This window comes from Histomonas meleagridis (genome assembly GCF_020186115.1).
Source record: "Histomonas meleagridis strain 2922-C6/04-10x chromosome Unknown contig_18, whole genome shotgun sequence".
Taxonomy (NCBI): Eukaryota; Parabasalia; order Tritrichomonadida; family Dientamoebidae; genus Histomonas; species Histomonas meleagridis.
Genome location: NW_027150797.1, coordinates 400,711 through 472,799, shown reverse-complemented (window position 1 = coordinate 472,799; position 72,089 = coordinate 400,711). Strand labels below are relative to the sequence as shown.

General features: G+C 28.1%; 15 protein-coding genes across 15 annotated transcripts; 10 read left to right on the top strand and 5 right to left on the bottom strand.

The window, feature by feature from the left end:
• Positions 1 to 7,289: 7,289 nt before the first annotated feature.
• GO595_002498 (uncharacterized protein) lies at positions 7,290 to 7,985 on the top strand (the record flags this gene model as incomplete). Its single annotated transcript, XM_067915415.1, has 1 exon — positions 7,290 to 7,985. One exon carries the CDS (start codon positions 7,290 to 7,292, stop codon positions 7,983 to 7,985), a length of 696 nt encoding a protein of 231 aa, XP_067777435.1.
• A 6,439-nt stretch (positions 7,986 to 14,424) lies between these two features.
• On the bottom strand, positions 14,425 to 15,867 carry GO595_002497 (IBR domain containing protein; the record flags this gene model as incomplete). Its single annotated transcript, XM_067915414.1, has 1 exon — positions 14,425 to 15,867. One exon carries the CDS (start codon positions 15,865 to 15,867, stop codon positions 14,425 to 14,427), a length of 1,443 nt encoding a protein of 480 aa, XP_067777434.1.
• An 892-nt stretch (positions 15,868 to 16,759) lies between these two features.
• On the top strand, positions 16,760 to 17,935 carry GO595_002496 (Oxysterol binding protein; the record flags this gene model as incomplete). The annotated part of the gene is made up of 1 exon (XM_067915413.1): positions 16,760 to 17,935. The coding sequence occupies one exon, from the start codon at positions 16,760 to 16,762 to the stop codon at positions 17,933 to 17,935; it is 1,176 nt and encodes a 391-aa protein (XP_067777433.1).
• A 5,034-nt stretch (positions 17,936 to 22,969) lies between these two features.
• Positions 22,970 to 23,224, top strand: GO595_002495 (putative C-Myc-binding protein; the record flags this gene model as incomplete). Its single annotated transcript, XM_067915410.1, has 1 exon — positions 22,970 to 23,224. One exon carries the CDS (start codon positions 22,970 to 22,972, stop codon positions 23,222 to 23,224), a length of 255 nt encoding a protein of 84 aa, XP_067777432.1.
• A 335-nt stretch (positions 23,225 to 23,559) lies between these two features.
• On the top strand, positions 23,560 to 24,276 carry GO595_002494 (uncharacterized protein; the record flags this gene model as incomplete). Its single annotated transcript, XM_067915409.1, has 1 exon — positions 23,560 to 24,276. One exon carries the CDS (start codon positions 23,560 to 23,562, stop codon positions 24,274 to 24,276), a length of 717 nt encoding a protein of 238 aa, XP_067777431.1.
• Positions 24,277 to 24,516: 240 nt separating this feature from the next.
• GO595_002493 (BTB/POZ domain containing protein) lies at positions 24,517 to 25,230 on the top strand (the record flags this gene model as incomplete). The annotated part of the gene is made up of 1 exon (XM_067915408.1): positions 24,517 to 25,230. The coding sequence occupies one exon, from the start codon at positions 24,517 to 24,519 to the stop codon at positions 25,228 to 25,230; it is 714 nt and encodes a 237-aa protein (XP_067777430.1).
• A 967-nt stretch (positions 25,231 to 26,197) lies between these two features.
• GO595_002492 (Tubulin-tyrosine ligase family protein) lies at positions 26,198 to 27,556 on the bottom strand (the record flags this gene model as incomplete). Its single annotated transcript, XM_067915407.1, has 1 exon — positions 26,198 to 27,556. The coding sequence occupies one exon, from the start codon at positions 27,554 to 27,556 to the stop codon at positions 26,198 to 26,200; it is 1,359 nt and encodes a 452-aa protein (XP_067777429.1).
• Positions 27,557 to 42,138: 14,582 nt separating this feature from the next.
• On the top strand, positions 42,139 to 42,831 carry GO595_002491 (putative membrane spanning protein; the record flags this gene model as incomplete). Its single annotated transcript, XM_067915406.1, has 1 exon — positions 42,139 to 42,831. The coding sequence occupies one exon, from the start codon at positions 42,139 to 42,141 to the stop codon at positions 42,829 to 42,831; it is 693 nt and encodes a 230-aa protein (XP_067777428.1).
• A 1,348-nt stretch (positions 42,832 to 44,179) lies between these two features.
• On the top strand, positions 44,180 to 45,205 carry GO595_002490 (CAMK family protein kinase; the record flags this gene model as incomplete). Its single annotated transcript, XM_067915405.1, has 1 exon — positions 44,180 to 45,205. The coding sequence occupies one exon, from the start codon at positions 44,180 to 44,182 to the stop codon at positions 45,203 to 45,205; it is 1,026 nt and encodes a 341-aa protein (XP_067777427.1).
• Positions 45,206 to 46,303: 1,098 nt separating this feature from the next.
• GO595_002489 (TPR Domain containing protein) lies at positions 46,304 to 48,238 on the top strand (the record flags this gene model as incomplete). The annotated part of the gene is made up of 1 exon (XM_067915404.1): positions 46,304 to 48,238. The coding sequence occupies one exon, from the start codon at positions 46,304 to 46,306 to the stop codon at positions 48,236 to 48,238; it is 1,935 nt and encodes a 644-aa protein (XP_067777426.1).
• Positions 48,239 to 59,201: 10,963 nt separating this feature from the next.
• On the bottom strand, positions 59,202 to 59,909 carry GO595_002488 (uncharacterized protein; the record flags this gene model as incomplete). Its single annotated transcript, XM_067915403.1, has 1 exon — positions 59,202 to 59,909. The coding sequence occupies one exon, from the start codon at positions 59,907 to 59,909 to the stop codon at positions 59,202 to 59,204; it is 708 nt and encodes a 235-aa protein (XP_067777425.1).
• A 584-nt stretch (positions 59,910 to 60,493) lies between these two features.
• On the bottom strand, positions 60,494 to 60,907 carry GO595_002487 (uncharacterized protein; the record flags this gene model as incomplete). The annotated part of the gene is made up of 1 exon (XM_067915402.1): positions 60,494 to 60,907. One exon carries the CDS (start codon positions 60,905 to 60,907, stop codon positions 60,494 to 60,496), a length of 414 nt encoding a protein of 137 aa, XP_067777424.1.
• A 2,977-nt stretch (positions 60,908 to 63,884) lies between these two features.
• Positions 63,885 to 64,328, top strand: GO595_002486 (coatomer zeta subunit; the record flags this gene model as incomplete). Its single annotated transcript, XM_067915401.1, has 1 exon — positions 63,885 to 64,328. One exon carries the CDS (start codon positions 63,885 to 63,887, stop codon positions 64,326 to 64,328), a length of 444 nt encoding a protein of 147 aa, XP_067777423.1.
• Positions 64,329 to 65,100: 772 nt separating this feature from the next.
• GO595_002485 (Regulator of nonsense transcripts 1) lies at positions 65,101 to 67,431 on the bottom strand (the record flags this gene model as incomplete). Its single annotated transcript, XM_067915399.1, has 1 exon — positions 65,101 to 67,431. One exon carries the CDS (start codon positions 67,429 to 67,431, stop codon positions 65,101 to 65,103), a length of 2,331 nt encoding a protein of 776 aa, XP_067777422.1.
• A 2,688-nt stretch (positions 67,432 to 70,119) lies between these two features.
• On the top strand, positions 70,120 to 71,847 carry GO595_002484 (CAMK family protein kinase; the record flags this gene model as incomplete). The annotated part of the gene is made up of 1 exon (XM_067915398.1): positions 70,120 to 71,847. One exon carries the CDS (start codon positions 70,120 to 70,122, stop codon positions 71,845 to 71,847), a length of 1,728 nt encoding a protein of 575 aa, XP_067777421.1.
• Positions 71,848 to 72,089: the final 242 nt, after the last annotated feature.

Below are 72,089 nucleotides of genomic sequence, written 5' to 3'. Positions count from 1 at the left end.
AAATTTCAAAATTAAAATATGAAACACAATTCTTTCCTAATTCTTCCAAATATTTTTTTTATTTGCACCAACAATATATTGAATAACATTATTTTCATTAAATTTTCCTAACTTTTTTTCATAAATATATTTGAAGATATCATTTCGTTGAAACTTAATTGCTGTTTCATATGCATTTTGAAAAGATGAATGAATTTGTTCACATAAATGAATGATTTCTTCATTTCCACCTGCAACTGCATATTTTCTAATTTTGCACCATTCATAAGTAAATATTTGAAACATTTAATAGATCCAAAGAATGCTGCATAATCAATTAATGTAACATTTTCTTCATTAATAAATGAACATCTTTCATATGGTGATGGTTCAATTGTTTGATCAAAATCAAAATCTCCTTGAGATGAAATTTCTTGAAGTTTTTCTATTTCATCATTTCGAATTATTTTTGTTATTTCATTTGGGTTATGTCCTTCTCTAATTAATTTTTTATGAAGTTCAAAATCATTCTTTGATAGTTCTTCATAATTATCTGTTATAAATTTAACAGATTCAAAATATTCTAAATTTTTAATTTTTTCATTTGTCATGTATTGAAGAAAATACCCGCCATGAAATTTTATATCCCGAGTGCAAATGTTATCTAATATTTTCTTATCGATTAAATTACTTTCAATCATTTTAGTAATCATATAATGGAATTCTTGCCTGTTTTCATTATCATAAAAATGTGCATATATATAAATATCAAAAATATCAATTTCTTTTAGAAAGCTCATTTCCAATTTTTGAATTTCTTTGAGAAAATTCAAATACAAATCAATTTCTTTCTCTCGCAAAACTAGAGCCGCTTGCGTAATTCTAACTATAAGTAAATTAAAAGAGAATGGATAAGTATTACTAAATTTGTCAACGATTGATTTTGCAGATTGTTCAATATTTTCTTTGTTTAAATTAAAGATTAAATTTTTAACAAATAGTAGTAGTTCCCATTCGTTTTCGTGTTCCATACAGAGATTTCAGTAGTATACTACTAGTGATCAAATAAAGAACTTTTTTGTAATAGCCCGAAATAAACGGTCGATATTTCTCCACTTTTATATAGTTTACACTCAACTGGCAAAATATTCAACGATTAAAATTAATTTAAAAAGTCGTCACGTCAAAATGTTATTCAATCTTTTCAATACTTTAACCGATGTAAACAATTCAATTATATTTTACACCAATGCCACTTTTACGATAGGACTTTTTGAACATGTTCCTACAACGAAAATGTTTTTCCGATCCATAACCGTCGCAAAAAATTGGTGTATTTTATTCTTTTATCATTTTTTGCAAGCAGCACAACAGGATGGGTTACAAATATATTTATCGATATTATGCCTTAATATTTGTATCCGAAGTTTCGTATCATAGGCTTCAGATGAATCTTTCATCGAAATGATATTTTTAAATATATTTATGATACTAAATAAAAAGAAATTAATAATTTAGAAGAATTAGGAAATGATTCATTTGTGTGGACAAAATGGTTCATCATTTGAAGGTGCATATAAAACAGCAATTGAATTTCATCGAAATGATATCTTTAAATATATTTATGAAAGTAATATTGAAGAAATTAATAATTTAGAAGAATTAGGAAAACTTTGTATTTTATATCATAATTATGAAATATTTTTATTTTTACTAATAGAAGGAATGAAAATAAATTATGATATTATTAATGAAGCAAGAATTATTGGAAATATTTTTTTTATTGAATATTTACTTAGAGAAAACTAAAAATATTTATTTGTTTTATTTAAAATTTATTTAAATAATATGATATTTCATATAAACATTTGGAATTACTTTCAAATATATAAAACAGTGCTTATGATATTAATTTAATTACAGATTTGGAAATAATATTATGAAATTAGTTAAATTATTTAAAGGGGGGATTTTAACTAGTAGATTTTAATATCAAAAAAGATAATTTTTAGTATAAATATAAGTAAGATGTTCATTCAAAATGATAAACTCTTTTTGAACAATCATTTCCTTTTAAAGTGTAACTTTTTACTAAATACAAATATTGCTTAAGACATCTTATTTTATCTTCTGAAAAAAATTGAAATTTCGAAATTTGAAGTTTATTGATAGAATCTTTTTCATATATAAACTAAATATCTGAGCTTTGTCTGTCATTTGTTTGATCATGTGAAAGCATTGTCAAAGAATCGATTGACACATTATCTTGAGGAATCGAAGTATTAAAAGAATTACACGTACTTTTTAGACCAGAATGCCACCTATTTTTTACTGCGCCTGGTGACCTTCCGGGGAGCAATTGGGCAATAATTGACCAGCGATTACCTAATTCTTTTTGTTTTTCAATTATAATTTGGTCTTCCCATTGTTCAAAAGGCCCATGTTTCAAAGATGGGTCGAGTCTGTTAAACCATCTTTCTCTGCATTGTTTGGAAGTTCTTGTTGGAACAAATTTAGCGATATCACCCCATTTTTTCGTACCAAGCTGAGCTACGGCGGTACGTAAAAATTCATCTTCTTGTTCAGTCCATGTTCCACGAGCCCAATTTCCACCTTTTCCCAAATCAGAGTTTGGGAAAATAGCTTGTAAGATTGCAGGTACATGAGATGCATCTATTGATAAATTTGAGATCTGAGACATTATATCATTTTCGTTTGGTTGGATTTGAGGTTTATCTTCATGATTCATTTGGAATTGGCGCCAAACCGAAATTTTCTCTCAATCCGAATAGCCCAAAAAAGCTGGAAAATTTTGATCAAAAAATCATAATTATTTTTCTTAAGAAATGTACTCAAAACACATACAGACCTTTAAGCCAGCATTTTCGAGAAGACTGATTCAATAATTAATGAGAATTTCAGAAAGATGATTCGATTTGTAACCTAGAAAGCTTCTTGTAATTGTACATTATGATTGATCAAATTATTTGATTAAAATCAAAAATCATTTGTATTGAATTTTCTTGTAATTCTTCGATTTTATAATTTAAAAGTATTTCTAATATTTGATTTTCTTTTTTATTCACATAATACGTATGTTTCGTTGGTATCATTTTCTACTTATTCATTTATTTATTGGAATACTTCAAGTAATTACGAAAAATTTAAATTTTTTATATTTGTTGACAAATTTGCAAATTCTGATTTTATATCAACAAAAACACAAAGATAAACTGAGTTAAATAAAATTAATTAAATAAAGGAAACTTAAATCAACTTTACTAATTTCTGAAATGTGTTTGACTGTTAACTCAAGATTATTTCCATCTAATTCAATAACAATTTCTCAATTGTAATGATATTATCTGGTTCTATATTTGGTGGATGTGAAATTTCAGTTAGGATTCAAAAGTGGCTTTGCTCAAATGTTTGAACCGTTTAAATACGTTATAAAATTTCTGGTTGTGATAAACGGTTGCTTCAAAACGTTAAGTCACTTAATTCAAATATTAAACTTTATGATAATATGAAAACTCGTTCGAATAGAACCACATTAACATCCGTTCGAAAACACGTGTTATCAATCCAAAAAATTTTATAAAGACAAGCCAAAAATTAACAAAAATTAATTTAGAAAGATCAAACCAAAAAAAGAGTCCATCTCCATTACAATCACTCGAAAACATAATTTTTGAATTAACAGAAGATAATTTCGAATTATCGACTCAAATCGTAATGAAGTTTTTTGATGATATTTTTCCATATTCATTTAATATTTTAATTAGTAGATTAATATATAGTGCTTTTATATCTCAAAGGAAAGAAGCAAATTTATAAAATTTTTTAAAATTTATTGAGTTAAAAGAAGAAAACATTCAATGTTATAAGATAATATATGTTTTCGAAAGATATTTAATTAAGTTAAAAACACAAGAATCAAATTATTTACTTAATAAAATGATTGAACATGAATTCATTCAACCAGATTTTATAGGAGAAAAGAAATCATTCTATTTTGCACATTATTATCCAAAAGAAGAAATTCTTCAATTAAAACATCTTGATTCACAGCAATTACAATTAGATTTTATTAATAATTATGAAGAACTTTCAAAGAATGATTGGGAATTACATAAGAAATATATTAAAGAAGGACATAATCCAAATGAAATTGCGAAAATCATTCGAAATGATGAAATCGAAAAAACTTCAAGAAATATCATCACAAACAAACTTTAATTTTAATCAAACAATTGAACCATCACTTTATGAAAGATGTTCAATTATAAATAAAGAAAATGTTACATTAATTGATTATGCAGCATTCTTTTCTTCAGTTAAATGTTTTAAATATTTACTTATGAATGGAGCTAAAGTAGAAAACACAGGTAAATATGCAGTTGCTGGTGGAAATGAAGAAATCATTCATTTATGTGAACAAAACCATTCATCATTTGAAGATGCATATGAAACAGCAATTGAATTTCATCGAAATGATATCTTTAAATATCTTTATGAAAACAAAATTACTGAAATTAATGATTTAAATAAATTTGGAATTCTGAGCTTAAAACATAATAATTTCAAAACGTTTATATATTTAAAATCAGTTGGATTAAAAATAAGCAATGATATTATGGGAAAAGCAATAAAAATTGGGAATTTATTCTTTCTCAATCGTTATATTTAAAACAAGCAATATTTTTCAATCATATATAGTTATCCAGGTTCAACACGAAATTATGAAATCATTAAATTAGTTCTTGAACAAAACAATTCTGATAAATCATCAAATAACATTTATTTAATCAATTTTATATTTGTTTTTATATCTTTATGTTTCATAAAATTTTTTTTAATTTATTTAAATTATTTAATACACAACTTTTAGATGCAGCAAAAAAAGGATATGTTGAAACAGTACAATAGCTTGTTAAACAACAAGGAATTAATGTTAATCATTTTGATATCTGAATTCATAATTTTATGATTAAATTAATTATTTCATATTTATAACAATTATTTGAAACTGCACTTGTTAAAGCGGCTAAAAGTAACCATATCAAAATAGTTAAAATACTTCTGAATTGCAAAGGTATTGATATTAATACTAAAGATATTTATTTGTTTTATTTAATATCTACAGGGGGGTGAAAAAGTACCCGACCCCCCTGTAATTCTTTATTAAGAATGAATTAAAACATAAAATGGTATTTATATATAAGTATAAACTCTTGTGTATTTAAGTATATAAAAATTTTTAAAAAATATTAATTCAGTAAAAAGTTATATACGTTTAAATTTTCGAACGTTTAAAATAATTGGGATTATGTCTATTGAGCAAAGGTATGTCATTCATTTTTTAATGCTACAAGGCCAAGGTTGCAGGAAAATCAAAAAGCAATTAGATGAAACGTATAAGGAGGAAGCATACTCTGAAACCCAAATAAAATATTGGATTAAAAGCTGGAACTAGGGTAGAACCACAGGCGAAGATCTCCCAAGGAGTGGAAGGCCAAAAATCGATATTAAGGAATTAATTTTAAATTTTCTCAATGATAAACCTTATGCATCAACCAAGATGATGGCAAAAGCCATCCACATTGATAAATTTGTTGTCAAAAGAAACTTATTAAAAATGAATTATAAAAAATATTCAAAGAAATGGACTCCTCATTTACTCACTAATGAACGAAAATTAAAAATAGTCCAAGAATCAGAAGAACTTTTAAAGATACTTGAGGCAGATGAACCAAACAATTTTGCCAATATTATTACTGGTGATGAAAGTTGGTTTAATATGCATTATGATCATGTATTTCAATGGGCACCAAATCCAGATTCTGTTACACCAAGGTTGAGACAAAGTATCAATACAAAAAAATGGATGGTTACAATATTCTTTACTGGTGTTGGCCTTGTAACAGTTAATATTTTAGATCCAGGTATAAAATTTAATTCAACACATTTTTGTAAATGCATTTTATCCAGCATTGTCAAAAATGGACGAATTGGTATCAGAAAGAAAAAAGTTAGAATCATGTTTATTCATATGGACAACTCTCGCATTCATAATTCAAAAGTGACCACTGATTGTATAAAAAAAAGCGGACTAATAAGAGCATCCCATCGGCCATATTCCCCCGATTTTGCACCAAGTGACTTCTGGTTTTTCGGATACTCGAAAAACAAGTTCGCAGGTAAATCATTTCACGATGAAAAAGAGTTAAAAAGTGCCATCAAAGAAATATTGGACAATCTTACTTTCGAAGACCTTCAAAATGTGTTCCATGAATGGATTAACCGATTGGAAGATGTAATTAGAAACAATGGTGAATACATTAATTAAAAACATTAACTAAATTAATTAATATTAAGATTTGAGCATTTTTGAGGGGTGGGTTGGGTACTTTTTCACCCCTCTGTATTTTAATAATTTTGGATTTCAAAATAATTTTTGGACAGCACTTATGTTTGCATCTCAAAATGGTCATATAGAAATCGTTAAATTACTACTTGAACAAGAAGGAATTGATATTAATGCTAAAAACATTTATTTGTTTTATTTAATATTCATTTTAATAATTTAATATTTCAAAATAATATTTGGAAATTACTTAAATTATTTTATACAGCACTTATCATTGCATTTTTTGGTGGTTATACAGAAATCTTTAAATTACTTCTTGAACAAGAAGAAATTGATATTAATGCTAAAAATATTTATTTGTTTTGTTTATAATAATAAGAATAGTAAATACATATTTAATTTTCTGAGACATAGTTGAATCAGATATCGTTTTCATAGGGTGTGATGAATGGCACCAAAATACATATTCAAATGAACTTGGTAATATTATTTTGAAACGAACAAATAACTAATATCTATTGATATTAAATACATATTAATTGTTAAAAAATTAAATATTTTCCTATGTTACAAAAAGCTCAAGCTTGGTTTGATTATTTTGCATTAACATTTAATAAATCATCCAAATTATGCATAATCAATTGATTTTCATACATGAAATTTTTTTGTTAAACGTGCAAAAACTGTTTACAAAATTGAATCGGTTCTAATCAGTTCGACGGTTTCCATAAATTAAACGTCCTCCAATCGAAAAATTCCTGCCCAAAAATAATTTTTGATTGCTCCGATAGATACTTCACTTTTTTCCATCATTTGGAACAATTTCATGGAAGTAAACAACGAACTAATAATTCTTCTTTACTTCATACTTGGTTTCTATCTAATAATGTTTATTAAAAGATTCATTTCATCTGTATTCCCACCAAAAACATTTGGACAGATGTTCTTAACAAAACACGAAAACTCTTACTACGTACGTAATAACGAAAAAATACCAATTATACACATGAAACCAGAAAATGGAATATATCTTTCAGTAATATATCAACTTACGAAAAATCTTGAAGTATCAATCGAACAAATAAAAATCTTACAGCAATTGATAAGCGAAAATATAGACGAAAGCTATGAAATTGTTTGTTTTTATCCACATGCAAAGGCAGTGTATACAAAACAAGTTCCAGAAATTATAAAAAGATTTGATATATTTCCTTATCAGTGCCAAGATAACACTGAACTTGGAAGGTTTGTTGAAGGTGCAATTAGAGCTCGTGGAAAATATGTTCTTAATGCTTACATGATTGCATATGAAATTGATAGGATTCCAAAAGATGGAAGTTATCTTAGCGTAGTCTCGCCAAAGCTTGATACGGCTCCAATGTTTTACAATCCTCTCAATATACTTGTTCCTGTATGCGGTTCAAAGGAAGAATTAATGAGATTATTCCTTAATTTGCATAATTTAAATGTTAGATATGGCGTTGGCGCTGAGCTGAGTCATATTTGCAGACAACAGAAACTTCAAATGAATGTTTCTCAGCTCAGATTTGGCCCATCAACAGTTTCGTTTTGGTCATCATATGTTAATAACCTTTACAGTGCTGTTGTTCCATTTTTGTATCGTATCAACCACTGAAATGTATCTTTGTCTTGAAATAAAAACTACAGAACTCGATTTTTTGTTTGGCAAAAACTGTAAATTCAGTAGTTTATTCGTGAACGATAGACATTTCCGTCGTTTTCATACAATTGTATCAATGCACTTCGTTTGAAAGAGAATTTGTTCATTTTACAATCATTTCTTCCTTATAATTATCTTTAATAAATTTTATAATGTTTTCCAAACACTTCAGTTTTTGAATTTAAATGCGATGATTTTTCATTCATTTGATTCTATCGTTGGGAACTTTAATTTAAATTAACAAACATTTCAACCTAAAAAGATTCTTTACTCAAAAACAAAGTAATCTGCAATTAACTTAATTATTTCGAATGTCGTTTCTTCATTTATTTTGAATTCCGTCATTTCCTCGACTTCATTTTCGTTGTTTTCGTTCGCGTTTTCTGCCTTTGACACCAACTCCAACAACTTTGTGAACTGCACGCACAATTTCATATTAGTTTCCTTCAGTAAGCACGAAAGAACACTTTTGCTGATTTGCTCTTTTACATATGAAATTGCCGAAATATCAAAATTACAAATTTCGATTAAAACGTCGACAATTCGATTAATTTGCGGATATGCATTTGCATTTTTCATTGAGGCAACCAAAAATGAAATACATTCATTTTTAGTGCTTGAGTTTAGTATTAATTCGACTAAATTATTTCCAAACTTCGAAATATATTTCGAAATATCTTCTTGTGAAAATGAAAGTAAAACAATCAAATACGATATAGCATCATTAGAAGTAATCTCTTGAGTTTCTAATATAAGCTTATAATATTCAATCATAGTATATGTATCATTAATATTTCCTCGCATTTTATAAAACGCCATTTTCCAGAATAACGATACGAACGATACATCATTTTTTGATGGCATTTTTACCTTTTCCATAACAATTTCTTTGAATTTGTTGTTCTGTAAAGTAGACAAAATGAAATTTTGATAAAAATTCGAACTGGTTTCGAAACATTTTTTAACTAAATTTAATGAATCTTGTTGAACAGAAACAGAAGGAATTTGCATTAAAAATAAGGCAATCCAAAAATGAACAATATTATGTGGTAGTTGTAATAAAGTTGAAATTGAAATTTCAATAAATTCATGATATTTAATAATATTAGAAATGATTATTTTTTCTTGTTCATTATTTATAATTTTGAAATGTTGCTTTATATATAAAATACAAGGCTTATTTGATGTTGATTCCTTTAGCAATTTTGTAAAATCGTCAATTTTGTTTATGTATTCAAATATTTCAATTAAAATTTTCAATGACTTATTGAAATTTTCCGGTTTACGATAATTGTCAATTGAATTGATCTCATCGTTATGAATTCTGATGAAATCGAATTTTGAAAACGAGTAAAACAAAGAAATTAAGAATTTCGAAGCGGTTTCCTGTTCAAAATAAACACCGAATTGAATGAAGTATAAAATGCTTTGGTAAAAGAACTCGAAATCCAAATCAAATTCGCCCACAATCAAATAAGGGAAGAAATAAACGGCATTTTTAGGTGGGTTTTTCATTAGTTGTAAAATTGCATCGGAATTATTTTTAACCAAATTCGAGATCACCAAAATTTTATCATTAAATTGTAAATTCGAATTACAAATGAATGGAACTGCATCCAAAACGAATTCATTTGATTTAATTTTTTCCCAAAAGTTCAACAAATGACAATTCTTTTCATTTGTTATATAATATAATACTTTATTTATAACTTTTTTATTTTCCAATTTATTAATTAATTTTCTTAAAAGTTTAAAATATGAAGTTAAATCATTAAATTCTTTAACGAAACAAATTAAAATTTTTTCCCAATTCTTTAATTCCAAAATATTTTTAGCGATTATTGAATAATTTGGTGTGATATTTGTATTTAAAAATATTTCGTTATTTGTATAAACGTTTGGTTTAACCAAATGATATAAAAACATTAATGAATATGACTGCGTTAAATATGAATCATTAATTGTCACGTGAATTAATTCGGATATCATTCGTTCCAAAGTTATTGGGAAATATGCGAAACTATTAAAATATCGTCCGTAGAATGAGAAAAGGATTTTGAAACTTAATGTTCGAAGTATTTTTCGATCATTTATATGATTTAACTCGGAAATTTCTTTTTTATTTTGATCATGAATCAAATTCTTTTTTATTATAATTGTTGAATACGGATAACTTTTAATTAATGAAATGACATTTCCTTTATAAATTTTAGTGTTAATTAAGTTCATGTTTTTGTTATCAAATTGAACCCATTCTTCATCATTAACTTTTAATGAGAAATCAATTAAATTTCGTGGGAAAGTACTTTTAATTCGAAAGTTGTTTATTACATTTATTTTTGTTAAGTCTTCTTTCTTAAGGTTTTCATTAAAGAAGTTTAAAACTGGTTCAGAGACATTTAACAAATAAATTTTTTGTAATGATTTAAATGTTTCTTCAGATATATAATGGAAAACTTCATTTAAATATTCGAGATTATAATTACATTTACCCGAAAAATTAATTATTACTTTATTCTTTTGTTGAATATCAAAATGTATTTGTATAAATTGCGCCATTTTCATTGGCTGAATACTTCCGGGTAATTTATAACATATTATAATAACTTTATTTTTGGTCGACGTTCGTTTGATTGAATAAATCGAATTCGAATTTTTGATTTTTAAATATTCCGATGGTTGAAATGGATGCGCTTGTTTGAAACTATCGATTGTATCAATAGGAATAATTTCATCTTTTCGTTTAAATATTAAAATCTTTCGGAATGTATCAGTGAAATCGATTATCGGAAAATGGATTTTTAAATTAGTTTTTTCTTTGTTAAATATTTTAATGAATTTTTTATTGTCTTTTAATGAATTTATGAATTTTTGAGCTTCGATTTCATTAGAATTCTTATCAACACCATAAAAAATAGGTTCACTTAAAAATGGTAATAATAAATAATCACAAAAATAATTTATAACATTTTCTTTTCCAATTATTTTGAAAAATGAAATTAAATTCGAATCGAATTCGATATTTTTAATAAAATCATTTATAGATTTTTTATAAAATGCCGAATGTAATGCATTAAAATCTAAATAAAATGAAAACAATTTCAAATATGAAATCATAAACATTTGAAATGTTATTAATTCATTTTTTTTACTTATGACAAATTTTAATAATTTTTTATTTAAATCAAAATAAGCGAAAAATTTAATAAAAACGTCAATTGAAGTTATACTATTAAAATTACCATTCATTAAATCATTAAAAGATATAATTATATTCATAATCTCAACTTTTATATTATCATTTTCTTTTATTATATTTGTTTTATATTTATTCGGATCATAAACATTACAAAACGAATGAATTAAAAATGATTTAAATTCTTTTCGACAATATTTTAATTTACGGAAATAACAACCAAAAGAAAAAATGAAATTATTTCTTAATATATTATCAATGTTCATTTGTAATGATACTTTATTTTGTGGAAATTTTGAATTAATTTTTTCGAATGTATTTAATGTAAACAAAATATATTTTTTCTTTGGGAAATATAATTTATTTGTTATTACATTTAATAGTTTCATTATTAAAAAAATCACATTTTCATTTACAAATTTATAATAATAACATAAGTTCTCTAATAAATATGTATATATTAATAACGATGTTTCATTTGTTGGAATATTATTAAACATAAAAAGTTTTTTAAGATATTTATAAACACTTTCATTTAATTCTAAATCATTTGCTTTAAAGCGATTAATTTGGATCTCTTTCATTAATAAAAATCCGATTTCTAATTCACGATTAACATTTTCTTCATTTATAATTTTCATTAATAATTTTATTAAATTCATTAATGAAATTTTAGAATTAACTTTCTCATCAGATAATATTTTATAAAATTCATCTAAACAATGCGGTACCCAATCTTTTGGCATCTTATGAAATATTGGAATTAATGTTGAAAATTGTTCAAATTCAATAATTTTTGGGATTTCATTAATTACATCTTTAGCTTTAGAATATTGGAAACAAACTGTAAAAAACATAGGACCAATTTTTTGATGTTTTGATAATAATATATAAGGAATTTGGATTATATTACTTATCAAATAATTTGAAGGTTTTAGATTCAAATTTTTTTCATTACGTCCTCACTTTTTCAATAAATCATTCAATAACATTTCAGAATTTTTTGTATTTAATTCGATCATTTTATACATAAGAATTATATCAAATATTGCGTTATAATTCAAATAAATATCATTAAATTTATTTATATCGATGATATAAATAATCCATGATAATATAGTATTAAAAATATATAAAAATTGCTCAATCATATACGCTTTACCATTCGATAAATGATCGGTAATTACACAACGATAATTTATAATAACCGAATCAATAACACTCGAAAACGAATTCGGATCTCGAATTTTCTCGTGATTCCAATGATCGAATTTAATGAACAAATTCTTTAAAAAACAAAACAATATTGAAGGAGTTAAATTCGAATTTAATGATATAAATGAAATTATATTTAACGAAATTTTTTTAAGGTTTTCTAAATCAGAAAAATATCGAATTAATATCTGATAAACTAAAGGCGTTTCGACTTCTGTTTTATCATTATTACTTAATTCCATAATAAAAGGTTTAATAGCTGCTTCAAATAATAAATTGTTTTCATGCGATTCAAATAAATTATTGTTTTGTAATGAGTCATAAATATATTTAATGAGTTTTGTAACTATAAAATTCGGAAAATTTTGTGGTTCAATTGGATATGTCGAAAATAATAATCGACATGCTTCACAAAATATCATTTTCCCATAGTTTTCTTTCGATTCGGAATAATTCTTTAATAGTTTCCAATTGTTTTTTCGTATAAATGAATCTATAATAATATATGATGCATTGACATATTTGAATGAAAATTCATTGTTGTTTGTAAAGTTCTCAATCGATTTCTCTAAAATGGGATTGAGAAAACTCGGAAATTTATCTTTCATCATGATTTTGGCTGTGAACATTTCGATCAATGAAAAATATAAGTAACGTGAATTCTTTTTGTTCGGGATAATTAATGATGAAACAATGTTGATAATTTTGTCTTGTGGATAGCAAAAAAAGACAAATGGCACTAGAAATGATACAAGAGGATAAAATTCTTGACCAAGTTTGTTGAAGTTAATTATTTTATCATTTATGAATTGAAATGGTGTTCCAAATTGATGATTATAAAGAACATTTCGATGAACATTCGAATGGAGTGATGAAAAGCGTCGAAGGAGTAAGTATAATTCAACATGTAATTCATTTCGAAATTTATTAATGACTTGGTAGATAAGATGAAGCTTATTAAGAAATGTAATAAATGAATGTTCTTCATTGATTATGAAATATAATATGTGTACAAAGAAAAAACTTGATTGGGGATATTGAGTGATTTGATTTTGGAGTGTTAAAAGTAAACAATCAATAATAGGACAGCCACCATCAATGGATTTGGCAATCAATTGACTAAATGGAAATATTATTGTTGGATTTTTGGGATACATTGAAATAACAAATGGATGTGTTAAAATTTGATATAAAAAATAACCTGCATCCAAACAGTTGGGCTTGTCTGAAATATTCTTTGCTATTTGGCATAAAATACTTAAAACTTGTTTTTCGAAATCTGTTATTTCTTTTCCTTGAAATGCATTTAATTTAGGAACAATTAATGCTAGAAAATGAATGAAGGTATTATAAGATGATATTTTGCTACATTTAGAAAGAGTTTCTTGATATTTTTTTGCAACATTATCAACCCAAATACTCGATGAAAACCACTTAAATTTTTCATCTTCTGGATAAGGAGATTTGGGGTTATTGAAATCATCTACAATATCTTGAAATACTTTTCCAACAACAAATGTTTCAGGGATCAATTTTTTATATTGGATATAAATATTTCAATTTTTGTGGGAGAATCTTAAAAAGTTATGTTGTAACCACACGTTGAAAAATGTTATCGTTCGTTTGACAGCAATTGAGTGAAGATTGTGGGGAATTTAATCGGGTTTCTCCATTTTTTTTTCAGCGAAACAACGCACAATAAAATTTTTAGATAACTCAAGGATATCAATCAAAATGTAAAGTATCTAATATCGACCAACTCACCTCATGTTTTTGATATTTTTTTTAAAACTTCAAAAATTTAGTGATATAAACATATTTCTAACTCCTCTCGTACACCATTAAGTAATTTTTTTCTCACTGTAACACAAACATTCAACACTGAATAACAATTTCTTCCAAATACTTTGCGCATTACACTTAAAATTTATATTTTATTTTTTGTTTAAATCAAATCGAAATACACTCAAAACTCAATTTTTCTTATTTCCCGTTTCGCGCCTGCTGTGCCTCTATCTCATGCAGCTCATTGTTCTGCACCCACAAAGGGCATTGCCCCGGCGGACACTGGGCAGCGTCTCCTCTAAAGAAGTGGTTATATCCGACCTCTTTTGGTATAATTTTCCTGCACCAATAGCATATCAACGATTTGCACCTCGGGCATTCCATCTTGTTGCATCCTTGCTCCTTAATGAACTGCGTCTTACACTTCGGGCAGACCCTAATCACAGCCTCGTTCATCTTCTCCTCCAGTAATCTGTTCTTGTCCAAGTTACGGAACTGTTCGCACGTCATTCCTTGATGATATTCGTTTTGACACTTCGTGCATGTCTTGGAATGACATTGCGGACAGTCCATATATTCCTCGTTTTCGATGATCGCCATGTATCCGCATTTATGGCATTTGACCATCCCTTTAATGTCGGCAGAGATCAGCGCGTTTTGCGTCTCCGTTTGGAAAAGGCGCTGAAGGACATCTTCCGGCATCGAACGCTCAAGTTCTTTGATCGGAATTTTTTGGTCGCATCCGCCGTAGTGTAGACACGGAACATCGGACCTGCCTTCGGATATCGCTGTCTCGATTTGAGTGCGAACACATTTGAAACAGAATAAATGGCCATCTGGACATTGAACTAATCGTTCCATAGGACATTCGCAGAAACAACACTCGCACTCGTACATCGAATTGTCTGCGACTGCTTCGGCTATATCCCATTCTTCTTCCTCTTTTTGGAAATCATTTAATTGTTTCTTATAATCTTCGGATACAAACTCTTCTAGTTGTGCCGAAACTATGATGTCTTCGAACTTGAGATTGTTTTGAGTGGCGCGTGGCTTGTTTTCTTTGGGTGGATTTGGAAATGTATCAATATGCTTTATGGTTTCAATAAGTTTAAATTTGTGCTTTTCGAGTTCGGACTCTATGAACTTCATTTGGATATTCGGATATATGTTTTGTAGGAATAATTTGCATTCCGAAATTAGATTTGACTGTGGTGATTTGTCATTTGTGGAAGTAAATATTACTCTGTCAACTAAGCCTCCAGTTATTTCTTGGTTTGATTCATTAACAAGCTTTAAATATGCTGAAGCTTTGGACAAATTAAGATTAGGACGTATTTGAAGTGCTTCATAGAGCGTCTCAAGAACATTGAACTTTGGTTTTATAATTGTACACTTTATTCCTCTTATGATAACATCAATAAATTTTCCATCTGGATGAACTTGCTTCTTTGGCTTCTCTGGTTTCTTTGGTCTCTGTTGTTTGATTAATGGCTTTTGAGGAGGAGGTTGTTGCTGACCATTTATTTCAATGAAAGGATAAAGTTGCTTAAGATAATTTGCAAAAGAGAAACCTTCTGCATTTCCGTATCCATCGCCTAAAAAATCATTTGGAGATATAAATCCTGGATCGGAATCTTGCATTACTTAAAAGATGTGGAATATGTTTGAATTGACATTTATAAAATTGTAAAGTACTCAAAAAACAATTTGGAAAACCAAATATTTCAATGGTTTAAATTTTGGCATTTTTTGGTTAATGTGAATTGTATTGTAAAGCCACACCTCATCATCCAACCACCGGCATGCAATCACATAAAATACGATATATTTTTGGATAATTTATATATTACAGAATCATTTTCTTTTATTTGATATATAATTATGGAATCCATAAATCAATAGTTTTTGAAAAAATAAAAATAATAATTTTTTTTGTGATATATAAAATGATTTAATCATTGCGCATATTAACTAAGAGAATAAAACAAAAACTTTTATCACCGCTATTTCGAATCAAACAATATTTACCACTTCCGAACAGTTTCAACAAATTTACCTCAAAAAAATATATTAAGAGAAAAATACATTTTTCAAATCACTTAAATTAAATTATTTCATCTTGAGGTTCTAAGTATATCGATGTATCAACGATATGATTTTTTTAAATTGTAAAATCAATTGAAATTTTATTTTGAAGATATTTAAAATATTGCTAATCAACTTAATTTTAGTAAAATGTGAGATAGGTTTTAATTAAAAAATATTAATTCAGAGGAGATATTATTATTTTGTGATTTCTACAGGGATGGACTGTTTTCATTGAATTATCACCGCCGATAAATTAATGGCTACCACTTTTGGGAAGGAAATCAGTACTTTACTTATATCTACACAAAATATTCAATAAGATCGATCAAAACAAAAGGCCAAGTCAGCCAACTGTTTACGATTGCTTTGAAATTTCTGCGTATTGAAAAATCGTCGCTTACGGTTAATGCATTCAATTATTGGGAGTAGATATAACGGTTTTCATATGTCCATCATCTCAAGAGCGAGCGCACCCATCAGTGAAAATGCCATTGTAATGGGTAAAGTTGAAGACAGAGATATTTATAATACATCTTATGTAGGATATCCACCAACACCGCTTCCAGTTGCTGATAAAGATTACGAACATGAACGTTATCTTGCAAAGAACTGTCGTGATGGCTATGGCATTAAACCAATGACACCAGAAGAATTAAGTGCAGAACGTGCTCTTTCTTGGGCTATCATCAAAAGATTGACTATGGCTGTTTTGTCAATGGACTTTACTCATTTTAGTTTCCCTGTTGGTTACTCTGAACCCAGGTCTTTCTTAGAACGCACTGCTGATATTTTCACATTTATTGCAGATGATTATGCAAATCAGATGGTCAATTGCAAAGATCCTGTTAAGCGCATCCAACTTCTTACAACTGGTGTCGTAGCTGGTTACCACATTTATATGCAATCCAAAAAACCTTGGAACCCAATTCTTGGCGAAACATATATTGGCAGATGGCCAAATGGTGTCACAATCTATGGTGAACAAACCAGCCACCATCCACCCATTTCTGATTTCCAAATAGAATCACCAGACAAATCATGGAAATGTCATGCACATTGTAATTTCACCATTAGCTCAGGTGTTATGAATGTTGATATTCTTCAAACCGGTATATTCCATCTCGAATTTACAGATGGTGGCAAGTATGAATGGCAATTCCCAGTCATAACTGTATCTGGTGTGATTCGCGGTGAGCGTTACGTCAATGTTAAAGGCCAAATGGTTGTTCGTGATACTGTAAACAATCTAACATCCACTGTTGTTGTCCAGCCACGTACAGGTTTCTTTTCATGGGCCGGACCAACTGTCATTGATGGTAAAGTCACTGATGAAAATGGAAAACTTCTTTCGCAAATGACTGGAGATTATGCAGAATCGCTCAAGATTGGCGATGAAGAGATTTGGAACATTGAGAAAGTTAAAGCAAGTCGTCCAATCGCAGAGGTTCGTGACGATGAGTTATTACTTTCTGACAGTAGATTCCGACTCGACAGAATGTATCTCATTAAGAAGGAAATGGATATTGCTGATGGTGCAAAGGTTACACTTGAGGAAGCCCAAAGAAGAGAGGAAAAATTGAGGATATGCGTACCAAAAGAGGAGGAGCAACAACAACAATAAAATACTTACTCAACTATGATCTTTTTGGCATGAAAACTTTCTTAACGGTGGACATTGAAAAACATGTCTAACGTTAGTTCAAAAATTGAGAAAACAAAATTTTTCATCAACTTTTTGAATATTTCAAACACTTATGAAGATTTTGTGGAGAAATAGTTTTCAATGTTGAGTGAGTTAAGTTCAATATTTTTAGATTCTACAGCATATTAAAACATTTTCTGGAATTTGACTATTTTTGAGTAAATAATTAACAAAATATATGTTACCAGTTTTTATTGTTTCATAAATAATTCTATTATTGATTTTCATTCCTTTTTCAATCAAAAATGAAAAAATTTCAAAATTACGAAACGCAATACATTTCTCTCCGAAAAATTCAAAATTAAGAATTTTAATAATATTACTTTCATAAAAATATTTAAAAACATCATTTTGATGAAACATAATAGCTGTTGCAAAAGCATCTTCAAATGATGAATTATTTTGTTCACATAAATGTATAATTTATTCATTTCCACCTACAACTGCATATTTACCTGAGTTACTTCCTTTAGATCCATTCATAAATAAATATCTAAATCATTTTACTGAGAAAAAAAAATGCTGCATAATCAATTAATGTAACACCTTTTTTTACTTTAATTAATAAATCATTTATATATTCATTATTAATAGGTGAAAATCTTTCATATATGGATTTAGGTATAATCTGATTAAAATCGAAATTTGTTTGTGATGATATTTCTTGAAGTTTTTCTATTTCATCATTTCGAATTATTTTTGCTATTTCATTCGGATTGGTTCCTTCTCTAATTAACTTCTTATGAAGTTCCCAATCATTCTTTGAAAGTTCTTTGTAATTTTTTAAAAAAGTATTTTTATACGGACCTAAGTGTCTTTCTTTCTTTTCTTTTTTTGTTTTGTAATGTGCAAAATAATGTGATTTAATCCTTTTAGTTATATCTTTATCAATTAAATTCTTTTCAATCATTTTCTCTATTAAGTAATATGCTTCATCTTAATTTTAGAAATATATTTAATAAAAATTTTAGCAATTTTAGGACTGTTTTTGTTTATTTCTTTTTCTTGGTTTTGAATTTTTTCAAAAAACTTTAAACATACATCGATTTCTGCTTTCCTTGAATAAAAAGCAAAGTAAGCTAAATTGCTTATAATAGAATTAAATGAATAAGGGATATTGCATTACTTGTTGAACTGCTAAATATAAATTATCCTCATTTAGATTAAATATAACTTGCTCAAGTTCAATCAATATCTCCATCTTCATGTGATGATGAATAATAAAAACTCTTGCGTTGGATTGAGCCATAAATGAAAAACGATTGTGGTGAACGATAGAATATAAAGTATTTAAAAACAGAAAACCAAATAGAATACGTTCAAAATGTATATGAATGATAAAAAATTCATCCAAAAAAATCATGATTCTCAACGATCGCTATTTTTCAATGAAAAATGGTGGTTAGACTCATTAAAAGTGTAAAAGTGACGTTTTGTAAAGCTCTATCGGTTTTCACAAACGATTCCAAATTTGAGGCACCCCACCGGGGCATCCCAAGGTAATTGAATGGATCAAATACTAGTCGAACCTAATCCTCTTCTTATAAGTCGATTAGGATCAAATCACAATAATGGAACAGTAGTTGTAAAAAACAAAGGAGTTAATCTCATTTTATTTCGGTTAACTTTTGATACAGAAATATTTTGTGGTATTTCACCTGCTTGTGGTGAACTTGAGCCAAATTCATCTCGCTCACTCAACTTTGTACTTGAAGATTTTAATTCTGATATTAAAGAAATATCATTTTTAATTCAATATTACATTGTTCTTCCAAATACAGAAGCAAGTAAAATTTCTGAGCTAATGATGAATCAGGACAAATGGAAGGATTCTATTACCGCTAAGATCAGATTTTTAACTCACGCTGAAGAAGCAATGAATTCCTTTTCTAATGCATTCAAATCGAAATCTTCTTTGAACAAGGCAATAGAAAGCTCTAAAAACATCAATCCTGACGAAAAGCAATTAAATGAGCTTAAAAAGAAGCTTGAAGAAAAAGAACACGAAAGAGATCAATTGAAGTCACACCTTGAATCACTAAAAGAACAACTCGAAGAACAGAAAAAAGAATTAGAAAAATATAAAAATACCAATGGTTGGCAAGATAGCCTCCTATTTTTTGGCCTTTTGATTTTTATTGTTTCTTTAATTGCTAAACGATTCATTTGATAAATTTTTCAGCATTTTATTTTGGATATTAATTCAAGCAAATGCATAATATCTATGTCTACTCCTGCGCATGCGTTATTTATAGAGTAAAAAATACTAAAAAAATTCATTCTGCTTTATTCTATTCATAAAGATTAATGCATTAAAAAAGGTTAGAAATGAAAATTATAATTAAGAAATTTTTTCAAACAAAAATTGACTTGTTTGTAACATGAATTAAGCCGTTGTCTTCCTTATATGCGTTTAACACATGGTCAGATGGTCACATCTTCCCAACATTAACAGTAAAAAATTCAATTTATTTGCTTTAGATTTCTCTTTGGATTAATGGAAAATATTTTTAGTATGAAAAAGAAACTGAATCAACGATAAACGCATTACAATATTCATTAATTCAGTTTATTCAGGATTTAGAATCTCTTGAAGAAATTATTTTTGATATAAATGAAAATAATATTATTAAATCTATAAATGAAACCATGAATATATCAAATAATAATCATATATTATTTTATTCAAACTTGATTCTCAGTCAAATAATGTATTCATCAATCTTTTCTCAAATGAAAGATATTAACTTATCTCTTAATTTATGAAACATATTGAAATTACTAAAAATGATCATGAATTAATTAATACATTTAAAGATTTTCTACTTAGTTTAGATACTCAAGAATCATATTTTATTTGAGAAAAAATGATTGAATTGAATTTAATATCTTCAAAAAAAGTTGAAAATAAATCAGCACATATCTTAAAAGATTATTCCAACCCTTACATAAATGTTTCTTATTTACATGAATCAAAAACCAAACAAAACATAGTTAATCCATTTTTCATTCATTTTAATTATAAAGAATCAGGCAGTAAACTTGAGTCTTGGTGTAATTATCCAGATAAAATTCCATATGAAGAACTTTCAAAGAATGATTTTGAACTTCATAAGAAATATATTAAAGAAGAACATAATCCGAATGAAATTGCAAAAATAATTCGAAATGATGAAATAGAAGAACCTCAAGAAATAACATCACAAGCAAATTTTGATTTTAACAAAACAATTGAGCCATCACTTTATGAAAGATGTTCAATTATAAATAAAGAAAATGTTACACTAATTGATTATGCAGCATTTTTTTCTTCAGTTAAATGTTTTAAATATTTACTTATGAACAATGCAAATGTAGAAAATACAGGTAAATATGCAGTTGCTGGTGGAAATGAAGAAATCATTCATTTATGTGAACAAAATCATTCATCATTTGAAAATGTATATGATAGTGCAATTATGTTTCATCGAAATGATATCTTTAAATATCTTTACGAAAATAAAATTGAAGAAATTAAAAAATCTAATGAAAAAATTCATGATTTATTTTTTACGAACAAATAATTAATTTTAAAATATTTGGTTTTTTACTTGAGCAAAGAGTAATTGATATTAATGCTAAATATATTTGTCTTTTATTCATAAATTTTTTTTTAATAATTTGATATATTTAAATAAAATTTGGAAATTATACAAATTATTTAATACAGCACTTATTGATGCATCTAAAAATGGATATATTTTGGTCGTCTTATTACTTCTTGAGCAACAAGATATTGATATCAATGCTAAAGATATTTATTTGCTTTATTTAATATTTTTTTTTAACAATTTTCAGTTTCTAAAAAATATTAGAAAATTATGATAAATATTTGATACATCACTTATTTTAGCATCTAAGAATGGACATATTGGTATACTTCTTAATCAAAACAATATTAATATTAATGCTAGAAATATTTATTTGTTTTATATAAAATTTATTTGAATCATTTTATATTTCAATATAATTATTGGTAATTATATAAATGATATTCCAAAATAATATTTGGTAACTTTATAAATTATTTAGAACAGCACTTATGGAAGCAGCTTTTTATGGTCAAACAAAAACAATCAAATTCCTTCTTGAACAAAAAGGAATTGATATTAATATCAAAAATATTTGTTTGTTTCATTTAATATCTATTTTAATAATTTTTTTTTTTCTGTATAATATTTGGGATTTGTTTAAATTATTGAGAACAGCATTCATGGAAGCATCTCGAAGAGGAAATACAAAAATAGTTAAATTACTTCTTGAACAAAAAGGAATTGATATTAATGCTAAAGATATTTGTTTGCTTCATTTAATATCTATTTTAATGATTTTCTATTTCTAGGTAATATTTGGAAATTGTTTAGATTTTTTAGAACAGAACTTGTTTTAGCATCTGAAAATGGTCATACAGAAATAGTTAAATTATTTTAGAACAAGAAGGAATTGATGTTAATACTAAAGATATTTATTTGTTTTATTTGAAATTTATTTTAAGAATTTGATATATCAAAATAATATTTGGAAATTATTTAAATTATGTAGAACTGTACTTATGAATGCATCTGAAAAAGGTTATACAGAAATAGTTAAATTACTTCTTGAACAAGAAGGAATTGATATTAATACTAAAAATATTTATTTATTTTCTTTAAAATTTATTTTAAGAATTTGATATTTCAAAATAATATTTGGAAATTATTTAAATTATTTCAAACAGCACTTATGTATGCATCTTTTTTTGGTCATACAGAAATAGTTAAAATACTTTTTGAACAAGAAGGAATTGATATTAATACTAAAGATATTTAATTGACTTAATGTTATCTTTTGTAATTTCTGGGGTAATTTCTACAGGATTCATTAAAAGGTGACCGTTTATATAGTTTCAAACGATTTTGTCACTTTTAGTCAAAAATGGCAACACAAGACGGAAAAAGAGAAGCATTTCGAAAGTATCTTGAAGACAGTGGTATGCTTGACTCAATCACAAAAGTGCTGGCACATCTTTACAATAACTTCGATGAGTCAATTGATCCATTACAATATGTCAAAGAACATCTTGGTAACCCAGAAGGTGTTAATGTAGAAGAGCTTAAGGCCAAAAATGCTTCACTTAGGCAGGAAGTAGAACAATTGGAGGCCAGACTTCAATCTCTGAAAAACAAATGATTATTATTAAAAATATTTTTAATAGGATTTCGAAAACCCCCTAAAAAATATTTCAGTGGTACATTATTTTTAAAAAACATTTTTGTTTTTTTGCAAAACGAACTTAACATTAACAAATAATTTAAATTTATACCGATGTTGTTTTGACTTTGGAAAAAAAATGTATTTTAGCCTTTTAAAAAATACTAAAAGGAAATAATTTGTTTTTAAATTATTATCCTGAGAGAAAACACAGCGAAAAGTTTTGTGATATGAAAAAACAGTTTTCAATTATTTTACTGTACGTTAAGCAGTCAACGGTTATTTCCTGTACGTTAAACAATCATTTTCTTGAAATGCGAAGTCGCAATACACGTACTCGTCCACTTGTCGCACCAATTAAGTTTGTTAAAGGAGGTGAAAATCTTGATGTTGCAAATTCTATCCTTCGTGCAGAAATGAAATCAACACCAACAAAGAAATCTTCACAATCAAAGAAATCAAATTCCAAAAAGTCAGCTGCTGCAAGAAGCTCTAAAAGGAGATCAGCTTCCATTGAGCGAATTTTTGAAAAAAAGAAAGTCGAAGAAGATAAAAAACATGTCGATATCCTTAAACAGCAATTAAGTCAATTAAAAGAACGTGAGATCCAATTAACAAGAGCAAGCAGAGCAATGTCTGTTCGTGCTCCTCCTCCTGATATTCAACAACGAAATAATAAGAATCTAGCACCTCGCCCAGTTAGTAATTGTTTTTCTAAGCCAACTCAACCAGCAACAAAAGAAAATGTTGTGCGCACAAGCTTTAATCTTCCAGTTCAATCCAAGGAAGAACCCAAAAAATCCAATTCCACACAAATACCAAATGATCATACAGACAATTTTATTATGAATGTTAAAAGCAATTTAAGGAAAGTTACGCCTGTTGATAGGTCTTCAATAAGATATGATGATAATAAAGATGATTTTAGCCAAATAATAAGCCAGACAATGGCAGCGCGAAGAAAGTGTTTTGCACCAGAATCAGATAGTTCTTCAAATTCTGATGATGAAACAGAACAAACTGAATTCTAAATTATTATATTTTTCTCTTATAACATAAAACGAGGTAATATTGATAAGATATTTTTTTTTGTTAAGTATTTTGGGATTTTCTTCTCAATTTTTGCCAATATTTGCCACTTTTTGAAGAACGTTTATCAATAACACTGACTTTTTGAATGTCGTTAAATTGAAAAATTTGAATAAATTCCAGAGCTCATTTGTTAGCCATTAAAGTGTCATTTTTAGCATATCGTCTTTTCAGTCATTTAGATGAACTTCCAAAGAGACCTTATTTTCACACCACTCTTTGATTTCAAGCCATTCTACAACGACGGGTTCCTTTCGGATTGCGAGATACGTGTTCATGATAACCAATATGATGCATCTTACGTATCAATCAAATCCCACGTTGCTATTTTGTCTAACTCATCAGATTTCTTCTTTAACTCCTTCACATCTGAAATGGACGAGCAAAAAACAGGTATTGTTCATGTTTATGACAATCCATCTGGCCTTCTTCAAAAGGTTATCGAATGGATGTACAATGGCCAAATTTCATTCACTGATAACGAGCTCATGCCTCTCATTCATATTAGCAAAATATATGGTATCCGAACTCTTGATGCTGTTTTGTCAAGATATCTTGATACACATGTTAACCCACAAATTATCTTGAACTACGCTTCACAATGTTTTGAATACGAACTCGCAGATGAATTAAAGCTCCTTGAACTCTATTTTGTCAAGTTCTTTGATAAGATCACAATAACCAACTTTACCAATTCATTAGATGTTATCACATTCACAAATATCATCAAGAGAGTTAACATTGACTACCCTAAGAAGATCAAGATTTTGAACGAATTCCTTGGTGACTTTAAATGTGATAAAGAAGAGCTTGCTGCCCTCAAGACAGTGATTCCTCCTAATAACAAAGAAGCTGTAAGGGCAGCTAAAAAGCTTCATCCTTACTGGTACAAATAAAAATCAAATTTGAAAAATTGTTCAAACAAACACTTTCAATTTTGACGGTTTTCACATGTGAATTTTTTAATGCATCATTCACACAAAATTCGACATGATTTTCATTAATCATTATGGAGTCATGAAAAAGATTGAATGTAATATGTTCCAAGTGATATGAGTTTTTAATCATGAATTCATGTTTTCAAATCTTTGTCCAAAAATATCTCAAGATTTCACTAATTTAGTTCGGATTATATATATTTTATATATTTATATTTATGTAACGAAAATTGTTTTTTATAACTTTTGGAAAACTTAACACTTAGTTAAAAAGTTTTATCTACTTTATCATATTTAATGATTGTGTTTCTCTTGAGAGTATTGTTTTTCCAATTTCACTTGTGATGAATGGCATGACAGCATTTAATGGTTGTAACTCACTTAAATGTATATAATTTATTTGGGGAATCAGATTCCCTTCTTGAACATGATGTAATTGATGTTAATACCAAAAATAATATTTATATTTTATATTTCAAAATTATATTTGGAAATTATTTAAATTATTTGATACATCATTTTTGTTAACATCTTTAAAAGGTAATACAAATTATTTCATAAACAGCTTTTCTATCATTGTTGATTTTAATTGATATTTATAAACAATATATTGAAATTATTTAATTCTTAAAGCAAGATCTACATGTGCAGCTGAACAATGTAAAGAAATTAGGGAAATAATCAATTCCAAATACGCATGTTTTTTTTTCTTTAATCAAATAAACATCACAAGTACATCTTTTCTCACCCACACATAAAAGTCGCGATCCAAGCCAATGCGCATTATGAAAATGATTTCATAATAACCGCCGGCAAAAGTGCCATTTTATGTAACATAATTTTATACTTTTTATCATTAATTGACGCGATTGTCATTTTTCTTTTGGAAATATTTATAAAAAACGGATTCAAATCGTCTATTTTATTATTGCAACAAATTTTTAGCTCTTTGTTTCACAATCTGCAATTTCATAAAATCCTTTGCGGATATTTTCTTCATGTTTCTCACACTCCGAAAGAACCGCGACATGCACTTTCTTCCGTCCGCCATTTCGCGGTCGTCCTGATTTAATATTTGCAAAGGTAATCCGAACTCTTCTGTTGTTTCCGTTGGCAAACTCTTTAATTTATCATACATTTCGTTCCATATCTTATTATTATCATTCGGAAACACTTTCCTAAAGCCATTATTCGCTTCATTTTGCATTTTCAAATTTTCCATCTCATCGATGACATTTTGGTTTTCATCGATAAATTGATAAAATCCATTGACATCGCGAGGGAAATCGGGATTTTCATCCAGAAGCTTTTGTAATGGCTCAAGTGGAGCAGCAATACGTATCGCATCAACAAGCATACCCAATTTCATGTCATGCGAGTTCTGCGTGTTACATTTTAGCGACGGACGATAATTTATTTCGAGAATATATGGATTAAGTTGCTTATCAAGCAAGATGTCACAACCAATGATTTGGAAACATCGCGAATAACGATGATATGGACATTGCTGTGACTCAGCTTTAAGTAAGAAACTATAAGCTGAGAGAAATGAGACAACAATCGCATGATCAATTGACGACCATAATTTATCAATGTCATGACCCATGCGTTGAAGCTCGTCAAAGACATCAGTTAACATCCGAGTCATTTTGTCCGGTATAGCATCCGGATTTTTGCTGTTAACGGACGTATTTGTGAGAACAGAAAATTTGGATGTGCTGGAAACACTTTCAGTACAAAAGCGTGCAACACCTCCTCGATAAATGTATATGGTAAGTGGATGAAGACTTGTAACTAAGGCATATATGCGAAGATCAAATTTACGATCATCAATTACAAATGAATCAATGTATTCTTGAGCAACAGCTAACTTATCAGGGACATAAAATTGAGGATCTTCTGGTCGAATTACAGTGATACCATGACCTAACGAACCTTTGTCAGGTTTATAAATATGTGTTCTGTCATGGAGATTAAGAGCTTCTTGAAAGCTGGCATAATCATGAGGAAGAACATAAGATTTGGGAAGAAATTTTAATTGATCTGGAAAGTAATGAGCTGCTCGTTGTAAAAGAAGTACAAATGGTACTTTTCGACACATTGTTTGGGACCATGGAATTCTATTGATCACTTGCCATGGAAGAAGTTGATTGAAATATTCAATTTTGACTGTATCGCACCAGATTAGAACAGCATTTTGATTGTTTATCTCAAACTGTATTCCAGATGCACGAAGAGCTTGTTTGACAACAAGATATAATACTCTTCCATTTGCAGCCTTCATAGACAGAAATTCTTTTTGGTCTAGATATAATGGGGTACCCTTGATTCAAGAGAAAACGTTCTAAAAATATATACATCAATATTATCAAAATTTGTAAAACAGATGCCATCGTAGCTCAATCGGCTAGAGCATAAGACTCTTAATCTTGGGGTTGCGGGTTCGAGTCCCGCCGGTGGCTTTTTTAGTGTTTCATGTTTTATCGTGCGTTAAAATATTTGTGATTTTATTTGGTTACATAATCTTTGTTGTGGGGCATTTTTTTGTTTCTTCAACTGAACGGTCATCCAACTAACCACATCTAAACCAGTATATACAAGTATTGTTGAAAAAATGTTTAAAATATTTTATCTTCTCTTTAATTTTGTGATTCTTTTTTGTGAGTATCGCTCACTCGTAGAGGAACGGCTCTTGATGGATTTGTAATCACAAAATTAATTCAAAAAGTTATTTTTTCTTCTTTGTCCAGAGCCTCCAATAATGAATAAATTGTTTCAAGAATTATCCTATTTATAGAACATATAAATCATAAAAAATTGCAAAGACAGATTTTTGAATTTTTGCTCTGATCTATAGATATTGAAAATCTTGTATAACTTAAAAACAGAATGAAAACTGTAGAAAAATTGTATAAATTAATATTGTCCATAATTAGTTCTATATATTTATTGAATATTAACTTCTGTATTTAATCTTAAAGCCCAAAAAAGAATTTGAAATTTTGAAGATTGCTTTTATTGCATAAAAAAACAAGATAACAAAATTTGGTTAAGATAATTTTATTGAATTGAATGTGTATACTTATTTATTTGTATATTTTTTAATTTTTGTTCAATGGAAAATGAAAAAAATTGGTTTTCTGATTTGAAACGACCGTTTATTTGGTTGACAGCGTCTTGTGCTGTATCAAATAATCCAAATAATCTTTAAATGTTTGATGAAAATATTAAATTAATTAATAAAACATTAAATGAAACAAAAAAAGATTATTAGTATTAACATCAATTCCTTTATGTTGAAGAAGTCTTTTAACAATTTAATCACATATAGTTGCAACTATAAGTGGAGTATTAAATAATTTAAATATATTCCAATATTTTTGTAAAATATTAACATCAAAAAAATTGAAAAATATCTTTTACATTTACATTAGTTCCATTATTTTGAAGAAGAAATTGAAAATTAGAAAAATTCTTTTTTCAAAAAAGTGACGCACAAGATTTGCTGTTAATTTTTTATTTCCAGAAAAAGAAAATAAATGCAAGATCCCAATCCCCCAGAAAAAGAAAATAAATACTCCTACTTGGAATTACTTATTGAACTCCAAAAAATCATCATGGGCTCACATGATGAAAACCTTGATTTTTCAGTTCAACAAATATTGCAAAAATTTGAATTGAATTATCCATATACATTTAATCATGTCATTTGTGAATTGATTTATTTTGTATTTTGTTCAAGAAAGAATGAATTTGATATATACTTAAAATTTTTACAAATGATTCAAATGAAAGAAGAAGAAATAAATGAAAATATACCTAAAATCATTCCAATTTTTTCAAATTACATATCGAAAATGGAAAAGCAAGAAGCATATTATATATATAATATATTGATTCAACAAAATTTAACTAAAGCAAATATTTTAACAATGAATCGAACAAAATATTTTATTCATTACCATAAAAATAGAAATCCCACAACTTCTTTACCCAAAAAACATCAACGAGCAGAAGAAAATTTCTTGGAAAACATAGAAGAACTATCAAAGAATGATTTTGAACTTCATAAGCAATATGTTAAAGAAGGACATAATCCAAATGAAATAGCAAAAATCATTCGTAATGATGAAATAGAAAAACTTCAAGAAATATCATCACAACCAAAATTTGATTTTAATCAAATAATAGAACCATCAATTTATGAAAGATGTTCTTATATTAATACAAAAGATGTTACATTAATCGATTATGCATCATTTTTTGGGTCAGTTCAATGTTTTAAATATTTACTTATGAATAATGCAAATGTAATAAATACAGGTAAATATGCAGTTGCAGGTGGAAATCTAGAAATAATTCATTTATGTGAACAAGATAATTCTTCATTTGAAGGTGCATATGAAACTGCAATTAAATTTCATCAAAATGATATATTTAAATATCTTTATGAAAATAAAATTATTGATAAATCAATCCAAGCTGATAAAACAACGCTTAATTATTTCCAAAAAATCTCTATTACTAGTGGTAATTACGAACTTTTATTTTTTTTTGGAAGGAGAAGGAATTCAATATGATGATAAAAATATTTTAAAAGAAATAAAAATAGGAAATTTATTCCTTATCAAATATCTTCATATAAATAATCAAAATACAAATTTTTTAATATACTCTACAAAATCAGGGAATGTTGAAATTGTAAAATACTTTCTTGAACAAGAAGGAATTGATATTAATGCTAAAGATATTTATTTGTTTTATTTGATATTTATTTTAATAATTTTGTATTTCAAAATAATAATTGGAAATTATTTAAATTTTTAGAACAGCACTTATGTATGCATCTTCAAATGGTCGTACAGAAATAGTTAAATTACTTCTTGAACAAGAAGGAATTGATATTAATGCTAAAAATATTTATTTGTTTTATTTAAATTTTATTTTAATAATTTGATATTTCAAAATAATATTTGGAAATTATTTAAATTATTTGATACAGCACTTATGTTAGCATCTTCAAATGGTCGTACAGAAATAGTTAAATTACTTCTTGAACAAAAAGGAATTGATATTAATGCTCAAAATAAAATTTATTTTAATAATTTAATATTTCAAAATAATATTTAGAAATTATTTAAAATATTTAAAACAGCACTTATTTTAGCATCTCAAAATGGTCATATAGAAATAGTTAAATTACTTCTTGAACAAGAAGGAATTGATATTAATGCTTAAGATGTTAAATTATTCTGAATTATATTTATTTATATTGTTTGAAACTCAAAAAAAAAAAAAATATTTGGAAATTATTAAATTTATTTGAAACTTCGCTTAAGTTGGCAGAAAAAAATTCTCATGTCGAAATTGTTCAATTAATTAGTGAAAAATTACCAAGTAAATGTATGTTTTGTTGAGAATAATATTATAATAATTGTCAAGAATAACTCGCTTAAATAGTCTTTGGGCAGGAATCGATTTACATGTAAAATCTTAATATAAAAATTAATTAATAAAATTTTCATAATTTTAAAAGATGAATGTGGTTTGATATGTTGAAAATATAGACATAATGAACGAGAAAATAATTTATTGAGTTTGATCAAAAGTGATACATTCAGGAAAAGATATAATAAAAAATAAAATATATCAGTCCATTCATATGATTGATTTTTTCATCAATTTTATTTTTCATTCTGCGTATGTAGTTTTAAAGAATATATCTTATAGGTGATAAACATATGGTTATTTTTTAAAAAATCTTAAAGAATTAAGAAAATGAATCTTTTGATTTCTTTTTTTTTTTTCATCAAATGATTTGATACTTTTTGCCAAATCTTCAGAACTACACCCTCAATTAGAAAATTTATATATAAGTAAACACTTACAAATGAATTTTTACAAAATTACAGCAAAAGGATTCAAATTTGTTAATTTCGCCAATTTTGTTTCCACATATTTATGTATTTTCTGTTTAATGTTCTCTGGTAGTAACTCATATTTCGGAGCTAGTTCGTCTGTTTCCCTTAATGCCTCTTCCTTTGTCAATTCAGGGATATCGAGATCAAAATTTGGTGTTGAGCAATCATTCAAAAACCTCAAAAATCCACTTCAATTCATTAAGGATAGCATTCTTAGATCCTCTTGGAAATATTTCGATGTGTGGCTTTGAACAAAAACAGGAAAACCTAAAGGTGAAGCGTTTCGTATCGGATCCAAAATTCCAAACTTTATTTTATCGTTGCCACTTTTTGCCACTTCATCGGCGTTTTCGAGTGAAATTTGGACCAAATTCTGGTGAGTAGAGAACGACTGCATCGTAGCTCTCGCTTTCTATGAGATCTTTGTAAGTTAACCCAACAATTTTTTGGACACTTTCCTTCTCGATAATTTCAGGTATTTCCTCGCTGAAATATTTCAACGTTTGATTTCAACGTTATCAAACAATTTGTCGCGTGATAACCATTATCTGGATTAAAAACATAAAAGTTAGGAAAAGTCATATCGTTCGCGGAAATGATATGGAACTACTCCAAACCTGATTTCTGGAAACAGATTTGATAACTGATACAAATTTTCAAATCCTAGACTAAAAATAACAGCAAATATTATGTTTTCTTGCATTATATCATATTTTGTGAATTCTTTGTATAATGGAATTGATTTTTCTAATATCGAAGATGTACTGTTTTGAACAGGAACAATTGTAAGGTCTTGTGAACGAAATAGCAAAAGCATTTCATTAGACATATTAAGTTCATCAAAAAGTTCGGGTTTAGTTGTAAATAATTCGCACGAACCAATTTATTGAAGTGCAAGATATAAATTAGAATTAGCACCAGAAACAGATTTTTATTTGCTTATTAGTGTATAATGTTGAAGATAATATTGCCTTTAAATCATTTAGAGTTTTGACAGGCCCTCGATTTTCAATAAGCCAATTGTTAAGGAGAAACATAAATGCATTTTCACATGAGTTATATATTCTGTCCGATTGATAGAGTACGAGAAAAGGATTTTCATATTGAAAGGTAGATACAAGTTGAGGAACATCAGAAGAAATAAGTAAAGTAAACAGTGCACGCTTAGAGAAAATATTAAGTGAGTTTGAAAATAAATATTGAGCTTGCTCTGATAGAGGGTGTGGGCCAATTACTAAAGCTAAAACAACAGGATTTTGGAAAATTACATCTTGAAATTCAACGCCCGTGTAATTTTTAAATTTAAATGTGCTTGTTTTGGAATAGGGGACAAAAATACAGTTTGAAAAATTTTGAAAAGCAAAAAACAACTAAAATGAAGGGAGTGAACATCATCACCCCCTATTTAGTGAGGCTGGGTGGGCTCTGATATATCGATAAACCGCTAGATAAATATCAAAACCGTTAACGATATTCTATCGTTATCAGCCCGATAAAAAAGTGACAGGTCAAGAAGAACATGAAAAGCTCAGACGAATTTCATAAAAATATGTTAATAATTAAACGTTTAAATAATATGTTTTTCCCTCTTTTCTCCAAAGTCTTTTCGTAATGTCGAGGAGATGTGGTTAAAAAACATTAGAAAATATTGCAAAGGAGTACCATAATATTGATCAATATAATAAATAAAATCAATTTTTTATCTATTTTCCCTATTGTTCTAACATGATAAAAATCTAATGTACTTAAGGCATTGGGAAAAAACGATTTGGAATTTGACAAAGCGGATTTTTTGAACACTTTATTTTGTTGCCGATAGAAGACATAAACGTTCTTAAAGCTTTTTTTCGTGTTATCACACAAATCATGAAAACCATTCGCCCAAAATATAAAATAATTACTAAGAAAAAAGTATCAAAGCAACACAGAGGCAATATATCAAACTTGGTGTTACTGGAGAAAATTATTTTCAAGTTAAACTATGAAAATATTGAAGAGTCAGTTCATTCAATCTTTGAATTATTTGGTACGAAAAACAAATACACGATTTTTAATGTTGTATGTCAATTAGTTTATTCATCATTTGTGTCTCAAATGAAAGACTTTGATATGTATTTAATGTTTTTGAAAAGTCTAGAAGAAAAATATCGAAAGAAAAATATCATTAATGTTTTAGTACGATTTCTTTTATTTTTGGAAACACACGAAGCAATTTATCTCTTAGAACAATTGTATGAAAAAGGTCTAATTGGAATCAATATATTATTAAAAAAGAAAACTTTATATTTTATCAATTACGCATCGGATAAAAATTATTTTAAAAATAAACCAATTTACTTTTATCGAAAATTTGATGAAAATTGTTTTGTTTATTACGAGAAAAATTCCTGGAATCTAATATATAAAAAAATTAAAGATAATTTTGATAATCACCTTGAAGAACTTTCAAGGAATGATTGGGAACTTCATAAGCAATTAATTAAAGAAGGTCATAATCCAAATGAAATTGCGAAAATAATTCGAAATGATGACATCGAAAAACTTCAAGAAATGTCATCACAAAATGATTTTGATTTTAATCAAAAGATTGAGCCATCACTTTATGAAAGATGTTCATTTATTAATCAAGAAAATGTATCATTAATTGATTATGCAGCATTTTTTTCTGCTATTAAATGTTTTAAATATTTACTTATGAATAACGCAAAAGTAAATAACGCAGGTAAATATGCAGTTGCTGGTGGAAATGAAGAAATCATTTATTTATGTGAACAAAATCATTCAGTATTTGAAGATGCTTATGAAGCAGCAATTGAATTTCATCGAAATGATATCTTTAAATATCTTTATGAAAATGAATTAGATGAAATTGATAGAACATTTAATTTTTATTATGGATTTTATGAGAGAAAAAATATTCAATTCAAAAAATCATATATATTAGGTGTTAAATGTGTTTTAAGTAGTTCTTATGAACTTCTTTCTTTTTTAATTAAAAAAAATTATTTGCAAATAAAAGACTTGATTAATGTGTTATCTGCAACAGGAAATTTATTCCTCATAAAAAGTACAAATAAAAAATTTAAAGTACCGGAAAATTTTTTTATTTTGTGCGAAATGTCGGGAAATGTTGAGCTTGTTAAGTACGTTATAAAAAATTTCAATGTAGATGTAAATGAAATAGGTATATTTTATATCAATAATTTAATATTTTTTGATAATATTTGATTTTTCTTTATAATGTTTAATACACCCATTATTTATGCATCTAAACATTTCAATTATGAAATAGTTAAATTACTTCTCAAACAAAAAGGTATTTTATATAATGCAACAAATTTTTATTTGTTTTGTTTCGGATTTATTTTAATTATTGAATATTTCGAATTAATACTTAAAAATTATTTATAATATTTCATAATGCACTTATGAAAGCAACCAAAAATAATGACATAAAAATGGTCAAATTGCTTCTTAAAAAAGATTCTATTGATATAAATGCTAAAAATTTTTGTTTGTTTTATTTATTTATTTTAATAATTTGAAAAATTAAATTAATCAATTTGAAAATTTATTCAAATTATTTTTTACAGTACTTATGACTGCAGCTGAAAAAGGTCAAACAAAATTAATGGAATTGTTTCTTAATTATTATATGACTGATATTAATGATACAGATAAATTTTATTTTAATGATTTTTAACTTCAAAATAATATTTGGAAATCATTTAAATCATTTAAAACAGCATTAATAATTGCAGCAGCAAATGGTCAAGTAAATGCAGTTGAATTACTTCTTGAACATGAAGGAACTGAAATTAATGCAAAAGATATAAATTATTTTAATAATTTAATATTTTAAAATAATATTCGGAAATTATTTTAAATATTTCGAACAGCAATAATTTATGCAGCTATATATGGTCGGGAAGAAGTAATGAAACTACTTGTTGAGCATGAAGAAGTTGATATCAATTATCATGATGTTTTTATATTTTGTTTTTTGTTCATTTTAAAACTTTTTTGTTTGAAAATAATATTTGGAATTTATTTATATTATTTAAAACACCTCTAATGTATGCAGCTGAAAAAGGTCATATAGAAACAGTTAAATTTCTTCTTAAACAAAAACATATAAAAATTAATGATAAAACATTTTATTTGTTTTGCTTCAAATTCATATTAAAAATTTGATGTTTCAAAATAACATTTGGAAATTATGCATTTTTCTTGAAACAGCACTTATGTTGGCTTGTTCAAATGGTCATAAAGAAATAGTACAATTGCTTCTGAATAAAAGAGGTATTAATATTGGTGCAAAAAATTTTTATTTATCAAATTTGATTTTTATTCCAATAATTTTTAATATCAAAATATTATTTGAAAATTATTATAAATATTTGAAACAGCTCTAATGTATGCGTTACAAAAAAATTATACAGAAATTGCTGAGTTATTTCCCCGTCAATGCGTAATTCAATAAAAAAATAATGTTATCTTCTTAAATCGATTATTGATATTATGGAAAAAGCGGAGTTAAAACTAACAGTGTTAGTTTACCCTTTTTTGGAAATATTTATAAAGATTATTATTTATAACATAATGATCTAAGTTATTTTATAATAAGACAAAACATATTTGAGAAATAGATTTAGAAAAAGTATGAAATCAAAACTGAACATTTCACATAACGAGAAATTGATACTGATTAAAAATTATCATCAATATAAACACATATGTTGAAACTTTATTAACAAACTTTGAACAAAAAATACTTGGTATTGATAAACATCATTTCCTTTTACAGCAACATTTTCCTTAATATTTACTATTATAACAAATAATTGAGCATGAATAGAAATCAATGCAAATTTCAATTTTAATTCTCAAAAGATTCCATCACCAAAAAAAAGATTAATTGGTAAGTATAGAAAACAAGATAATACACACCAAGCACGAGCACTCAAGCACCAGTAAAAAGCCAAAAATATTTATCAAGGTAAGCTTTGAACTTTTTGAATGCCAGGACGTTTTAAATCTGGTTATTTTGAATGAAACTCCCCTACGATCAATAAAATTCAATTCAAATTTCAGAGGACATTAAAAAAATTGAATTGCCTAAATCACGTTTCTGTTTTTTTCTTCATAAAGAAGATGCATTACACAAATCCCCTTATTAATGATAATGATGTTGATGAAAAATCTTCGAAAACTGTCGAGGGAAACCTTCTTGATAATGAGAAAGCTTATCAAGCTGAATCACAACAAAATACTTTTTCTGGATTTATTACTGTGTTGAATTTATTAAATTCTTTCCTTGGATCTTTAATTACTAACAACTCATATTCTTTTGAAGGGGCTGGTTTTGTTGGAACGATTCTTGTTTTGATGATATTTGGTGCTATTTCATATGGAACATCTTATATAATTCTTAAGCTTGCCAACGAGACAAAAACAAATGGAATCAATCAACTAACCAATGAAATTCTTGGGCGAGTTGGTTCTATTATATATTCTATCCTAAGTATTTTTTATTTATTTTATTGCTTAACTAATTATCTTGCTGTTGCTGGAAATATATTATTCCTATGGTTTGAGATAGGCGGATAGAAACTTTCTAATAGTATGAGATATCTTCCGAACTTTTTTTATTCACTTATTCCAATATGTTTGACAATTCCATATCGAAAGAACAAGATCTTCCAATAATTATCCATCATTACAATATTATGTGTCATATTTTATTTAATTGTAATGTTTGTTAAAATGGGTCAATACATACGTACATACGGCTCCATACACCGTTGCAATACTTTTACTATAACTTCAGAGTTTTTTGGGTTATTAACATTTTGTGTATTATATTACCCAATTACCACAATATTCATGCCAATATTACGTTTATACAAGAAGAAATCACTTAAGGAGCGTAACATAGTTGTTTTAGCAACAATTATTACTTCATTTATGTAATTTCTGGTTGCACAGGTTATGCGACCACAGGCGGTGAGAAAATAAATATCTTCGAAGAATTTGATAGAAGCGATGTTTTAATTGCCGTTGTGCAGGAATATTATTGATTGTAACATGTTCATATCCTTTAGTCTGTAAAAGTTTAATGTGTTCATGGAGCAACTTAATATTTAAGGAAGAAAACATATTGGAACTACCTAAATGGAAAATTATAACTGTTATTACTTTAAGTAATGTTTTTCCATTCATTTTCGGTGTTTTCGATATTAGAAGCGCTAATTCATTTTGGTTTTTCTTTTCTGTTATTTCTGTTTGTTTGATTAACTATGTTTATCCTGCCATTATGTGGTATGCATATCATAAGAGGACTGGAAATAGTAAAACAACGAGAAGTCTCTTGTGCTTTATATTAGGATTGTTTGGATTTGTAATGTTAGTATTAGGTTCGTTTTTAACATGCATGAACATAAATGAACAACTTAGTAGTTGAATTAGTAAATTACATATATCGAAATTTTTATGAAAGAAAAGTTTTCATTTATCTATTCAGAGCTTGGAGTTGCATTAACTTGGTTCCATAGTCTTTTTATGATGATGCACATTAAGATATGTAAATGATTGACATTAAAAATTGAACTAATAAATTTTTTACTCACACAACAACGGCCCATTTGAGAAAGCGCCTTCACATCCCACTCTCATATTTCCTGGTTCTAAAGTATGTTCCACTCCATCAATCAAAATTTTTGGCAACTTTACAATTCCCACCTTCAACGGCATCAATTGAAATTTCAATGTTCCACCGTTAAAGCACTTCACTTGTGACATTCCCGCGACGATACATTGATCATTTTCGACAAATTTCAACGAGCATTTACCCAATTCTATTTCTGCCTCTATGAACTGTCCCACAATAATTTTTCCGTTTTTATTCAGTGTAACTTTAATACATTTTCCATCAGCTCCTTGATTCAATTCCCACTTTTTGTAAACCTCATTACCGAACTCATCGTTCACTTTCAATTCCAAAGGATTCAAAGGGTTTAAATGTAAAACGAAATACTTTTCATTAGGCATCAAAACTTTTTCTTTGATTTCAGAGCTTTGAATTTTCAGAACGTTATCGCTGTTATTTTTTAACATAACGTGCGAAATGTTTTGAGTTGTAAATCTTGTTTTACAAGTGATTGGGAAAGAAAACGAATTTTTAATACGTTCGGAACAAATTTTTTGCCCATCAATGAAATGGTCTATTGTTAAAATTGCGTTTTCCACGAACTTTAACATTTTTATGATAATTTTACATTTCATTTCGGATTGGAAAGGATATTTATCATTGAAAACTAATTGCCCATTTTCTTTAATTTGGAACATTATTTTATCATTCGAAGGCATTAATAAAGCTTCGCCACATTGAGCTGGAATTATCACATTTTTCTTATCGAACAATAAGAAATGTGAAATTGATTTTGCGAATATATTTAAATAATTTATATTTAATATCATATAAAATTCATCTCGATCACATATCAATCGTGGAATTATTATATTATTTTTAATTCCTCCGAACGATTTAATGACAATTCGATATGAATTATTAATCGGAAGGACTAAAATCAAATTCTTAGAAACGATTTGAATTTTTGTGATTTTCCATTTCCCTTTTAAGTTTAATATACATTTAAATGTAATTTCGGAATTAAATTTTATGTTTTTACATTTCGAATTAAATTCGTTTTTCGTTTCTAAGTTTTCGAATGTGATATACATCTTATCGAACACAGCTAAGTTTAACCATTTCGGTCCTTTTATATTCACTTTTAATTCGAATGGTTCATACATCATTAATTCATCGATGAATGCATTTGATGAAAAATCTAATTTAGTGTTAAATGGGATATCAACCATATTATAACAATCTGATTTATATTCCGCAATTTCATTTAACACTTTTAATTTATCATCATCGGATAATGCACAATTATCTTTTAATAAATTAGTTCCAAAGTTTATAACTTTATATTTATCGTTTTCATCATTTAACGATTGATAAAATTGTAATAAAACTGTTTCACTTCCGATTTTCCAATTGGTTAAATCTAATGGAACTTTGTTAATTAACTTTTTGTTGTGTTTGTTTTGCCATAATAATAACTTCGCTGTGATGATATCATTCGTATATTTACTGATGTCAAGTTTCGTTAATTGTTCATATACTTTCTCTAAGTCATCGCCGTTTTGGTATATGATTAAATCGAACTTTAACAACAGTAATGGCTTTAATGACTGTTTCGAATCAGATTTGTTTAAGATTTCAACTAATGAATTAATGGACTTTTCACTCCACCCGTATACAAGTTGTTCTTCTTTAGCATTATGACAATTAGTAATCAAAAATTTATAATGAGATAAAAATAATTGACTGAGCTCGATCCAATTCCCTTGTTGATATAATACACTCATCAATCCATGAAGTGCAAACATTAGATTCGAGGCATTGTCGTCATGTGTAGTGAATGGATAATGGATAATTTGTGAATTGTCAAGTACAATGTCTAATAATCTAGTGATGTCTTTGAAATTCTCCTTCAAAATTTCGTAGACCGACTTGTACCCTATGTATGACGTGTTTATAAAGCCAAATGAAAATAATAATAAATTTAACCATATTCGATATCGATATTGAATAGACTTTTCGCTCTTGTTCTTGGCCTCATGATGGTACTTGACAAAGTCTTGTACAATGTGCTCTTGTATCGCTGACTGGACAGAAGATATGATGGAATCAGGAAGACGTTTCTTGGGTTTGTATGAAATTAACATAATGTTGCTTTGATCCTCTGGATAAGGAGTGATTTGTGCGACATTTGTGATCTTTTTGGAAAATGGTCGATCAATTTGAAGTGCAATTGCTAGATAAGTGGCATTGATCATCTTTTTGGCCTCTATCCACATTGTTATTGGGTTGGAATCTTTTGATATTAATTCATTAGGATCTGTGATTTCATAAACATAGATGTATAAAAATGGTCGTTCATACGGATCATTGCCAATTGGTGTAAGTGCTATAAGATTAGGATCTTCGGGGATAAATTCTGGTGCAATGTTGATTCCAGATCCATCCTTTTCATCATAATGAATATCGATGCTATGTATAGGAAATTGGAAAAAAAAGTTGGAAGTAATATCTTGCTCTAGCTGTTTCCATGATTCTGTTTGGTTATTAACAGCTACTTTGACGCTTCTTGATGGAGGCTTTGCCATTTTGCCTTTGCTATCGTTAATTGAAAAAATTCAAATAAAAATGCCATTCAAAAAAATATGCGAATACTAAATTAAGAATATAGTAAAGCTGAAACAAATCTTTAAGAATGCCCGTAAACATATTAATTACATGTAAATTCTATTATTTTCATGATTTTTTAAGTTATCCACAGAAGTTCCACATGGAAAGAATGATTCTATATATAAATCATTTAAAATATTTGCTAGGAAGATATTAATTAATATGCAATTTATATTCTTTTAATGATGTTATCACGACAATAACATTAAAATGAGGAAAATGATTAACATGAATTGAAAAAGAACATTTGACTAAAAATAGGGGAAGTTTAAATGCGCAACAAACCTCATGGTCCGCCCAGAATAGTTGTTACAGCTGACATGCGTGTTGGAAAGACTTACTAACCACGAAGTTGTCTTTACCAGATTTTCGTGAAAATTACATAAATTGGAATCTGGCGAAATCTATCTTGATACAAAAACCAGCTCATGCCGTGACCATACGAGCTTGCGACCTTTAACCTACGCACCATACACAAATGATTTATTGCTTGCTTTTCATTAGTTAATCCACAATCTTTTGAAAATATTCAAAAAGAAGAGTATCTTCCTGAGTTTGCAGGCTAGGATTTATGCGAGAGCGCTCTGATTATTTTGGTTAGTCTTTCAGATATGAGTATGAACGGAATCCTTCTCAGTGCCAACCAAAAGAAGCTCCTGTAATCACCTCAAAAGGCCAGTTGCTGTAAACGAAATCCACGTATTTACTTACATTAACATGTTAAAATGACATTTTTAACGTCAGACGAACCTTGAACAAGTTTTTAAAGCTGCCTTTGAAGCAGCTTTATATCATTATAAAGGCAACCAAAACAAAAAAAGCTAAGCAAAGAAATGTAATTTTTACTAACTTTTGAGCGTAGATTTGATCAAAGCGATTTTTTTTTTTAAATATTTATAGTTTGTTCAATGTAATTTTTCATACGTATAACTTTTTTGGTTTTCTTATTTGTAATAGGTTTACATTAAAAATGGTATTATATGAGGTTCTCGTGTGTGCTACAGTATTATTCTGCCAACAGTATTCAATACAGCTATAAGATAGGCATACAAGTATATGAAGAAATATTTATTGTTGGAATCCAAATTTTTATTTGCAAAATGCCATATTTTAAATTTCTTTTCTTTTATTTGGTTTCGATATAGCTTATCTATCCATACCTATTCCTAATAACGAACGTTTACAATATTTGTTAGCTTTACTTTAAACTCAAATGTTTTGAATCAATATTTGGTCAAAAGCAATGTGATTTGACATAAATCTCTTATCGTTCTATTGGCACTTTTTGAATAATAACATATGGATTGTCAAACAGTACTCTTTTCGGTATTTTCAGCACTTTCATATGTTGCAAATGATATAATGATCAAAGTTCTGAGTCAAATTACATATGAAGAAAATGATGATGTTAAACAATTTAAAAAACCAATTACCATGACTTTTTTCATTTTCATTGGAGTTATGCTTGTCTGGGTAATTGATCGTCAAAGCTTCCAACCAAAACCTTTTATTCGCTTAATTATCCCATCTATTTTCTATACATTTTCATTAGTTGTATTTAATTTTGCTGTTGTTTATGGAAAAGCATCAATTTGTTTTATTATCAGGCATTCAATCTTTCTATTTATGCCAATTGTTACGGCTGGAAAGATTCCACGAGGGTATCAATTTTTTGCCATTGGAATAATCGTTATTGCTACAATCTTTGCATTTCTTGCAAACGAAGGACCAATTTGGCCACCATTTGCAGCACTTTGTTCACAAATATTCAAAGTATTTCAGATATTTTTTGAAAAGAAATTATTACATGAAGTCAAAATTCTTGATTCCCAAATTGTTTCTGGTGAAGGGATATGTGCATTCATCTTCTCTGCTGTCATTATTTTACCATTAGCTTATGTTATTCCCGGATCTGATGTATCTTCATTATCTGGAGGCGCACTTGAGAATGTCATTGATGGACTTTCTGTTATGTTTTCTTCTGTCAAGATCATTTTAGGTGCCTTCATTTTGATACTTTCCGCATTTTTGTCATCATCGTCAACTGTTTTGCTTCCTGGCGACAGACAGTCAGTGCACTTTGTTGTGATCGACATTATTGTTTCTGTTCTAACGTGGACTATACTCCTTATCATGGGCGGAGAATATGGGGAATTATTGTCGACAAAAAGCATTTGGCAGATCTTTGCATTAATACTTTATGCATTTGCATCTCTTGTATATAACCAAATTATTCGGTTCAAATGCTTTAGGTATTCTGAATGGACTCTAATATCCAATCAGGAAAAGCCAATCGAATTGTTAGAGGATATTGACTAAAAAAAAATGGCTTGTGTGAAACGATAGAAAATTCTGCGCGTTTCGTATCAAAAAGCATTCAAAAATCTATCGTTAGTATATGTAAACATTTAATGAAATATATTTTTTATTTCAAGCTATAGCCTAATAGCAAATAATTCAGTTTTATTGCGTCAACTACATGTTTAGGCATAATTCTTTTCTCCTTGTAGGAAATTGTATTTTGTCCTGCATTTTTAATAATTTCATTGATAAGAAATTCAAACAGGTGCTTTGGGATCAATGAGTTCTTCTTTGCAAGGAACATATTTAACAAAGTAATTGTGAAGATCAATTGGGAAAGATGAATTTTGATGTTCTTCGATAAGATTTGAGAAATACAAGCTAATGCACATTTTTCTGGGAGAACTTGTTCAATAGCTTTTCGAAGAATTTGGATATCCAATGATTTGGTTTCATTAGCATTTAAAAAATCTGGAATTTTTCTCAATATTTGTTCAAATGCATCAGTAATAAAACCACTCACAACTATAGCTGCTTTATTTATCATTTCAAAGTCTGGATAAATCAGCTTTTGGACACTCATAACATGTCCTATTAATGTGTTCATTGGGTAATTACTCATCATTTTCAAAGATATTTTATATTAAAAGTGACAATTTTTTTCCAAAGAAAAATCACTTTAGATTTACTCTAGCTAAGTTTTTATAAATAAAGACATGCTTTTTCCATGAATTGGTATGATTTATAGGTTTGGGTGTAAATTAATAAAAAAAATATTTATTTTAAATTTCCAATATGTTTTTTCATGCCATTCAATTTTTACTTCTATTTCCAGTACAGCATCGCCAGTGGATTTGTAATGTTTTTTTTCCACCTTCTTTTTTTTTATAAGAAGTTGTAGATTTTAATATGCTTCAAAAAATGCTTGATTTTGAGAACAGATTAACTTTTAGTATACTTTTGAAAATTTTGCACAGTTTGACATAAACAAAAAGTTATTTTCCTCCGTGTACAGGCGAACAATTTTGGATTGTTGTATTCAATGCGGAATAGCGGTTATGGCCCATCCAGATTGAAAGGTGTAACCACATTTTTTCAGAATTAAGATTTTGCAACAAAAATATTATTTTTGGACTGTTTAAAATAGTTCTTTATTCTTTATTAAGTATTTAGAGTGGCGTAATTATTTTCAGTATTATGTTCCATTAATATATTTTTTACTTTAGTTTAAAGCGCCCTCCTAAATTCAATGCATTGAAAAAGTAAATAGACTGTGTTAAAACATCGTTTGATTTGGGTTGTAGCATTGAATTTGAAGACGGTTTTTCTGGGAACTGTCAAATTACTTCGACTTGCCAGAAATCTGATGCTTGGGGTAATAACTCCAATCAGCCTCAATGAAATCCGAGAATTACTCCCAGAACATCATTACCATTATGTCCGTCCCATTAATTCGGGAGGGTTTGGATCAGTTTTTCTTGTACGTTCAGAAAAATATAATCAAGAATTTTGTATCAAACGAATTCATCAGCCAAATTTATCGTTTAATGAAACAAAGAATGAAGCGACAACGCTCATTGAGTTATGTCACCCAAACATCATCTCAATGTATGAATTTTTCTTTGATGAATCCCACACAAGTTTATACATCGTGTTAGAACATTGTAATGGTGGTTCATTAAAAGATATAATCGAAAAAGAAGGCCCAATAAAGCCTCCGAAACTTTATTCTTTTTGTTACCAAATAATGAATGCTCTTTTATATTGCCATGAACGGAATATTGCTCATCGAGATATAAAACCAGCAAACATTCTTTTGGACAACTATGGAAGGCCGAAACTTGCCGATTTTGGCCTCAGTAAAAAAATAGAAAAAGGAAAAACACTTCAAAGTTACGTTGGCTCGTTACCATTCATGGCGCCGGAAATCATATGCAGAGATAACATCGATCCATTCTTAGCTGACATTTGGGCGTTAGGGATAACATTTTTCGTAATCGCATTCGGAAGACTTCCGTGGAGAGTTCAAAATAATGAAGAATTGGAAGCGGCAATTAGAACGGGAATTCTGTCTTTTCCGTCATGCGCTGATACGGAGTTTTGTCGATTAATTAGAGCAATGACTGCTGTCAATCCAATGAAAAGAGAATCATTGCAAAAACTACTTTGTTCGCCGATATTCCAAAATATTCAAAAGTATGAGTGCGCGAAACTGAGTTCGTCTGTTTTGAAAAGTACTGATAATGTTTTGCATAGAAGATCGTCATCTGGGGTTTCACCAGTCGTTAGTCAAAAGGAAATAATTTATAAAAGGATAAACAACAAGTCATATTTTCAAAAGAGACCAGGACTAAAGAAAACAGTCGCCCTAAAGGAAACTTTTGCTATTTAATGTAATAAAAATTATGAATTATTAATATAATATATCATATAATTATATTATGAGAAAGTTGAAAGCCGAAAACAATAAATAAAGCAATAAAAGCTTTGAGATAGTTCGATGATATAATTATATCTTGTTAAAATTGGAGTGATAATGATAATTTAATTAACATTGCAAAAAATTAATTTTTTGAAGGAAGCCTATAATAACAATAAAGAATAAGTTATTTGTCCTTTAAGATGTTGGTTCCTAATTTGAGGTTGAGATTTTGTCTCTGCAAAAGAACGACCAATTGGGTTTTGTGAGAATAGGAGGGCAAATTTGAATTGCGCGAACAGCAAGCTTTCAAATTTGTGATGGGAGGATGGGTAATTGAATTTGAATGAAACGACAGAAGATTTCACTGGTGTCATTTTCGAAGACGTTCCTAAAGTGCTTTTTCAGTGAATTTTCACAGAATCTAAAATCGGTTGATGTAAATTCCATTCAAACACAAATTGAATAGAAAAAACTGTGAAATATTGTGAAATGCTTCGTCAATATTCTGCTTGCCCATTATGGCCTTTAAAAGATGATTACGCAATGAAATCAATCAAGACACCATTAAGATAGTTCAAATACCAATGTTTCTTTAGGTAACTAATTATTGATCAATCATCAACGATAAAATATTTAATATAATTTATATTATTAAAACCAATAATTTCTTAACAAAAATATCTTCTAGAAGATACAGCAACACTTTATTATTTTGATCTTGTAAGCACGCAAAATTATAATTTATTTTTTTCAATATTGTAATAAAATTCCATGATGAATTTTTTCTAGTCCACGAAATTAAATATAAACATCTTCGCTGATTTGAGTCATAATTTATGATTTCATAATTTTTTCATATATGTATTTGGTAACACCAAGATTTTTTGATTGTTTCCTTTGTATCTAAATAATTCGTAGAAAAGATTGTTTTTGCAAGATATTAATGGAATGTTTTGTTATGGTCCATAACTGAACATTTTTGAACTTTTGAATGACAAAAAAAAATTGAATAAAAAAATTTTGTCCGACATTTTTTCACCTAACATTTCAAAATTCGTTATTCCACAGATGCGGTCTCCCACAGAAAACTACACACGTAACATCTATACACTTATAGATGATGAAAATTACACTGAAGTACTACGTATACTTGAGAATGAACTCAATTCGTTTCCAGATTCGACAGCAATTCATTCCATAATGGCATTTTGTTATTGGCAACAAGAAGATTTTCAAAAAGCCTCTGTCAGCTATGGCAAACTTGTTCAACTTAATCCACGTAATGATTCTTATAAATTACATCATGCACATTGTCTATATAAAATTGAACAATATTATGAAGCCATGCGAGTTTCATGTGGGATTCAAGATCCATCACTCAAATCCGAAGTTTCACTTCTACAAGCAGCCATACGTTATGCAGAAGAAGATATACAATCAGCAAAATCAATATTAGCAGATTCTCAACAAGATGACATAAATGTCATGCTTGATACCGCGTGTGTTCTTTACAAAGAAGATCGGTTCGAAGAAGCCCTCGAGAAATATATGGAGGTCAAACGCGTCCACGGCTTCATCCCCGAAGTCGGTTATTGTATCGCTCTCTGCCTCTATCGGCTTAACCGCTTCCCCGAGACGATAGAGGCCATCACCGAGATCAAGACGCAAGATGCGCGGCAATATCCCGAACTTTTACGGTCACTTTCGGGAGACACTGTTGACTATGATGCGCAAGGGCTTATACAAAAGGCTAAAGATGCTTTTTTGGTCGAGGCATTAAATTTAATGAGCGCATTAGATTATGACCAAAAACATTACAAAGAAGCAAGAGATGTACTAAGGGAACTACCTAATCGTAACGAAGACGAACTTGATCCAGTAACACTTCACAATACTGCAATTGTTACTATGGAAGAAGACCCGACATCAGCCTTTAATAAGCTTACTTTCCTTCTAGGACAAGAACCAACACCACCAGAAACATTTAGAAACTTACTTTTAGGATATTGCAAATTTGATTATTATTCATTTGCTGCTGATCTTTTAGCAGAGAACAGCGACTTAGCACTTAAAACAATGGGCCAGCCCATGTTAGATTTCCTTGAGACATACCTCTTATGCGCGACTTCCAAAGAAGAAGCATATCGCAAATTTGACGAACTTTGCAAGGCAAACGCTGACGTTCTGAGGCGGATAATGCAGGAAATGGAGGACGCACGCAAGACTCATGACGATGTATTGCAAATGGCACTTAGCGTACAATTTGATAACGCAATCAACGACTTGATTCCGGTGCTAATGTCACAGGCCAAAATCTTTTGGAACTTGGAGAAGTATCGAATTGTCGAATTATTGTTGATGAAATATGCTGACTTTTGTATCGATAATCGAACCTGGAGATTAAACTTGGCGCATACGTACTTTATGGAGCCTGATAAGATGTCTGAGGCGATTTCATTATATGAACCTTTAGTATTAAGCGAAGAACATCTTTTAGACGTAGAAGCTATAGTCGTCGCAAACTTGTGCGCTGCTTATGTAGTAATGGAGAAGAATGAAAACGCCGATAATTTAATTAATAGATTAACTGAAGAAGAATCTGCAAAGCTGAAAGAGGATGAAAATGCTAAGCTATATCACCTTTCTATCATACATTTAGTTATAGGTACCTTATATTGCGCTCATAAGAATTTTGAATTTGGTATTGATTACGTTTTTAAGGCTTTCGTACCAATGAACCAGAAGCTAAATGCTGATACCTGGTTCTATGCTAAGAGATGCTTATTCGAGCTGATTAGGGCTATGGCCTTGCGGCAGTTCATTATGACCGACATGTTATATGAAAAACTGTGCAACTTTTTGGATGAAATCGATAAATACGGAAAAAATATAGAATCGATCATCGATTTGACTGTTGCTGCTGAAGAAGCAAGAGAAAATCAAACAATAAGCGCCGAGGCAAGAATGATAAAGGCAATGGTGCTTGAAATGTACGCGTATTGATAAATAAATATTTTTGTTATTTATCTTTAAATTATAACGAATTGAAGCAAACTAAAAACATATTATTTGATGATAAATTTTTATTGCATGAGTTTTATTTATTCTAATGGTAATAAAAACAAAATTCTTATAATTTTATTCTTAATATCATATTAATTTTTTTTCCTTGAAGTTATTCTTGTTTTCTATATGATTTACAGCATCTCTCCTTTTTTTTCTTTGCGTCCATTGTTATTTTTCTTGTGTACTTCATTTGCTTTTTGTGATTGTTAAGCATTTAATAGTAATTTAACGTCACATTTTAAAAGATCACATCAAAAGAATTTTTGAAAAATTGTGTAAATTTAATTTTCCTTTGTGAAATAAGATGAGAAAATGTTATGTAATATTAAAATTTGCTTATGCATTTACATATGACCTAATTTTGATCAAAAATTGATTATATGCATATCACATTTTGAGCAATAATTATACTATTTCTAGAAATACAAATTATAATAAAACTGATTTGTCCATTTTCCATTCTTAATATTATTAAGATCTTAATAATATTATTAAGCGAATTTAACACTCCTGAGAATATATCAATAAAAACTCAAAATTTACTTAAACAATTCATAGTTTACTCAATAATTATTACGAATCATTTATTTATATCAATTATTTTTCTTAACTTTGTTCATTTTAATTTCGTTTATGATTTCTTTTGTCGTTTCGATTTGTTCGTTCATTTTATCAACAAATTCTTTGTAATGTTCTCTGAACGTAACTTTGCAAGGCTCTTTGATTTCGCAGATGTTGTTTAGCCAATCGAACATCACGTCAATCAATTTAGCAAAGTTCATTACGAGATGACAAATCTGTTCTACTATGAAAAGAACGAAATTCATCAAATAGTTAAAGATGATAACAACCGAATCCAATAAAAAGCGGTAAATGAAGCTTAAGAGTTTAAATGGAGCAACTAAAAAGCGGAGGCCTTTAGTTCGGAGTCCAAGAGAGTGAACGAAAGTGAAAATAGAGTGGAAAAAGTGTAAAATATATTTGAATGTGGATACAAAGAAATTGATGATAAGTCTGAAGAAATTGGAGATTTTGGTCCAAATAAAGTTGAAAATGGTATAAAAGAATTGATAAATAGATTTGAAAATGTTGGATATCTGTACGAAGAATTTCCCAAAGAAGTTGGGGAATCGACCAAAAATGGGTTGTAAAATAAGACTAATGCGAAGTAAAATGGATTTGAAGAAGTTTCCAATGGATACGAAGATGTAAACGACAAATTGATAAATTGAGATGAAGAAGTTAATGAAGGATACAAAAATATACTTGATAAAACCTGTGATCGTGGTGAGTCTGAAAATATTTGTAATGTTTCTAAGTAAGTCTAGAAGAGATTTGAAGAAATTGATAATTGAATTCTTGATAAAGAGTAAAAAATTTGAGAGTTGAATTATGAGATACTTGAAGAATAATCCAATGTTGATGAAAAATTGTTTGATAGTTAATAAAATCCAAACAATAAATCGGTTAAAATAATTCAAATACTTAACAAAGCTGACAGACATACTTGAAAGAATCTTCAAGAAATTGGCGAAGCAAAGGAGTATGAAGTCATGTATTTTGTAGAACGGTTGACATATCAAATGATATAACTTAATAAAAATATCAAATGAACTTAAAACAACCCTTGGAAGTAAGTCAGGGAGTTTGTATTGCTTGACAATAATTTTATCTTCTGGCTCTGGGAGAAAATGAACGATAATCATAGCGAATATAATTGAAACAAAGATAATTAATACTTCCCATAGTTTCCTTATCCTATCTTTTTTATCTGGGAATATGTGAGTTTTTAGAGATTGGATTCTTTGATTGTACGAAACCATTATTGATTTCACTGGCTCTGTTTAGCGGTTTTTTCTATCAAATCAATCGTTTTGTTTCAAAATTGGCTGCGCCGACATAAAAATGGCGGGGAAATGCGTCGAAAGAAATAACGGTCACTATAGAAATAAAAGTTAGAAAATGGAAATATAAATTATAAAACATTCAAATAATGATAATGAGTACGTAAATACACCAGAAAATAAAGTGAATATTTAATTCTATCGAAAAAAAATTTGGGAAATCGCGAATTAATTCAAATTCGCGACACTTCACTTTTTAAAAAGTGACATTTAATCAAAAAGTCGACTAACTAAATGTCTTAATACACCTAATATAATCGAATCAATATTTTATGGTTATCAACTGAATCTTTGTTTTGAAACAATTATTAGACCGCCAAAATTTATTATCATTTTGCAATCTGAATTTATTATCATTTTGCAACTTGAAACTCATTACATCGCAAACTTGATAAATAAGGCATATTAATCTTAATATAATATCAAAATGAATGACACCTAAGCATCAAATACCTTTGCCTATGATATGGTTAATTTATTTCGTCATCTTTGGGATTTATCCGCTACTGTACATTTGGGGAATTTTCAATGCATTTTTGAATACCATACAAAAAGTCGTTCTGCTAATCTTTTGTGTGGTTTTCAATACGTTCTGAATTTCTATCAATTAATTGAATGGGGTAGATGCCCATTTGATGACAAGAAAAATATGCTGAAACTCATTAAATATAAAATAAAAATTCTCTTGCACGAATGAATACCTATGTAAATAAAAATTAATATCAGATTTATATAATTAAAGAAGAATATATGAATTATAATCATCAATTGCACATTTATGCAAAAAATCAAAACCACTGAAATATTTAACTTGAAAGAATCAATCAGGTTATATAGTGAAACAAAATTTAATATACATTTTAAAAAACTGGATATTGATAAAATTCATCTTTCATTACATGTCATATTCATTTACATTTAGATAGTGTTCATAATACAAATACATGAACAGTGTATATCGATACTTACAAAAAGCTTTAAATTAATAATTAATAATATACATTATGACAACAGTCAAAAATCAAAGAAAAATATGATTCATACCATAAGTGAATGCGACATACGCTGAGTGTAATATAGTGTTAATTCATATCTATGAATTATTATGTTAATGTTGATGCAAGTAAAATTAATGGTGTATAATAAGTAATGATATGATTTTGATACAGTGTTACAATGAAATTATATAGAAAATTACGTGTTTACATCTTTTTTAAACCCACGTTAACATCACCCAGTGAAGCGAATGTTCTTAATGATATTTTTGTCTATTGCAATTTTATTGATTGAACCAACTGAATCATCGTGTTGATTTCTTATTTAATTATTTCACTGATTTATGAAACCCGTTTTATAATACACATTCCAAAGAAAACTTTTGATATCAAAATATTCAAAATTAAATTTTTAGTTATTGAATCGTGTTTTTTTTCAATTAATTATTCTTTTCAGTGTAAAATTATTGTCATATAAAAAGAGAATTGAGTGTAATTGTAAAAATCCTCAATCCATGCGCAAATAAATTACCATTCATTAAGAAATTCCAATCCAAAGTCCATAGCATAATCCTCGTCTTCTAATTGTGTGGAGAATTCTGGTGATTCCTCTTCAACGAAATATTTAGGTATATTTTGTGTTTCGTTCATTGTAATTTGTTCTTTTATATTTTCTTGTTGAGTATTATATATATAATTTGGATTTGATAATGAAACTCTTTGTAATTGATTCGAATTTGGTTGATTTATGTTATTTTCTGACTGCGTTTGTGATGGTTGTATATAATTGTTATTTTGGGAATATATTTCATTAAACCTCCGAAGACAACTAAATCGATTGCGAATATTAATCGATGTTCGGCCTGGAAAATATTTCTCCATTAATTTCCATTTAGGACCAATTTCTTTATATTTTATCCTTAAAAATTCATCTTCTTCTGGACTCCACTTTCTTTTTACGGGAATTACTTTCAAGTGATATTGCCATCTTTCACGACATTGGCGTACCGAACGATTTGGCATTCCAGATGCAATTAGACCCCATTCATTTTCCCCGTATTTTTGAACAAGAAATTTAAGTGTCTCATCTTCTTCGCGTGTAAAATGTATTCTTTTGAGTTGCAATTTATCCTGAATTGTCATTCTTGGTGCATAATGATGTGAATTTTATAACCGTTGTTTTTTTCAATGAGTTTCTAAAGGTATTCAATGTGTATTGAATTCTTCACAAATGATTAGCTGGGAAACTTTTTCTGTGTCATTCAAAAGTCGGATTCTTCCCAATTTCAGCGATTATTTAAGGCGGCCAACTAAAGCTGAAACAATAAATTTTCAAATGTTATTTTCTGAATTAAAATGTGTTAAAAAAAATTCATAAGCAAAACAACTACAAGAATAAGTAAAAGTCATGATATCAAATTTTAACTTCAAATGAATGATCAGCTCTATAAAACAAAACAAAATAAAAAAGTAATCAAAAACCAAAGAGCCTTTTAAGTTCCTTTTCAAACACAACACTTTCTACCAAAAAACTTTATATGTTTGGTGATTTTTAATAATTATTTATTTTTTTAAATCATCGAATTTCTTTTATTAGAAGGCACTATCTTTAAGGAAAAATTTTTAAAATTCAAAACATCAGATTGTTTGGCTTTTTCTGAAATTTTCTTCATGAAAAAATGTTCAATAAATGATTTCATAGAAGGTAACAAGCACTTTAATTTTTATTCCACAAAACAAGAAAATCATTTTTTTTTTCAATTCAAATAAAATTTTAAATAATTTTTTAAATTTAAAACAATAGTTATTAAATCTCACACCTTTTTTTAAAACACCACCAAAACCATCTATCATGTGTGACAACTACAACTCTTGAGAGTATGGAATTTTTTTTTCAACAAATTTAACAAAAAGAAAAATAGCCATAAACGTCCTCCCAAATTTGAAAATAATTTTAACGAATTTTAATCAAAATTTTGAGGGGTGTAATAAACTGTTTATTTACATTTATTTATGAAACAAAAATGGATTTATATTACAGACGCAAATGATATAGCTCATGCAAAACCTGCCAACAATTTTTTACGAATTGTACCATTTTCAATAACAAAACTTATTATGGAATGCTTTTTTTCATTCCACATACTTTTTTTAATAATATTTTTGATGGAATAAATAATATCCCATGCAAATTGTGAACTTGGAGAATTTCGTACCACTGGAGCTTTTTTTTTTACGTATAACTTCAGTATTACCATTATTATTTTTTTTTTGTCACTCCAATTTTCAGGGAGTGGTTCATTAATAATTTGAGTTTCTACAATATTTGGAATTAGCACATTATCAACAATTTCCAAAGAATCTAATTTTAAATTTTCAAATTTATTGCAGAAATCTACAATTGTATGTTTACATGGAATATGTATATTTTGATATAATTTGGAGCAAAATTCATACTCTCCACAAGTACAAATCCCCAATAATTTTTGTTCATTACTAGCATTCTTTTTTAATTTATTGATCTATTTAATAAAGTTTTTGCCGTGCCATTCATTTCTTGAATTAAATCTATTCCACAATACATTTTCAACATTCTTTAATTTTTATATAAAAGAACCTTTAAATGGAATTGTCGAATTAATATGACTATGGATCGATTCTAAATAATTAGTAGTGGTAGGACATCCAGGTCTTAACCATTTTGCCCACCTATCAATATTATGTATAAAATCTGGTTTCACACCCAAACCCATTCAAAAATTTTGAAATTTTTCATTATCGAAATTTTTCTGAATTTCCGAATTCAAAATTGTTTGTAATTCATTTTTAATTATATTAGTTATCATTTGAAATTCATGTGTATTGAAAGTATTAATAATTCTTGAGATCCAATTTCCAATCATACTTGCAGAACCAAATTTTTCTATAAAATGGCGATGGCAATATTCAATATTTAAATTATTATTCTCAATAAATTTTTGAATAGCAGAACCAATATCTGCTAAAAAAATATTGTTTATGATAAAACAATTTAAATTGATATTAAAATTTCTACAGCAATTTATCAAATATTTTCATAATCTCCCATAAGAATTTGATGTTTCTGTAGGAGAAATAGACAAACCTATAGGAATTGATTCATTTTATTTATAAAAATAATTAATATTGACAATGTATAAGGCTTTATAGCCTTAAATGAGGCATTTATCATAAAACAACTGTAATTAAGGCTATATAATGTAGAAGCTGCCCAAGTAAAAATCTAAGATAATTTAAAAAACGTAGTCAGTCTCATTAATTTGTACTAATTTTCTTGATGGTATATTTGTTAAATATATAATAATTGAATATTCGAAATTATTTATGATATAATCAATAAAATTTTTTTGTAGATATTTATCATGTTTTCTAATTGATTGTAAAATATTTTGATCCACAAATAAAGATAAAAATTGACTATTAATGTATTGATTAATTTTATGGAATTTTTTACCAATAACAACATAAGGATGTGTTTGAAATAATTTTTTATTTCCAAAAATTTTATTTTCTGGGAAGTTTAATATAAAAACAAAGTTGTTTTCTTGTGTCCAACTAAGTTCATAACCTTTCTTATCCAAAAACATAATGTGTGAAAAAAAAATCATTATTAACAAATAAATGGAATATCAAAGAATTGTGATAATAAAAAACAATTCGATATGAAAAATCACTTTTTTGTGATTTTTTGATTTCACATAAATAATCATTTAGAAGATAATAGAAAAAGGATGCATAATCAACTATCGAATTGTTGGGTAATCCTATAATTTCTTGTAATGCTCTACCCTTATAATATTGTAACGAATTAATAGCTAATTTTGGCATGTGGATTAAATGACACTTTTTCGATAAAATGTCACTTTTTTTAAAAAGTGAAGTGTCGCGAATTTGAATTAATTCGCCAAAAAATTTTCAAATCATAAATTTTCTGTCCATTAAAACTCCCGATTCTGTAAGTGTTTATTACATTCAAATATATGTAATAAATAATAATATGGTTTCACTCATTTAGCATAATACAAAAATATATTTTATATCTTTTATATCACAATTTTGCTAAATTATTACTAATTCCCGAGCAATTCTTCTCTATTTTTCTTCTGTTGTTCATGTAATTCTTTTGTCTGCTTTTCTTGCAACAACATTTTTTCCACGAACTCAATTAATCTCATTTCGTTTTCGGACAATTTTGATCTTAAGTATTTACTATTTGCGGAATAACCCGCTCCGATTCTTCCCAATTCTTCTCGAACTTTTCTTTCAGTTTTTAAGTCTTCGTTTAACTCTTTAATCTTTTTCTCGTAATCGTTAATTTGATTATTTAATTCGTCTTCTCTTTTCGATGTTTCATTTTGTTGTAATGCGATAACTTTTCTTAATTCTTGAATTTTCTTTTTTAGTTTCATAACTTCATTTTCATTTTTATTATCAATGAATTTTAATGCTTCATCAAAACTATTTCCTTTGTAACCAATTAATTTTGATTTCTGTATAATTAATTCGATGTTATTATGATCATTTTCTGACTTTTGTTTATATTTGGTAATAATTTCAATTATATTTTGTTGGATTTCATTTGAAATCGGAAATGAAATTGTTGAGAATTTATTTGTTGTAATTATTCCTAATATTTTACTTATGAATTGTGATGATTCATTAAGTTTATCTTTAAGTGTAATTTTATCATTAAATAAATCTGAAACAATTTCAGGAAGTGAATCAAATTGTTGGCCAATGATTTCATTAATTTGTTTTTGTTCTGTTTTTAATGTTTTCATATATTGAAGAAATTCTTTTATTGATTTTATTTGAATTATATTCATTGCTTCTTCGAAAGCTTTTGATTTTTCATTTATTTCTTTAATATCAGAACTAAAATTCTCATTATCGAAATTAATTTGTAAAATTTCTGATATTAAATTAAGTTTATTATTATTTTGTTTAATAAAATCAATTAAATTTTCGTCATTTTTTATTGGATTTTTAGAGAGTAATTTAAGTGATTTTATTATATTTTCATAATGATTAAGTTGTTCTTGTAATTGGTTTTTAAGTTTATCCTTTTCTTGATTAAGATTTATAATAATATTTTCTTGTTTTGTTGTTTGGCTTTGAAGTAAATTTTCATATTTAAGAAGTTTGTTTTTAAGTTTTTCGTTTTCTTGATTCATATCGTTAATTAATTTTTTGTTTTCATTGTTTTCATTATTTTCTTTATTAAATTTGATTTTAGTTTGTTCTAAATCATTTTTAACTTGAGTTAACTCATTTTGAAGTTCGTTGTTATTTAATGACGAGTTATTTAATGTAAGACTCATTGAACTTATTTCGGATTCGAACTCTTTTTGCTTTCGGATAATATTTAGTTTGAGCTCTTCAATTAACTTCAATTGTTCGCTTTTATTTGTTTGCATTTTGTTTATTTGAAGATTTGTCGATTCGATTTCATTTTTGAGTTGAATTTCATTTTGTTTTAATTGAGAATTTTCGTGCTTAAGTTGTTCATTTGCATTTATCGCATTCTGTAATTCACTTTTCAACTTATTTAATTCTTTGTTAACATTTTCTTTGTCACTTATTTCAGTTTGTAATTTTTCTTTTACATTATTTAATTCTTTGTTAACATTTTCTTTTGTATTTGTTTCATTTTTCATTTCTTCTTTCAAATCATTTAATTCTTTAGTAATGTTTTCCTTTTCACTTTGTGTAGTTTCTAATTCATTCTTCAAATTATTTAATTCTTTAGTAATGTTTTCCTTTTTTCTAATTTCATTTTGAAAATCTTCTTTCAAATTATTAAATTTATTTTGCAGAATATTTAAATCATTTAAAAGCTTTGAATTATTTGCTTTTAGTTCTTCATTTTCTTTTGTTATATTTTGAATTTCATTTTGTGTTTGATTAATATTTTTTTGATTTTTTTCCAAATCATTTGTAAGTTGATTAATAATTTGTGTTTTTGATTGCTCATTCGAATTTACTTTTTGAAGATTTTCTTTAAGTTTTTCGATTTCTTCTGTTAAAGAATTATTACGTAATGAATGATCATTTATTTCTTGTTTTAATATTTCGATTTTATTTTTATAATTATTTTGAGTTTCTTCAACTTCAATTTTTTCCTTTGTAATTGTTTCAAGTTTAACTTTAAGGTTTTCATTGATTGAATTAATTCTTTTGATTTCTTTATCATATGTATTAATTCTTTCGCTTTGTTCTTCGTTTTGTTGTTGTAAGTCATCTTTTTCTTTTATGATTTTTTTGATTAATAAATTTCGTTTTTGTATTTCACTTTTTACATTTAAAATTTTTGATTTTAATTTTGTATTTTCTGTTGCATTTTCTTTTGTTATATTATCAATTTTATCATTTGTTATTGTTAAATCGTTTTCAAGTGATTTTATTTTTATATTTGATTCATTTAATTCATTTTTTAATGTTTTTATTTCATTTACTTTTTGTTTCATATTCTCTAAAAGAGAATTTGTTTCTTTTTGGTTATTTTCGAATTCGATTTTGATTTTATCATTTTGTAGTTCATATTTTTTTATTGTTTCATCTTTTATTTCAAGTGAATATTTCATTTCTTGTAATTCTTTAATGAAATTTTCTTTTTCATTTTTTGTTTTTTCTAATTCGTTTTGTAAATTTAATATTTTTTGTGAATTATCATTTAACATTTTCTCATTTTCATTTTTAACCTGCTCAAATGAATTTGTTTTCTCTTTTAAATGATTTTTTAATTTGTTGTTTTCGGATATTAAATCAAAATTTGTCTTTTCGAAATTTGATTTTTGTTCCATTAAAGTTTTTGTTTGTTGTGTCATTTGCTTTTGTTTTTCGAAATTATTTTCTAATTGATTTTGAAGCATTTTAATTTTGTTTTTGTTAGTTTGTTGCTTCAAATTATATTTTTCGATTGTTTTGTTAAATTCATTAAATTTTTGTGGAATTATTTCATTTTCATAATAATTTTTGACGTTTTCAATTGCTTCTTCTTTTTGTTGGATTTGTTTTTGAAGCTTTGAAATTACATTCGAGTGTTCGATTATTTTAAGTTGGGATTTGTTCTTTAGTTCAGATAAACAATTCATCATTTTAGAAATCAAATATTTAACATTTTCCCTTGCAAGAGACATGTCATCCGAAATGAATTCGATGTTGCGATGAAGACTTGTTAAGTCAACTCTTTGAAAAACATGATGAAATGTAGATGAATTTGGATCTTCATCAACTCCAAGTTTAGTAAATTGAGAAACAAGGGCATGAAGATTAGTGTTTTCTTTCTTAAGTGATTCTGCTTCACTTCGAAGTGTTTCTAATTGCTCTGAAAGTAATTTTGATTGATGAAATTGTATCATTTCATTTGTAGTTTGTGAGTTAGAAAGCGCGAGTATCTTTTTACCCACGTTTTTAAGCAATTCTACTTTGCCAGAATCAAATATATTTTCATATATTGACAATTTTTGAATTAATGTATCAATAAATGCTTCACGATCATCATGGCTAATTTTTAAAAATATTTCATCAATTCTCTTTGTAATAAGCTGGCCTGATATTTTATTTTGTAACATTTGATAAACGATCTTATCATTTGTGATTTGTTGCAAAATGTTTTGAAGAGATTGAATGAAAACTTTTTTCCTTTTATTGTAGAGCTTTGTAATGATCAAAGAAGAATTTTGTTCTTCACTGTTTTCTAGTTTTTTGCTTGTTTTCATTTCAATTTTAAACGAATTAATAAACGTGCATCATATAAATTTATATAATTAAAACAGCAACTACAAAGCTTTATTATCATTTACTTGTTATTCATTTGAGCGCCAATCCCAAGGCAATATCTATTCTGTTATATGTTTAAATTTCAATTTTTTTTAAATGCAATATGTTTAAATCGGAAAAACTAAATTTTACATTACAATTACCGTGAAAAAAATTTTCGAATTACATAATAAACATATTTTATTCTTTATAATCCTTGATTTCTTTTTGTAGAAGAGAAACCTTCAGCTCGTTCATTACGCTTTGATGCTTTTCTATTGATTCTGTTATTTTATCTTCGACTTCTTCTGTAGCTTTTTCAACTCTTTTAATTTGTGCCTTTAATTTTGCTACACGACTTTCATACGAAACCTTTTGCGACTCTTCTTCGAGTGCTCTTTGTTCTTTCAAATTCTTTACTTTTGCCGATAATTTGTGGTTTGCAATTTTGTATTTTTTTATTTTTTCTTCCAATATTTTGATTTTTTTCTCTTGCTTCTCAAGAACTTCTGGTCCATCCAAAGCCATTAATCGCTTAAGTTCGCTTTTGGCTTCATTTAAAGTGATCTGTTGCTGAAGTTGAAGTTCTTGAAGTCGAATTCGTTCTTGATATAAGATTTTTGATTCTTCTTGAAGTTCTTGACGCTGAGCTGCATTATCGGAAGATAAAAGAGAATTGAGTTGAGTCCGTTGGCGCTGCACTTGGTTTTCAATTGCTTTATATTCTTTGTCTAACTGTGTTAATAATTGTGGATTGACATTAGCTATTCGAGTAGATCGTTTGCTCTGAATTTCTAATCGTGCAATCTTTGCTTTTAATTGAGTTCTTTCATCAAGTAATTTTTGCTTTTCAAGTTTGAGTTCGATGATATCTTCTTTTGTAATTGGACGTTTTTGAGATACAGACATTGCTAAATTTGTTCTATTAAAGTTTCTAGATTTACTTCGTCTGCTTGAAATTTGTGGAGAGTCATACATATCCTGGGAAAAATTCATTTTAATCCTAAAAAAATACGTTAATACTCTCTCACGAAACTTGAAACACATTTTTTAAAAAAATTAATCAATGTTTTATCCATACAAAATAACTTACATCACTCCAACTAATAATATTTTACTTAGTAAAAAATATTGATTTGTCATTATATTCATGATCATATAGAATTTATTTAATTGAAAGGATAAACCAGCAAAAACAAATTCTTGTTTGCAATTTATAATTAGATTGACTTATTAAATTAATGATTTCAATAAATCAATTTCGCTGAAACATTATTTTGCAAACTCTATATAATATTCACCACAAATTTTATCTGTTAGGTAATCTGCATATTTTAATTTAATGTTTTTACAACCCATAATTGTCAAATTTTTTTTTTTTATGTTTATTATACAATTTCATGCTATTTTCACCATATGTTCCATGAACAAGTCAATTTAATGGAAAGTATCGCAAAATCCAGATTTCAGGAAAAAAACATTTGAAGAATTAATTATTCAGTATAATTTATTATAGTCTTTCCAAAACAAAGAAACTTGTTGTTAGGATTATTCTCAAGCATGAGAACTATTTTTTTCATTTCGTCTGAATCGCTTAAATCAATTTTCTTTCCTGGTTTAACATCAATCTCTACATCTTCCTCATCAACACTAATTTTTAGCTTAATAGATTTCGGTGTTGGGCAGTATTTTGTGATCTCGTTTGGAACTTGCTCAATTTGAAAACCAGATAATTTGACTTTATCTGAAAATTTGTAAATAACATTTGTGTACTTGTTAAAGCTCTTAGTGCTAATGATTCGAATATCGTTTATATCAAAGTCATCTGGAAATGGTGAAGAATATGCAATATCATCTTCTTGAGGAACAGATGAATCAAGTACGACTTTATAGAACTTTCTGTTCATACTCTTTTTCGTAATGTTGTATTTTTCAAGCTCTTTAAGATATAGTTTTGCTTGATCTTTATTAATTGATTCTTTAATAGAACTAATATTTCGCAAAATTGTATTTAATGCTTGTATTGCAGTTATGTTTAGATGTGGAGTTTGCTCAATTAATTTTTTTGATTGTGTTCTGAAGAAGAAAACATTGAGCAGAAACATCTTGACACTTTTCAAATACGTTAAATTCAAAATCAAAAAAATTGAAATTCTCCAAAATAAAGAACCTTTATATCCACTATTTATATACATTCAATTACAAAATACTAATCATTAACTATGTATTCTTCAAGCTCCTTTTGAACATATTTATATTAATTGATTTAGATCAATCTAAGTAAGATTTTATCCAAAGTGTTTTCGCTTACTCAAAGATTTAAAACCAAAATTAATATAAGTTGATAATTCTTTTACACTTGGTTTTTGTACGTTGCTTGTGTTTTACACTTTATCTTTAATTCCGAATTCCAACAAAAATTAATGTCATTATTCACAAAATATAATTCAGATCAAAATGAGTTTATTATAAATCCCAATTAAAAAAGAAAATATTCCATAAATGGATCGTTTTCATTGTTCATAAATGTATCAAATTTAAAATCTTCCATTTGTTTACAATACAATTCGATTTCTGTTTCGATTGGATTAGTTTTTGATCTGTTGTTTAATTTTGGACTTTCTTGTATATAATTTTTGACTATTTTTTCCTGAGTAAATTGTATTTGATTCATATTAATATTAATATTATTTTTCTTTCCAATATTTTGGAATTTTTTCATCCACCGTGATTTCACTTGAATATCTGTTCTCCCAGGAAGATATTTTGATATTTTTGTCCATTTAAACCCAAGTTCCTTCACCATATGATATAATAAAATGTCTTCTTCTGGTTTCCAAGGTTCTTTTGCTGTGTCACTACATATATAATGTTTCCATCTTTCTCTGCATTGTCTAGGATTTCGATTTGGCATTTTATCAGCAACTTTTTTCCATTGACCTTCTCCATACTCTGCTACAAGAGCTCGTAACTTAGAATCTTCATGCGGCAAAAATTTCACACGAACTCTTTTCATTGGTAAAGGATAACTTGAGTTTATAAATTAATGTGATATAAAACTTTGGAGTTGCTTTATTGAACAGTTTTCATAACTTTAAATATAGAAATAAAAAGTTTTTCAGAAACTTTTTGTTCCCAATGTTTTCGATGTTCAAACCTTATATATTGAATCGTATATTTTGAATTAGTTTATAAAAAACCAATACTTCATCAAACTAAACTCAACAACTTTTATTACAAATTCTTCGAATACATTTATGCTAGAAAATATATTAGACCAAAATATCGATTTTTATGTATTGTTGAAGGTTTTTATATTTTGTAGATAAAATGATTTAATTACAAAAAACACCCAAAAAATGAAAATTAAAATTGAATTCAAACCGATTTTTATATTCAAAATATATCTATCGTTTATAGAAAATTCTATCGGACAAATCACTAGCTTATGGATGAAAATGTCCTCAATATGGCGTCTGGAATGTGGATTGTTTCCTTCAGTGGGTGCAAAACAATTTTATCAGATAATTCATTAGGTTTCACTTGATGCGTTTGGGTAATGAATTTCTCTGCTTGGATTTCGTTTGGATTTCTCCACGTTTTCTTTCGCCAATCCATTATGCTCTGGGATCGAGCAACGTTTGGTGATGGATCTGTGCAAATTTCCTGATGTTGCATAAGCATAATTTGTCTCTCGGCTTCGAGAAGATCGATCTTGGAACGAGTCTTCGATTTGGCAAGCAAGAGATTGGTAACTTCTTGTGTCATGGAAAGAACTTGGAAATATGTTAATTCGTTTGGAAATCTAAAATCTGTAATTTTGCATAGAACACGTCCTTCCCCCCAAAAGTCGACCACCCTGCGGATAGTAAAGTATAACTCAGGATTGATTTTACCTGTTTCGAGTGATTCAATTATTGGAATTATGTTTGATTTATAATTTAATACAATAGTATTTTGTTTGGAACCCCCAGTTATGGTGAAATTTTCATTAAAAAAATTTACAGAAAATCCAAAGGGATAATTTTCAAATAGATTTGATGGTGGTGATAATAAGTCAAACCTATCATTTTTCATATTTGACATGAAAAATGCAATACTAGCATTATATTCTTTTAAGTACGCCTGTGAAACTTGATTTTTTGGAATTGGCTGATGGAAATAACTTGATGCAAGTGCATTTTCATGTAATTGTTCATAAGTAGATTTGTTGTCATTATGTAAATTGTTGGTTTGATTGGTTTTATTTAATTTTGGGTTTGGAAGAAAAAATTTTACTTGATTTTCCTCCATATCTGAAATGTGATGTGAAATTGGAGCTAGATCAAAATGAATTTTTTACTTAGTGTATAATCGAAAGGATTGATTAGCTATACATTGTTTATTTTCTTTTTTTGTAATGTTTTTAATCAGAACTCAAAGTTAAAGCTTTAATAAAATTTAATATTAAAAATTGTTGAATTTTTCATTTACATAAGATTTTTAGGTGCATGTGAAATAGCTGTAAAATGTTGTTTAGATTTTTTTAAATCCAGTTTTAATAAAACATAATGTATTCTTTCAAAGCAATATTCGAAAATCACTTTTTTTAATAATTAAAATTTATTCTCTCCTCACGAAAAATTTCCTCCAATTTTTACAAGTTTATCCTTTATACGAATTAATTGAAAGAAACTGAAATCAGTTAGAATACATTGAACTTTTTTATTATCCCTGCACAACAAGCTCGTTGTAAGAGGAACGATCAAATTTTGATGAAAAAGTGATAAACGAACAGTTATTCACTTTTTAACGGTTTTCGATGGTTAACAAGCCAAATAATGTGTCACTTTTGTGGCATTGCCCAAAATGGGTTGGGATGATTTGACAAAAGTATCCTCAATTATGTTTTTTACCAGGAACACCAAAATTGCTTCGCACTACTATGACTCGTTGATAAGCGAGGCGAAGAGAAGCGATTTTGAATCTGCAATAATGGAAAAAGTTCAAGAGAACGAAATGTCAGAAGTTTTCACATACGAAGATTTCATAGTTTCTTTTAAGCAAAACGAAGATATTGTGATATGTTTGATTGGAAGTCTTAAAACAAATGAACTGATATTTGAAGCTTTGTTAGATACAATCTCTGCTGCTATGAACCTAGTTTACAAGATTCCAGACTCTAACTCTGTGATACAACAAATTGAGTACTTATACTTCATTATAGATGAAACAATTGACCAAGGATTTGTTTTTGAGGGTGATCCAAACGTTGTTGCATCTCGAGTTCTCCTTAAAGGTGACAACTCTTTCACAGGAAAGGGAATCAGCTATGTTTCAAAGTTTTAATAAATTTAATGAATTTTGCTTTTTTTTTTTTTAATTCATACTTGACAAACATATTATCTTTTGAAATTATATATCATTTTTTATCAAAAAACATCACAAATTAATAGTATTAAATCAGATTTTAAAGAAGTAATTCAAAGACATCCAGACTTCAGGAATAATGGCAAGATATTTTTAGGAATATTTGAATCAATTAAAATTCGTGCAATCATCATCTCAATTAAATAATATGATTGTTGCGATAAATTTTACTCATATTATCATAAAAGATATATCTTATTATAAATTCAGTTTTGTTTACTGGTTTAATGGTTACTTCTTTAAAAGGAATTGATTTTAATGTTAAGAATAATGCTTAAAGAAATTGCAGTCTATGTTGATATCTCAAAATAAATGAATGGATGAAAAATGTTCTAATGTAACTCCAAGTTCCACAATATCAAATAATAAAGATATCGAAATTGAAGATAAATTTATATTGAATACAGCAAATGATATAATATTTTTAACATACATTTTAATTAAAATGTATATCAAATACAATAAATTTTAAAAATGATAAATTACATATCAATAATCTTTTTCAATTTAGAAGCAGAGTTTAAACTCCAATGGTTGAAAATAATCTGGAGATTTTCCATGGAAATTGTCCAATTTGTTTTCTACTCCATAAATTTTATATTGTAGTGAGTACACACGTTCCAGAGTTGAAAAGTACTTCACTTGAAGCATTAACTTAATCATAGAATAATTCACACCATTTATTGTTTATTCATTCGTCCTCTTCTTCTTCGTAATTCTCTTTCGAGCTTGTGTAAGTCGGTGTGAAAGTTGAAGGCGTCAAACTGTTGATTTTTCCCTCAACGAATACATTTATTGATTTACAGTACTCTATGTACTTGCACCACAGCGGGTTATCCGAGTATGTGTTCGCACACCCAATCACAATGAGCCCGTATTTGGCCCTTGTCAACGAAACGCAAAGTCTTCTTTTATCCCTTAAGAAGCCAATATCTTTAGCATCGTTAGCTCTGACGTTGCTTAATATGATGAAATTCTTTTCGTGCCCTTGAAATGCATCAACTGATGCAATCTCAAGATCATCAAAAAATTTAGGATCATTAATAGAACACATCATTGGTAATGTCTCCATAAGATATGCTTGCTGCCCTGCATATGGAGTGATAATACCAATCTCTGTGGCTTTGACGCCACTTTTCCACATTAAATCAAGCAAAACCGATACACAACCGCCTTCGTGACGGTTAACATATGACAAACCGTTCTCATAAATTTCTTCTTGAGAATTCACGTTCCAGAAAAACATTGGAACTTCAGGATTAGGCCACTTAAGGAACGAGTTGGGCCAGGTTCTTTCTTTTGCAGTAATACCGTTTTCAAGAAGATTAGCATAAAATGCTTGGGATGAAAAGGCTGCAATTCCTGGATGCATTCGGTATTGGTAACGAAGAACTAATGGATAGACACCTTGAAGAATGAGTCTTTGCATTATTGGCATATCATATCTTGCACGCTTACATTGGGGAGATAAAACTATTGGACCTAGTTGTTTGTGGTCGCCAACAAGGATTACTTTTTGAGCTCCATAAACTAGTGGTATCAAGATATCAGGATCAACACATTGTCCAGCTTCATCGAAAATTACAGCACTGAACTTACCTGCTCCTGAAAGCCTTGCGCCTCCAGCACTTGCACATGTTGTACAAACAACATCACAATTTGCCACAACCTTAATTTCATTTTTCGTCATTTGACTAGGTGTTTCAGGATTTCCAAACCTTCCAATAGCCAAGTTTTTCGTTGTATATTGCTTGATTTCACTATCAACTTGTTCACGAGCTGATGATAACACACGACAAACTTGAAGACCTGTTTGTGCAACTCGTAAAGTAAGGAAGTCCGTTGCCACATTTGATTGTGTGCAAAGAAGAACTGGTTTTATTCCAGCTTGAACGAGAGAATAAGCAAGAACGGCTATTACGGTTGTCTTACCGGTTCCCGGGGGGCCCTGAATCAAAGAAAACCGTCGCGAAAGTGCCACCGATGCGCACTTCATTTGTGAATTGTTCAGTTCGGGGAAACCGTTTTTCGGTTGGACAAGGGGTATCCTCTTTGCTTTTTGGTTGATTTCCTTAAAGTTTTCAACATTACCAAGAATTACGTTTGCAATAAATGAATTCATGCACCTCTTTTTGTCCTTGAAGATTTGTAATGCATCCAATTGCCGCTTGAATGGAATTTCATTGAACAATATTGAAATCGTAACATTCTTACCCATATTCTTTATCATTGATTGGGATTGGAATTGAATGGTGACTTTCCTGGTCTTTGTGATTTCATTGACAATCGCAGTTTCTGTGACATTTTCACATGAAACTCCAAGAGATATACCTAAACTTAGTAAGCGATATAAGGTTGGAGTAGCAGTGAAGTAGCATATTGTATCACTTTCCCATTTTAATGATATTCCTGAAAATTTCTGTGAATTTTCAAGTTGTCGTGATTCTTCTTTCTCTGTTTCGATGAATGGTTTCATGATTTCGTAAAATTCTTCCCTAGATTCGTACTGTATCTTGGCTTGGAGTAATGTTGAATTATTTCTTTGAATTTTATCATTCGTTTCTCCAAGTTTTTCCCTTATGGCATCAGAAACAGCCATTACCCTATTCATTGGTATTTTTGTATATTCCTCTGGCGTCGGGATTTTAAGAATAGTATTAACATAGCCACCAGAAATAATTGATGTAAAAGTTTCAGTATCAACATTTCTTTCAGTAAGTGTAGAGTCAAATCTGCATGGATGTCGACATGAAATGTAAATTTGTTTACGATCTTTTGTAAACAAAAATCCTAAATTAAATATATTTGTTGAACCACAAACAAAACATTGTAAAGGGATGTTTCTGAACTTGTTTGACTCTGGGAGAACAATTTGATCATATTTCATCGTCTTAAGATGATGAACAATATGACTAGATTTTGTTTGGCCCTTCCCATTGCAAAAGTAAAGGCCTGTTTTTGCGCACTGCGCAAGACAACTTTCGTTAGTACAGCCACAATATTCGCACTTTGGTGTTGACATAAGTCAAGAAATATGGCTATTCGGAACCCAACTTTTGAATTAAGTTCGTCCGTTAAACGATTCGTTTTTTCGTGGAAACCAGGGCCACCCCAACTGAAACTGGCGCCCCCCAAACTTCTTGAAATAAATAAATAAAAGCTTTAGTAGAAAAAAGCAAAACAAATTTATTATGTTATAGAAAAAAGTTGTTTCTTTTTTTGGAAACTGAATAATGTGATATAAAAATTCTCAATAATTACAGATTGTGTTAAATCACAAAATATAATTTTTTCTATAACAAAAATATTTTACATAAGTCAACAATATTTGTTTAGTTGGAAGTAAAGTCTATTTTCGATGATATTCTTTTCAAATTTAATTTTTTTTTTTATTTCGTGAATAATATAGATCTTGCAGGGAAGACAAGTACACTTATGGAAATGAATTTGTTGTATATTTCCACCAATTTCGAAGATTTTTTTGTGAATGAAATTTTTTTATCAAATCTGTGAAAAAAAGTGCTTCAGTGAGCAATAAGTAAAATATTAAAAAAGTTGCTAAAATATAGAAAATCTTGTATCACCTCACAAATAACCTACATATTATTGTTTGTTTTAATATTCTTACTAAGTTACACACGCCACTCATATCATTACAAAGTTGGTGGATTAGGATTATCAAAATCTTTTACCACATTAAAAGGAAAAAATGATATTTCAAATGCACAATCACAAATTCTAACACACACATGTACTATTTCTTCCACGCAAGTCAAGTCAAAAATATTTGTTGAAATTAATACAATAATTCAATCAGTTCAACATGAAAATATTATTTCACAATCAGGCAAACAAATTTTGAATTACACAATAACAAATGTAACAACTCATGTGCTTTTTGATACATGTACATCATCAAATACATATTTAAATTCTTTTACTTCATCTCCATCATTAGTTCAATCGAGCATATTCAACTCTTCGTTTATAGATACAATTTTTTTTAAAAATGTATCGACATCATCAATTACATCGATTTCGACATATTTCTCTTTAATCACTCAAATAAATGTATATTCTCAAACATTGTCTTTAATTTCTGTTGAATCAGAAACAAAAATTTTAACTTATGTTGATACTATATCAAATTCAATGATGTATTCTTCTACAAAAATATTGTCAAATACATTAACTCAATCACTTAGTTGTACATATACTTTATCGTACACACAATCAGTAACTTTCAAATATATGTTACAGACAACTTATTCTAAAACAGAAGTTTCATCCATAACATGGACCAGTCATATACATTAATTCCATCACACACAGTTTCAATGACTATTTCATCTACTCTAACATATGTCTTTGTTCCAACCATTTTATTATTGAAGTTTTCTGGAATCAAGCCACTTATATTTGATCAACAAAGTACATGGAAAGTTATTAGTACATTTATCAGTGTGTATGTAAGTACATTAACAGCATCCAAAACATTCTCTCAAACAAACACTCAATCGCAAACACATGTGGCTTATACAACTAGATCAATTACAAGATCATATATTTCTTCATTAACTCGATCACAAACAAAAACAATAACCCAAACAAGTACAAAAACTCCAATTAATACATTAACTCAATCAAATACGCAAAAAATTACGTCAGTAACTTCTCACATAGCCACGAATACATTATCCTTAACATATACGCCAATAAATACAATATCATTAACAGAAACAAATCAACAGTCAAATAGTTTTACTGCGTCTTATATCAAAACACTTTCAATTAGAAAAACATTATCTAAATCATTAACTAATCATTGTCATTAACACAGTCTATAACAAATGTTCAATCAAATACATCAATCACTAACAAATACATATTCATATGGTATAACACCATCATTAACAACTACAGAATCCTTAACAAAAACACAGTCACAATCATTAAAGATTGATATTTCATATTCTTATTTAAATATAACAATAAAAGCAGAAACAATAACATTAATAAATATTCCAAAGTTAATACATTCAAATATAACTTCAAATTCATTAACTTTATCGCAAACATTAACATATATTTTTGATTTATTATATCAAAACATACAAAATAAATTTGAAAATTCTCTTTCACAATCACCAAAAACATATGCTGATGCACAAAATAAAGAAATTTATATCATTACTTATGACCAACAAATTATATTCCATTTTCAAATCGGAATTGTATATGTAATCATTGCAATAACTATTGTAATTGTTATTAGAATTTATTTCACATTTAGAAATAATTGCATTTACAAAGCAAATAGAGGTGGAAATATGTTTGTTGATGCTGAAGAGCCATTTGTTGATGACTTTAAAGAACAAAAGTTTGACCCACTGTTATAATAATCAAATATTCCTTTAGTAAAGTAAAAAATCTTGAAATTGTTTTTTGAATCATTTGAAGTTGTGATAAAACGATCGAATTCAATTCAAATTTTCTTTTAAAAAAGTTCATTACACCTTTGATTCATATAAACAAATTGAAGAAATTTTAATAAATTGTTCTATTTACCAATTTTGATGTCACCAAAAGTATTATCTTATTTATCAAAATATCCAAAAATAATCAAGGAAAAGTTTTACAAAAATTGTTCTGTGGTATAAAGTTGACAAATAATTTGAATGAAAATAATTTTGTCAACAATTGGTTCAAAATGTCTGTGAACCTTGCAAGCCTGATTGGAAGGACATTGACGATTGAAGGCATCACTGTTATTGTCAAAGAAAAGATTGGGGAAGGTGGATATGCATGGGTGTTTCGTGTTGAAGATTCTCAAGGAAATCAATATGCACTTAAGTTTGTGAATTGCCTCACTTCAGATAGGTATCAACAATTTTGCCAAGAAGCCAAAATACTTAAATCAATCCCTCCAAATCCTAATATTGTTAAGCTTTATGGTGCTGACTTAAATCCAAAAACACTTATAATCATGCTTCTTTATGAATATTGCCCAGCTACGGCAATTGGTATTCTTTCAAAGAGGGAGATGACTCGTGAAGAGATATTGATATTCTTTACAGCTTGTGCTGAAGCAACAGCATTTTTACATTCGCAAAATCCACCAATCATTCATCGTGACCTCAAACCAGAGAACCTCCTTGTAGCGACTGACGGAACTCCAAAGCTGAGCGATTTCGGAAGCGCAACAACAACAATATACAAAATCAAAAATGTAAATGAAATAAACGCTGCCAGCGAAGACATTGAAAGAAATACAACGCAAAATTACAGGTCTCCGGAGATGATTGACCTTTACAAAAGAGTTGAAATCGGAACTCCAGCTGATGTATGGGCTTTAGGTTGTACTCTTTATAAGCTCATATATCGAGTCGACCTTTATAAGCCAGAAGAAAGGCTTCCAATTCTTCAAGGTAAGCTTCGTCTACCAAAAGATGCTGATGAATCATTTGCAATGTTAATTTCTCAATGTATCCAAGTTGATCCTGCCAAGAGGCCTACTGCTGCAGCAATTGCTGGAACAGCTAAAATGCTCCGTGGGCCGAAAGACAAAATCGAAATTCCAAAACAACCACCAAAAACCGCCGAAACCGTCAAGGGCACCCCAAAGCCAAAAGCTCAAAACAAAGAAGAATCAGGAAATTGGAGTTGGCTTAATCCTATCAACTATGTCAAGGAGCAATATCGATCTATTTCATCCACAGGAATTATTCAATGGGCAATCAAGTCTACATTTGCATCAAATGATCCACCTGAAACTAAATATGTTAGACGCGTAATTCTTGCTAGCATACGTCGAACCGAGATGTCGGGAATGGCTTTGATTGACTTTATTCTCACACAACGTCCTTGGAAAGATGATATTCGAATTGCAGCAAAATCACTTTATTTGATTTTACTTTTACTCCAATATGAGACATCACTTGTCTCGTTCACGCCCATTACGGTAAGCACTGACAAAATCATGGCATATTATTCCAATCGACCAGATGTCAAAAATAAGATAATGATTGAAGTTGTTACACAACTGGGCACTATTCTTCGTACTAAGGTTATGCTTCATGCAGCTCATGAAGAACTCGAAGGAAACTTATCACATGGCGACAAAATTCTTTCCGAAAACGTTGAAAATGACTTATCACGTTATTTGGCCACAATTAATATCTCTGGAGCAAAGCTTATTCAAACGATTCGTGCGTCCAATGACTTCTGCGTTGCCGTGCTTAGCCAGCCAGCAATCGAAGAGGTGTCAAACGCGGTTAAACTTCTTCAGTGCATCAAACGTGATGCCGGCTCTGAAAAAGTTCTCGAAAACGGTAAAAAAGTGCTAAATGCGGCAAAGAAAATACCCTATCTGCAAACGGCCGTGGAGTTCCCAGAAGAAGGTAAAGTTGAGCCGCCATTCCCAAGATTCGTCGCATAATGTTATAAATGAATTAATTAATAGTAAAACTATTTTTCTATTTGTATGAACATTATTTCATTTATCTTAAAAGAAAATGTTCGTTGCATTTGTACATATTATAATGATTACAGTTTTCATTGTTGTGGAATGATAAAAATCGCAATTTGCTCTTGAATATGAATCTGTAATTAAACACCCTGAAATCGTTGAATTACTCAAGAATCACAAATCCGAATGTTTAATAGCATAACTAAGATTGG